The sequence below is a fragment of the Macadamia integrifolia genome, unplaced genomic scaffold, assembly GCF_013358625.1.
Source record: "Macadamia integrifolia cultivar HAES 741 unplaced genomic scaffold, SCU_Mint_v3 scaffold2425, whole genome shotgun sequence".
Lineage (NCBI taxonomy): Eukaryota > Viridiplantae > Streptophyta > Magnoliopsida > Proteales > Proteaceae > Macadamia > Macadamia integrifolia.
Window position 1 is genome coordinate 8,745 of NW_024868709.1, and position 61,582 is coordinate 70,326.

Below are 61,582 nucleotides of genomic sequence, written 5' to 3' on the forward strand. Positions count from 1 at the left end.
CTGAAGCAACAAATTACATGTTACCTTGTTTGAGACTGTAACTCATCAATTGAGTCTACATAATTCAATTTCTGTTCTAGCCGGCGAGTTTCATACGAAGAAACATCTTCATTTGCTCCATTACTACTGGTAGACGCTGAACTTGTTTGTTTCTGCTGGCTTCTTTGTGGCCTACCATTAGATCTCAACATCCAAGAAAAAATTATGGCAATAGCAAATCCTGCAAGAGCTCCAAGTGAACCAGCACTCTACCATTTAAGATTATGCCAGTGCCCATGCAACTCGTCAAATGGCTAGTTGTATTAAATAATCTGCACAGTAGTTTCTCCTTCTTCATTATTTTCTTTCTTTTCCTACCCACTTCAGGACTAAAATCCAGAGAAGATGGTGCGTGTTTACGGGAGCTTCTCCAACTTCTGCTATTCAGATTCTGAGAATCCAGCTTCTCCATATTATGCAAGTTAAAAGGTCCTGTTCAATGAGATATTGGCATTTGGAATCTTTAGTGCCAGAATCTGGAGAAGCTGGAGACCCACTCTGCAGCATCTGGCTTCTGGGTCTCACACATAATCTGCACCAGAAGGTCCCCCAAGTATGCTGTTTGATGGCCAAATGGAAATAAATCCACATATAGTTATTAGGGTTTGCATAATGAAGTTATATATCCATTTGATTTTTCAGAACACGACGTTTTGCAGAATAAAATCACAAGATAATTAAGGACTAAACATAACCAAATTGAACAAACTTAGATTTTAAGTTTTAACTGACATGGAGAACAGGGAATCAAAAATGTTCTTGATATTTTAAGTAATTGAGAAAGCACTCACTGATACACAAAATAGTCCAGTGACTCTCACTTAGCAAAAACTACCATTTCTTAAGAGGTTTTGACAAAAAAAATCGTTGCAAAAAACAGGTTTAAAAAAGAAAAGGGCTAAAATGTCAAATCAAATCAAATAATATAAGACCTAGACTACATACAAATGGAGAATCTTCTGCTTTAAGTGTGATCAAATTAATATGTCACCGTATTAATGTAGAAATCAGAGACGCAATAGGATAATAGATATTAGTTTGCAATAGAAGTGCAAAAAGAGTATCAAATTACAATGTGAAATGTGATAAATAAATAAAAAATCTCAACAAAAATATAAACTCAGAAATCAGAATTAGGATCTGTGGTTCTGAAAAAGTTATGCCATAACTTAAAACTAATGATCAGACTGTTCATCAATTTCTAAGTGTTATTTCACTTAAAATTATTCTGGCCAGATCTCAGGGTTTGAATTTAAAAACCAACAGAATTAAGGTGGAATTGATAATCGCAAATAGAAGAAATTAATAATCAAAATTATTATCAAATTGTGCGCGAATTTGCAAAATATTGGAGGGTTGAAATGAAAGAAATACATTTTCGTCAAAATGACAAAATGACTGTGTAAAATTGTGAAAATTTTGGTGAAATATCGAAAAGGTACATTCCAATAAGTAAAATATAACTTCTCAAGCCATTTCGGTGTATTTCAATCCGTTTCTCCAAAACACATCAAAATGTAAGGAAATTCTAGGAAACCTTATTTTGGAAGATTTCACAAAATACAATAAAATAAAAAACTGGTAGAAAAGGTCCGTTCACATTGACAAGAAATTTTTGGAAATCCATTCCCCCCACCCCAAAAAATAAAAAAAAAAGTTTAGTAGTAACCATTAAACTGGGCTCATATTTATATGTTAACAATAATAGTCAGATCTACATTCAGGTCAAGTTGTATACTTACAAGTCGATTTAGGTCATTTGAATTTTCTACCAAAAAATAATATTTTAAAGTCATGACTTAAAAAATAAAAAAAGACAGAATACAGAAAATTGCAAACTTTCCTGTTTTTCTCACAAACATGCATGCAACTGACTACAAAAATATAGAAAAGAATTATGCAACACATTGGTTGTCCCCTTTATTAGTAAAACATTAAACCTACAGTACATTATGTTATAATTGTTAAGATTTGTGTCAGGATAGTGAGGAATGTCCCTATCGTGGACTAAGTTCAGTCCAGGTTTACTTTCCTTTATAGTTTCATTATTAGTTTGTAACTAGGTGCAGTGTCCTATTGTATTTAGGATGGTTAGCTAAGTAAGATTTAGTTTCCTATTCCTTCTATGATTGTAATCAGAAATATTATAAATAGGATTAGTTACTCGTGGTAGACTTAACTCATCGGTCGCACAGCTTGTTCCACCTCTGTTTTCTCTCTCTCTCTCTTCTCCTTCTTTGGTTCTGGTTTCTCAAATTCTTAAATTGTTACAATAACATCAGATATCAAACATTAAATTTATCCTTCCATGAAAAGATTTATTTGCTTTTTACAGAATTTCTCAAGTAATTATTTTTTTTCTTTTTTGATAGGTTTTTCATAGATTATTTACTTTTGTGATCAAATAATAAATTGAAATTTTTTATATTGACAAAAAATCATAAATTGAACCTGTAATTGATGATATATTTGTGAAGACCTTGGCACAACGGTGAGGTTGCTCCATTGCGACCTAGTGGTAGCGGGTTCAAATTGAGAAACGCCCTCTCCACGAAGCGGGGGTAAGGTTGTGTATATTATGACCCTCCCCAGACCCTGCAGTGGCAGGAGCCTCGTGTATTGAATACGCCCTTTAATTTTATATTGGTATAGTTGTTGGAGGTGCAAAGTGTGTGTCATGCCTCTTATAGCTTGTATTGGTCTAAAGACTCAGAAACTACGTGATAGATTGCCTAGATTGGTTTTTGAAACCATAAAACCTATCCTCCACTTGAGGATAACTACACATCCAGGAATTAATAGGCAGTTAATCATTCCTGGACATGTAGTTATCCTCAAAGAATTATCTCCTGAGATTTTTATAACAAATTTCAATGATTTCCCCACTTTCAATGACTTTTACCAAATCTAAAATCCATTTTCTTAAATTTCAATGAAATATTCCGGTTTCAACAGGGTGTGAATTGACCATCCTGTCAAAATGGTGAGCCTTGGAAGAAACAACTCAGAATTTGAAAAGAAACGGCAAATTCAGAATGACCTACATGCATCAAATTCAGAGATAAAACTAAACTCTCCACCAGTCATTCTCGAGCAGGGAGAGAGAGTTCGATACCAAAGAAATCCAGAACATCTCTTCCTTTTCACCTGAGCTGGTACATAAACTGCTCTTGAAGACCTAAGTTTTGTCTAAAAACTCAGATAATTGGGGATCCAACTTAGTTGCTGGAAATCCGTCCAAGCATACACATGAGTACATGACTGCACTCACTCCGCATGGATGAAAATGGAGCTTTACTGCTTGATTAATAAAATTTCCAGTTCCAAAGGGCTACTTACAACTTTTTTTATAGAATGAAGATTAGAATTCCAATCTTTATCAGGAAGTCTAATCCTGTTACATCTCATAAGTCAAAAGTGAACCCCTATTGAACTAGAATTTTTAAACATAAAACATAAGCTATAAAGTAAATAAATCTAGGTTAATCCCACTAGAAAACTAAAAATAAATAAATAAATAAATAAGAAAAAGGTTCTTAAAGAGTCAGTGGTGTAGAAAAAGGTTCCAAAAGAGCCAATGGTGTAGGCCTTATTTCTGTCATTATTTTTTCGATATATGACAGAGGAGCCATCTACAGGACAGCTACAAATCATGCAGAATCTCTTTTAAAGAGATATTACATATACATCTTCCATTTGCATATAAAATCCTTGTCTCTTATTATACACAGAGGCCTCAAGTTAATCATTTTGACAATTCCTTTTTTTATCTTTGACTTCTTTTATTCAATGTCTTATCCAATTATGAGCTTACACAAATGAATCTGCTTAAAATAACAGATGCCTAGCAGGATGTCAAACATAGGCCAGATCCATCTCAAATTTCATCACAAACACAAGGGGGCAGACCTATCTAATATTTTGTAGTTAAATTCTCAAGACTTGAATTGTGTTCCATTATTCACATCTAAAGAGACTGCATGGTCCAAAAGAAATATGTGTTTGAACATTTCAACTCAAACCTCAATTGTTTGCAAATCATCTCAGTGCTACTCAGATTACTTCAAATTCCATATTTTGTGAAACTGACAAAACGTAGAATTGAACTGCCAATTCACACATATCAAGAAGTTTCCAATTTTTATTACTAAAGTCATGCCAATTAATTATCAAAATTTTACATACCAACAGAACCATGTAGTCCTTCAATAGAGGTTTGGGGGGAGCTTTATTATACAAATTGTATACTGTATTGTAATTCATATGGCATCAACAATACACAAGAGAATACTCCTCTACAGGTACGCTTAAGCAAATTTAGATGGTAGAAAAGTGGGTATCATGTTTCTTTTCTGCTTATCCTTATCCCTATTTGAAATGAGGTAATCAAGCTACAATTCCATGTCATCTCCTCTTAGGATTGTTACACTCCAACAAGCAAAACCCAACTCAAAACAAGACAACCTCAGCAAATGAAAACTAAAACATTAGAATGACAAGATTAAAAAAAAAAAAAAAAAAAGGTGTCCTCACAGTCACAGTTGAATCGTAAAAAAAATACAGAACTAATTCATAACCTGCGGATGGTATCATTCTCTTCAAATTGCAGAAAAACAGGGATAAATCTGTACCTTGTGATTGACCAGAATAAACACAATCTCCTGAACATTACGGTTGAATTGCTTCTCCAGTCTCTTCAATCGATTAATTACTTGTTGCGTGAGAGAATCCGCCATTTGTGACGACTGAGGAGAGAATGGGGTCGAAACCCCAACAAAGAGAAGCCTACGGTGAACAGAAACTCCAAAACCCCTACTTAGAGAAAAGCGCCCCACGACTCACCGGCAAGGGTAACCCGTAACCCGTTGAGAGATACCATGTTAAACCAAATCTGGAGCGACACGTGTCCTTCTGTACAAAAGAATGGATCTTTGCAATACCTTTGACAAGTCAACGTGAAGATGAATACTCGTCCGTCTTCGTCCTCTAATCAGCTCTGGTAGTAAGGAGTGATCAGTGGTACTTGGCAATGCTGCCCTCCACAGGGTTAATGCCGGAATACCAAGTAATCAAGAATCCACCGGAACAGCCGGAAAAACCCAGGTTTTTGAACGAAATTGGAATCGAATACAGCAAAAACTCCCTGATTTCGACCACCCAATTCATCCGGCAGACAAGGAAAACTGATAGGAAGAGCGTAATCTCGATCGTGGAGGCCATGAATGGATCGGTAGCTACTCCGGCGACGTGAAGACGGAGATTACCGGTGGTGTTCTATCACCAGATGACGCCGAGTGGCAGTAGAAAGGCAACGGGCAGGACCGATTCCAGAGTCAAATCGGTCCAATTCGGTAATATAAAATCAAAACGGGTCATTAATCGGAGTGAATCGGCGGTGCACAGATTTTTGAAACCCACCGTCGAACAGAGTGTCTCTGTTTGAGAAATAGAGAGCTAAGACAGCCACATCCAGGATGTCCATAAAAACTCTACGCCTCTTCCGAAGGCAAGCGATTGGACTATACTCGTGTGTGTGAGTGTCTGTGTTGGGTGTGTGGGTTGTGCTTAACAGTCTTGGGCATAGCGTGTAGCACTGCACAGAGTTGCAGAGCCATAGATTAGTCGTTCAGTCTTCAAATGCTGCAGAGCATGCATCAAGCCGACGGAAAGGCACATGTTTGGTGACAATCCAAGGCTCTTGACAACATTTTTCAAGAGTATTAGCGATTTTCATAAGAAGTGAAGAAGTGACAAGACACACTGAGATATCCATGTTTAAGAACCAATCCCACATTAATTCTTCCTTTGATTCATCAAATATTGCCGTAAATAACTATATTTATAAACAGAGCACAAGACTAGTAACTAACAACACAGATAACAACGAAAGCACTAAAGATACATGGAGTGTGGGAAGGAACCCAATGGGGATGTAACATTACAACTCAATTTCAATGAAATCAATCGAAATCAGGGGAATTAGTAACGGAGAAACAGAGAGCTGTGATCAGCTTCTTCAGTATCCCTTTAAGAACTCTACCCCTGTTTGGAGGCAAGCGAATTACTCGTCGCGGCGCCACTCCAGCACCAACACCAACGCCAACGCCAAAGCCAGCGGCTGTGGTGGTGGTGGTGATCCTTCTAACTGGTACGATTTTTGCGGTCTGGGTCGCTGCTGCCATCGTATAGAAATGTGAAGGGAAGAGTTGCCGTCTCGTTCAGCTGGAAGCCAACTCTCACAAGTTCTCAATTGATATGCATTAATGGCTTTAAGCAATGGGAATATATAGAGAAGAGAGAGAGAAATTAAAAAGCAATAGTTATGAGGCGAAAGTTGCTACAGTCGCAAAGTTATGAGGCGAAAGTTGCTACACTCGCGCAAGTTGCTTTAAAACTAAAAGTTATAATATAGATAGGTGATCCTACGGCCACTAGAATCGTAGATCATCCAAGTATATCTTCCTTTTGATGAGAAGATAAATGCATGGAGGATCACCCAAGTCAAGTTCGCCAAAAGTTATAAAATAGAAGGGTGATCCTACGGTGGCTAAAGTCGCTAAACTAATCCTACAGTCACTAAATCATCCAAGTATATGTGGCATCTGACGGCATTGGCTTCGGATGTCAAAGAAATTCCATGAGGTTTAGCCATGTCACGAAGGAAGCTTCCTCGCGGTTGGTTCGGGGAGAGAAAATAAAAGATGAAAAGAATTTTAAAACTAGAGGGAAGAAAGAGCTATCTCTCCATCCACACGGAAGAGAGAACCACCACCACGAAGGTCCCCCCACGAGGGTACCACTTTAATGCGAGGGATCGGGATGGGAGGAACGTAAGTGACTTTTCCAACGGAGGAAGACAGAAATAAACACATATATGGCCACATGGGTATATCAGCGGTATATTCAGTATTTTTTTTTTTTTTAAATAACAGGAGTAAATATATCCAATCTAATCTAATCCCCACCAATATTAATTCAAACCAAATCAATGTTGATTGAGATCGATCCCGAGGTTTAAAACCTTGATTTAGTAGAGGTAACAAGCTTTTCAGTTAGGGTCTGCATGATTATCATTCTGTTTCTAGTCTACATTTCTATCCTTAAATGATTTTATCTTTTGGGCTATATTTCTGTGCAAAAAAGTACATTTCATAACGTGTAGTAATTTATATTTCTGATGTAGAAAAGAAATAAAAATACATCTAGTAAGCCCAAATTAATTTATGTCTATGGAACTTATATAAACTTACAAAATGTTTCTATTTTTTTTTTTCCCCTAGAAATAAACAAAAAAAAAATTCTTTTTTTGAGTAACAGAGAAACAGAACACTCTCCTAGAATTAATAAGGAATTTGATATTGCATCTAGTAAGCATTCTTGAACAATAATGCATTTCAAGAAAACATACTACATAGTATTAACTACAAAACTCCAATCGCTTTCAAAGTATAAATATATAGTTCATTGATTCTCTTTAACCACCATTTAAAGTTGACATTTTAAGGGGTAATAACCAGGGGCCAAAATGTTAAGGAAGAGAAGATGAGATAACAAGCATACATTAAATAAATACCATGTCTAGATGTTTAAAGTCATTGGCGGAAGACTAATTAATGTATTCCAAAAAATCATACCAAACACAACTAGGGTTTAACTTTTCAAAGTTGAATGATGGTTGTTTTAACTTTTCACATATTGTATTTCCATTAAAATTTTGTTTATTAAATACGAGATTAAGAAATCCCAATCAATAAAAGTCTAGCTGTGTCATATCTTATGTCATTACCCCAAAAATTATATTTTTACTTTATTGGTGCATTTGAAAAGTTGAATGTTTTAAAAGAAGCTCTTTTAAGTTGTGTTTAACCTATTATCAATGAATGGTCCTATTAAGTGTCGGATATAAAACTTCAAAACTTTCGTAGAAATTTGAATAACATTTTTCACCAAAGCTGTTTTTGTAAATTCTGGGATTACGCCATTATTATGAACTTTTATTTTTTCATATTAACTTTGCTTTCCTGAATTTTTTATTATTATTATTATTATTATTATTATTATTATTATTATTATTATTATTATTATTATTATTATTATTATTATTATTATTACTATTATTATTACTATTATTATTACTATTACTATTATTATTACTATTCTTATTATTGTTATTATTGTTGTTGTTGTTGTTGTTGTTTTTGTTGTTGTTGTTATTGTTGTTATTATTATTATTATTATTTTATTATTATTATTATTATTATTATTATTATTATTATTATTATTATTTTATTATTATTATTATTACTATTATTATTATTATTATTATTATTATTATTATTATTATTATTATTATTATTATTATTATTAAAAGGGTTGGTTATGTTTGGTAAAATAACAAAAGGGTAAAAAGACCAAATTATAATGAAGAACTTTATTGAAGGATGAATTAAGTGGGGGATAAACTAGAAATTTCACTTTTTTACAAATTAAAAATCACAAGATATATTTTTTAAGTTGAAATTCTATAAGCATTTTTGTCATTTCATCTAATTTCTCGAACATCTTCTCTTCTCTTGTAATCGAACTTCAAGTTGGGGATTTATTTAAAAAAAAAAAAAAAAAAAACTTCAAGTTGGGATTTTTCTTCCCTGAGTTTCTGAATGTCTCCGAAGAAGAAGGGATTACTCCATCGGTGCCTCCCAATTGGAAAAAATTTGGCTGCAACCCGCAAGTGGCTGCAACTCTGTACTGGCAACCAAAGAAATGGAATAATTCACTTCCCCCTAGGGTTTACAAATACCCTCATAGGTTATAGTATTTTCCAAAACACCCTTTTAGATTTCATTGCTTTGGCTGCCGTAGGCAACTAAATTTTGTTCTCCCAACTCTGTTCACCTGATCCCATCCCTTCAAAAGGATCAATCCTAGATCCTTCTTCTTCCTCTCCTCCATTTGTTCAAAACTCACAACCTCTCTCTCTCTTCTTCTTCTCTAATTTCAGTCTTTTCCTTGATTTTCAAATTGATTCTCTCTCTTTCTCTCTATGTTCTATGTCAGAGATTCGTTGATTTGTTCATAGGCGGTGAAGATGCATTTGCTTGTGAACTGCTCCAATTGCCACACACCGCTACAACTCCCCCGGGAGCCCAATCAATAAGATGCACTCTGTGCCAAGCCATAACCCACATCGCAGATCCCTGCAGCCTCCCTCCTCCTCCCCACCATTCCTATGTCCCTGTGGCACTAGCACCAGCTCATTCCCCATACAACTATGCCCCTCCTGGGCCTCCCCCTTCTGCCTATGGCCGGAAGAAGGCGGTGATACGTGGCATATCGTATTGGTACTCCAGGCACGAGCTCAAGGGTTGTATCAATGATGCCAAGTGCATGCGTCACCTCCTCGTACACAAATTCAGTTTCCCCGAATCCTCCATTGTCATGCTTATAGATACGATACTAGATATTGGTTCAGTTTTGGTTGCTCTGTTATGTTCAATTTCCCCTCCCAAGCTTGCCCCTTTTTTTTTTCTTAAGTCCAATCTTAACATAGCTCTTATGTGACAATAATCATGTGTTGTTTTCATCATGGAAATTCTGACGTCTACTTAAGTTTAGAAAGGATAGTTTTTGTTTCAGATATATTGAGTATCATGATCATGACCTTGAACAGATTTTCCTTTCTTAATCTTCAAAACCCAAAACAACGTGAGGGCGCCAACGACCTAGAATGTTGAGATGCCGAAGTACTTACCAATTACTTGATGGGGTCTTTTAGCTCAGCCAAAAACAAAAGGTAGGAGACAAGAGAGGTGCTGGGTAGATGATTTTGGGGAAGATGGTTATGCTAAATTACTTTTTAACCCTTTGCTGAAAAAATAAATTTAAAAATCTTACTTTTTTCGATTTTCTTAGGAGTGAATGTGATTTTACTCAACTATTCTCATAAATTTATTTTCAATCAAGTCTCTAATTGTAGTTTAAGAGGGTAGTGGGTGTCTTGTTATGTTTGGATAAATAACAGACCCTTGTTATGTTAATAATTTCCCTTATTATTATTATTTTCAACAAAACCCTGTGATGGCACATATAGAATTAAAAGAGTAATTTACATCCCCTCCCCTATACTTTGCTCTTATTGTATCCCCTTCCCCTGTATTTATAGAAATTACATAATCCTCCCCTGTCAGATTATGTTGTTAGTGTTGTTTTAGTTTTGAATTGTAAAAGATGATTTTATCCTTTTGTAATTCAACCACAAATCAAATATCTATGTTACCCCTAAAGTTTCTTAAAACCATTTTCCCCCACCATACACTTGACCCACACCTTGAACCGCATGCGATAAACCCCAATGGGAATCTTCGAACGTAAGTTTTCGATGCCAGAACTACTACAACGAGGACTTTTCCCAACAGAACTGGATGTGGCACGTAGTAGATAGGTACTGGTTGGATTTCCATACTAGGAAAGTGACTTTCCGAAAAGTACTGCCATGGAATCAGTTGTTCCCCCGTCTCCTTGAAACCATCAATTTGGCTTTCCTTCTTCTCTAACCAAAAACCCTAGCCGCAAACACTCACCCGAGAACCCTGCTTCGCCCTAACTGTTCACCTTTCATGACCACAACCTTCATTCTATTCCAACATTTATTTCATCTCACTGAGACCTGTCTCTCCCCTGTTCTCATTTTTTCCCATCCATGGCCACAAAACAGAGAAACGAGAAAGAACTAAACAAGATGGCAACTCAAAACGATTTTAATACTAGCCTCAAACGAGGCGGAGCAGGATTAATACTGGAGGTGAAGGAAGCTATTTAGGAGAAGCACAAGGCCATCAAATTTCTTCGATAGGTCTCTAAATTCAGTTAAAAAATTCTGTGGTGCTCCTGTTCTCAGAAGAGAACATGTTGGTTGTGGTTCATAAAACCTGGTTAAAAGGGACATAAAAAAAGTTCTCTCTCTCTCTCTTAGAATACACTTCTCCTCTGTAAAGAATAAAGCACCAAACTAGAAGCCATGTAAACAAAACCCATTTGGGAAGATACTCAAGTCTCTACTTGGCGTAGGTTGAAGAGTCACCGTATTAGGTTTGCCCCTTATTTTATTCGCTTATCCGATTGGAAAACCTAATGCCTTAAAGATACCTTAAACATATCTTATTCTTAAAAATCTTGGGGTTTTTGTATCTTTGGGTTATTGTCTCAATTTTGACTAGCATCTTTGCCTTGTAATGTAATGCCCTGGCCCCATTAACTTTGCACAATATTGTCCTCTTTGGCCTATGGGCCTTAAGGTTTTAAAATGCGTTATGGCATGTTAAGGAGGCTAGAGGTTATTAACTAGCTCAGTAATCTCTCCCCAGATGATGTGGAACTAAAGTTTGTACACCATCACCGATCTCCCAAACCCCTTAGTACTTGTCATATTCTTGGTGGGGACACCTCATCGATCTCCCAGTCGGGTTTGGTACTTGTCGTATTCTTGGGTCTTACAAACTTTCTCCCTTTCGGCATAGCATCCCCGTTGTGGCCCCACACGTTATCGGGGTCTGCTCTGATACCATTTGTAACACCTTGACCCCATTAACCTTGCACAATATTGTCCTCTTTGGCCCATGGATCTCAAGGCTTTAAAACGCGTTGTGCCATATTAAGAAGGCTAGAGGTTATTAACTAGTCCAGTAATCTCTCCCTAGGCGATGTGGGACTAAAGTTTGTACACCCTCACCGATCTTCCAAACCCCCTAGTACTTGTATTCTTGGTGGGGACACTTCACTGATCTCCCAGGCGGGTCTGGTACTTGCCGTATTCTTAGGTCTCATATGTAATGTTCTTTTTATTTTTCTCTCCCAGTTAGGTTTAATATATTTATTTATTCACCAAAAAAAAAAAAACCCAATTGAAATGTAAGGGAGTTTGGCCCATCTAGCTTACAACTACTAAGAAAAAAGTGTAATCTGCCCATAAAGATTTCCTTCTTCGAGTTGCCAAAACCTGTAAATAAAGAGATATTTGTACCAGATGGCTATATTTGACGACACCAGTGGGTCTTGTAGTGATGGCCTGATCAAGTAGACACTGCCAGTGGGAGATGCAGTCTAGTAAAATTGGGGGTTTCATGTCACAGAAGGACTCGTTCCTGTGATCATTGTTGCGTTTGTTGTGTTGTTCCTTTTAGATAGCCCTACACTGGAGCTTGCCTGCGAGGAAATCCTAGATATGCTTGTCCAGATAGGGGGCAAAGGTGAGGGCTAGTTTGCCGATTGTCTTTCGCCAGAGAAGATAGAGATGTAAGGGGGTAGATTGAAGTGGGAAGGATGTGGGAAGGATTGATGTATATCAGGGTTTTGTTTTGAAAGGGTGAAATAGCCTTTAAACAAAATTGAAGGGTAAATTGGAGATTATAAAAATATTAGTCTCACTTTTTTTTTTTTGGTAGAATAAATTAGTCTCACTTAATGGTGTAAACTTAATGGTATGAGTGTTTTAGTAAAAACTAACATACTATAGGGGAGGATTATGTAATTTCTGAAAACACAGGGGAAGGGGACGTAATAATAGAAAAATACAAAGAAGTAGGATGTAAATTACTCTTAAATTTATATGCCATCCAAAAGAAGCGCAACACATGAGAGTATACCCATATGAGTTAATTTTGGGTTCCTTGGATGACTTCATGTATGAGTTGAGCCTCTTTACCTAACAACTTTTAAGCTTTTGGGTTGAACCATCAACAAATGTGAGCTCCATAAAGGCAAAAGAATCCTTATGAAAGAATTTATCAATTTGACACCATTATCTAACTCATGTGCCATTATTTGAGTTAGGACCTTGGCCATAGTTAGGGCATACGTGAAACTGTTCAACGATGGAAATATCGGGAACATTTTCTGACATGGTTCGTTTAGGAAACACTACCTTGTCTCATATGATTTGTTCCGACTCAAAGGCATTACACCATGTGCCACAATCAAATGATCAATCTTGATGAGGCCTTTTTTTTTTTTTTTTTTTTTTTTTTTAACAATCTTGACTAGTATTAAGGTTATAGAAAGATTCAATTAGGGGTCTCCATCGGTCAGGCCTAGTCAGGCTCGGCTAAATTCTAGGGTTACACCAATAGGCCTCGGACTATAATCGGGCTGCCATAGATGGGCCTTAACTGGGCCTTAGTCGGTCTACGGACTCGTTTATTCATAAACGCGCATTAAACGAGTTCTAAATAGACCTTTTTAACTTGTATTTAATAGTCAAAATACTCAAGTTGACAAGCTTATTCCATTGAAAGCATAATTCTACATCAAGCATATCATGCAAACCTAACATTAATTCACCATCACAATTACACAAATTTCATTTCTAAATTTAATTTTCTATTGTTAAAGACACTTGTTTATTTATCAACTTCTTGTTCATCTTGAAAAGTGAAGCAAACCCACTAGGACTTTTACTTTACTCTTCAATTTTATTGGTTGTAAAATGGAAATTTTCAAGTAGTATTAAAGGGGTCGGGCTTAAAGGAGGAGTCGGTTCAGGTGGGGCTCATAAATGTGCCGGGCTGATTGGGCACTCATTGGGCTAGGTAGCTGCACCGTATACTACCCATTTATAAACGTGTTGGACTCAAGCTCGACACGTTTATTAATCAGGCCGGTCCAAATCGGACCATAAACATGTCGAACTCGATCAGGCCTACAGGTGCAGGCCTAGAATGACATCCCTAATTCAATATATCATGTGTTATATAATTAATTTGGCCTTGAAACTTTATAGATGATCAACCCATATAGTCATTTGTCTGCTCAACAGTTAAAATTGCCATATCATCCATTTGTTGATTCAATCTTGATTTGATATTTTAAAATGCAGAATTAAAAAATCAATTAGAAGATGGGCCATATATTCAAGATATGCTTCAAAATTTGACATGTATACAATGAATTTTTTTTTCCTCAAATTGTGAAACAATGAATGTTTTATAGAGGCAATGGTTTTGAGTCATTTAGTTTAAGTCCTTTTAGCTAAAGAAGGGTGGATAATTCAAGAGGTGGTGATGCAAAATAGATTTCCCCTTCTTTAAATTATGTATGTTTAGTGATATGTTTAGTGATCAATTTTATCAAAATATTTCAGCAAAATTATTAAATTATCAATAAATTGTCGATAGAGGGAAAATGTTCCCACAAAATTATTATAGAAACCCAATATTTCTTTTGCCACTAATAATATGATTTGACGATCTGATGGATAGATTGGGAACTTTTAGAAATGTCCATATGTAAAATTTGGTAGTCTATCTCATCCAAATGACCCACATTATAAGAGACTTTATTCTTGCCTTTTAAAAGATTGCATTTATTCAAACCATTTTACAAGAAATAGGCTTTTTCAAACAATTTTAAAACCACCATAACATCATGTGGGAAATCAAATTGGTTAGAGTTTGGTACATAACTAATTAATGATGTGGATAACATGTACAATAAGTTTGGGTATCTTCAAAGTTGCCTCCATAAGTCCTGACGCTCGAATGAGACTCTTAGAACAATGTGGAGGGTAGCGCGACCATTTATATACCAAGAGCAGGTTATTATGACATACCAGTATTCATGGTTTTAAGTATCTCCGATACCGATACGATACCCTCTGATACCGATACGATACCCTCTGATACGTATCTTAAATTTAGCCGATCGATACGATACATGAAATTTTTAAAATCCTTTCGTATCGATATATATCCTACAATACATACCGATATGCATCAATATACCACCAATACACATCGATACGATACGATATGCCTCGATACGACTATGAAAATTATAAAATTGAGGTAAAATGTACGTTTCGGTATGTATTGGTACGTATCGGTGAGTATCGGTATGTATCGATCGATACATATCGGTATATATTGGCACCTATCGGTGAGTATCGATATATATCGGTACGTATCGGTGAGTATCGATACGTATCGGTGAGTATCGGTATGTACCGATACAGTGCGCTATGGTCATATAATGGCCAAGATGGGTAATTTTTCAGAAAAACACAAATTTTTGAAGGGTTTTTGTTCCAAAGTTGCTGTTAGCCATATTTCTCTCTAACTAAAGTGGAAATCAAGGTTGGGAACAAGGATTTTACATTTATGGGACAACTACAAACCTTGAATTCTTAATACGATACCCTCAATTTAGTGTTTATGCATAATATGTGTTATCAATAGTTTTTTTTAACAAATTCTTTATGCAAAAGTGTTTAAAAAAATGTTTCCTATCCATTTATATGTGTATCTTTAGCGTATCTTAATGTATCTCCGATACGCTACGATACTATCCGATGCGTATCTTAATTTTGATCGACCGATATGACGATCGATACCGATACGGCGATCGATACCGATACTTTAATCCTTGCCAGTATTCCTTTCACCTAATCCCAAAAGGGTTGCTTAGTTGGCAAAAAACCAACACCTCAAAACTAAGAGGTCATGAGTTCAACTCTCCTTGGCACCAACTATAAAAATAAATAAATAAATAAATATTCCTTTCACCTAAGATGAAAGAGAACTTTTACATTAATTCAATGTGTGAAACCTACAAATACCACAACTTACATGCAAATTTCAAATATTTTAGTTTTTTATGGGAAAATTGTATCTGAACCACTAGTAGCCAATGCCTACTCATACGAAAAAAAATTGTAATTCATTTTTTCCATCTCTTTTAAAAAGTGAATGCAATATCATTTGTGATAGAATACCTTGGCAGCTCAAGAACCCTTTTTTAGGAAAATTTGTTTATGTGGGAGGAGTGTGGCTCTTGTGCCCAAACACATGGGGCGCAAAATGACCACCCTGCCCTCATAAAATTCAAAATGGCTTATTTGTTAATTCTTCCTTGTGTGCTCTTATTGTCCACTCCCCCTGCACACGCTGGAGTTGCAATCTTTAGGAAACACTCCCCCACCCCTCCTTTTTTTTTTATTTCACATTTGACATACAGTCACAATATGGTTCATGGTATCTCAAAGGTTTTGGTCATAGTGTTAGTAGTTAGCAATTAGCATGTATAATACTTCTTTATTGGATAAAAAAAAAAAAAATGTCCGAAACAGAATGTAGGGGTGTCAAAGTTAGGCCACACTATGAGGCCCGACTGGTTAAAGCCCAAGACTAGCACAATCGATTATTAAATTTGTCGGGCTCAAGCATAGTCCAATTAATAATCATATGTTCTTGGTGCAAGGAAGTGGCCCGCTTGGGATTGAGAGTGACTAAATATTGTGACCAGCTGATAAATAACGGTTTATAGCCCAATTAACCCATTTAGGTCCATCTGTCCCGATTATGGTCCGTTTATGAACCAAGTAAAGTCAGATGATGGACTCGTAATCGACTGACCAGATAAAAATATGTCCATGCCCTGGCCTATGAGGCTCGATTACCCTAAACAGGCAAATTGGTGGTAATGTTATACCCGAGAACTAAACCTACCTTGTGTGACTGACTGCAGATGAACCACAATAGGGGAACAATATCAATGACTACTAGTTGGCAGTAGTTTTCTACCGTGAGGGAAGGAATGACCCTACTTGCAAGTGTTATTTGTACCAAGACAACTGGAAGAATTACAAACCTCTGAAGAAGTCAGTGTAAGATTTTTGCCAATAAGGAGAATTACCTGAACCCAAGCAGGGAAATGCATTATGGTCTGGCCCCCACACCTGTTCAGGCCCTAGAAACCATCAGTACAACAAGGTGGTTTTGTCCCAACTAGATTGGACATAAATAACCCAAACCGGCTGATGGTCACCGGTAGGTCAGCTAGTGAGCACCCACCAGTGATAATGTTTGACAACAAAGGGTTAATCGACCATGGGGCTCAGGATCCGAGACCTCACACCCATGCACCTCAAACCACCTCCACTAACTTGTATAACCTATAAATGAATGGGTTAATGTGTTTAATCACCCAGAGGTGGGCCCACTTGTGCCGATTGAGGAACTAACCCAGTAATGGGAGAAACACATTTATTTCCCAAACATGCCTTGGTTAACTTAAGTTACTATATAAAGCGGTATTAGGTCATTTATTTCATAACTATCAAATTGAAGATAAGAGAAGAACAGAAGGGAGAAAGAAGATGGAGAGAAGAAGGGAAGGCAAGGAGGGGAAGGAAAGTTGGAGCAAGAGAAGATGAGCATCTTCACTCACTCACACTAAACCAAATGCGAGTACATCAATCTCCTCTAAGTCTCATATCCTCTAGCTCTCTCGCTTACCATAAATTCACTACCAAAGCTAATTGGGATAATCCACCAAAACCCACAACCTACCTTCTCAATTAACAAATAAATTGGGGATTGGTGTAGGAACCCTAGATTAGGGATTTAGAATACTCACAAACTGAATTGCGGACCCAAGATATGAAATCCCCAATTCAAATCCCTAAGTTGAGCTACTTAAACCTTACATTTGGGAAATAGACCAAAACCTCTATGATCTACCATCCTAATTCAACTGCAATTTGGGGATTTCAATGTAGGATACCTATATTGGGGGATTAAGGTGATCACAATTGGAATTAAAGACTCAACATATGAAAACGTACCCTAACTGAATTTCCCAAAATATAGTAACCTCAACCCTAAATTGGGAAAAATGATTAAACATCCAAAATCTATTTAACATAAGTGGCAAATTACATCATTCCTAAGCTAATTAGTGCGTGCATGTGTTGTATGCATGAAATCTAGCCCTAAATCACTAACCATAGCATGTAAACCTACCCAAGTTGGAAAATTCATGAAGTAGGGGTGTGATCATCACCATAGATGAAAATTAGGAACATACATAGACACTCATAAGGGCCAAGTGGCATGGAGAGCAAATCTGGGCAAAGAAACCCAAGATTTAGCTCCACTGATCGATGATGGTCACCCACCGGTGAGCATCCACCAGTGGACACCCTATGCTTTTTGAACCCTCAGGTTCATCAACTGGTCAACCTGCTGGTTGGTCACCTCCAGTAGATGAGTATCCACCAGTGAGCTATCTAAAGGTGAGTTTAGTCCTTCTTTTTAGTTGGTCAGTTGACTCATAGGAAGACCTCTTCCATACATAGCTTCTAACCTAAAACCACCTTATTTCCAATGAATAGAGCCGTCAAGCAGTGAGGCTATAGGGCTACAGGGCGCGAGGTCATCGATAGTACGTGGCTCGTAAAGACGACAGGTGAGTGGGTGTTGTGATTTAATTTGAGTGTTTATTTATTTGTTTCTATGAATGATCATGTAGATGTGCATTGTGTAAATTGTTATTAATTGTGAATTGAGATGTGCATATTGTTGAGATGTGGACGATGTGTGGTTATTGATTGGGTGGAGTGCAGTGTGGCTGAGGTTGTTTCCGCCTTTCCAGTACTGCATTTCCACAGAGTGAGAGACTGTGGTTATTTTTGGTACTGCATTCCCATAGAGTGAGAGAGATTGTGTGGTTATGGTTATGTGAGTGTAGTGTGGCCGAGGTTGTTTCCGATACTGCATTCCCAATCATGACTGCCTAATTATTGTGATGTGATATATTTGCATACTAGTTTGCATCGGGCTAGGAAAACAAACTCAAGTGCTATAACCCCTTGCCAATAGGGAGGAAGGTATTGGCATATCCCTCCCGTCCGATGTGGTCGAGGTAGTTTCCGGTGTTGAGACTAACCCAACGTGGCAGAGGTTATTTTCGGAGTCGAGGTTATTAAGGATTATTAATAGAGGCCTATCAGATATCGAAGTACGCATGTAGGGACCGGTATGCTCTTGACTCGCAAGTCGCAACTAGCTTGTATCGTTGGGTGACCGATGACAAATTCTGGGACAAGAGATACCACCTATGTTACAGTAGTACTCAGACCCCATCTATTCTTAGTTTTGATGTTAGGCTTGTATGATAATAATTTGGATCATATATTTTGCATTCATTTAATCTTGTTAATATTTGTTGTCGCATTCATTTAATCTTGTTGTTATTTGTTGTTGCATTCATACTTGTTTTTATTCTTGTTGGCATGTCCACCTTCACTGGGCTTCGTGAAAGCTCACCCATTTGTTATGTGTTCTTAGATGGTGATCCAGGTATTATCTCAGATGCTATTGTGGAAACACCAGCTCTGTATGGTGATGAGATGTGGGTTGAAGAGCTAGTCGAACACGAACCGAGATGTTTTTGTGAAGATTGTGCCTACGGTGCACCTTAAGGATGACATGACTCGTTCTTATTTTTTGATTCTTTTGTGCATATATTTGATGTGACCCTATAGATAATTACTTGTAATTATGTTCAGACAAGACTAAACATTCTTTTTGTGTAAATGTGATATGTATTAATAGAAGTTCACTAGTAATATTACCTTACTATTTATTAAATATTTGAGGATTTAATTTCATTTGATAAATTTGTGATCTGAAAGTACTACGTGTGATCAGGTTGAATTGTTGAATATGAAATAGTGTCCAAGTCACCAAGCCTTCAGGTAAGTGGTGAGCAACGAACTTGGTACGAGCCATAAACTTGGACGTCCTAAGTTCGACTCCCACTAGATACACCTTGGGCAACTCACACGGGGGTGTTTAGTGCTCTTCATTGCTTTCAGTGAAAGTTGAATGGTTCTCACTCAACCCCGATATGACCCGATCCATGTGGTTGTGGGGTCAGTATGGGCCAGCGGGACTAGTCAGGCTGAAGGCCTGGATACCCATCATTAGCAAAAAAGTAAGTGAAAGTTAGGTGTGACAGGTGGTGACCGATTAGGTTAAACCATAATGAACCAAGCGTGCCCAATTGACATTTGACACCCCTCAAATGTTGGAATAAGTCTGATTTTGAATTCAGATGGAGATTTTTTTTTTCTTTTGAAAGAACATCTATTGCATAAAATTGCAAGTCAAGTGTGAGGCATCCTGAATACAAATATTCTAAAGTAGAGAGGGGAATATGGCCATGATGTCTTACTTGCCAAAGACGTAACTTTTTTCTGGGTTAGAGAATATTAAACAACATTAGCATTCTATTTTTTTTTTTTTTTTTCCCATCAATAACTCTAATTGGGGCATTATGGAAGTATGGTGTGATTCGATCGAGATGCATAAACTGTTGATGAATCTGAAAATATGTGATTGGCCATGGAACAATCTATCTCTATTTTTTGAATTTCTCTATTTGATCAAGGTGGTTAACTTTTGTTTCACACCTCTAATTGAGGTGATGTTTTAGTTTAAGCAGCTGGCTTGTATGGTGATGCACAAAAAAACTGGGTTTCTGGTTAAAGGGCCAAATGTAAAACCAAAAAAAGAAAAAAAGCATTAGCATTCCTAGAAATACAAGCAAAAGATAACTCTACGAAAGAGAGGGCAATATGCTTGATATCCTGGATCAACGATGAGATATGCATAGGAGGGGGAATGGCTTGATACTATAGGAATCTAAAGAGACGTTTTCTGATTCCACCACTATATGAGATTATGAGTAGTACCAAGCAAGCTTGCTTGAAGTATTTTAGCCAAAAAAAAAAAAAGGCTTTCCTTAAGTAAATTATAGGCATTGTTTGACAACGTTCCTGCGATAAATTTGTTTCTTGAAACGGATTTTTGGGATTCGATCGTCTTTCTGCTACTAAAGAAGGTGACCTTCGATGACTTTTCTATCACTACTTTTGGGATTGAGGAATTTTAACGGGCTTTTTACAATGGTTGTCGTTCAAAGTTGTTTCTCGAAACGACGAAACATGTATGAATTGTTTCGTCAGTTGCGTTTCTAGAAATAAAAATTGATATAAATTTTGATTTATATTTCTAAAAACAAGAGAAACGGAACGACTTTATCAAACCCTATTTAGGCCATTTCTCTGTTTACTCAATTACAAGCTCAAGGTTTACTTGAACCTACGGTGTCTCCCTGGGCATGTCAGGCGTTCTACGTGAACAAAAGAACAGAACAGATCCGTGGAAAAATGAGAATGGTTATTAATTATCGGCCACTGAACTTTTTCCTGGCTGATGATAAATTTCCATTACCAACCCGTCCTGCTCTGTTACTTCAGTTAGCCTCAGCAACTGTCTTCTCCAAGTTTGATCTAAAGGCAGGTTTTTGGCAACTTGGTATCATTCCTGAAGATCGACCAAAGACAGCCTTTTGCGTCCCTGGTCATCATTTACAGTGGACAGTTATGCCTTTTGGCTTGAAGACGGCTCCATCAATATTCCAGCGTGCCATGATGCAAATTTTTGCTCCTATACAAGATCAGGCCCTGATTTATATTGATGATATTCTTCTGTTTTCATCTACACAGGATGAACATTTATGCCTCCTTCAACAATTCCATCAGCTTATTCAAGACTATGGAATCATGCTCTCCCCAACGAAAATGCAGATTGGTGTCTCCACCATTGATTTTCTTGGCGTCACTATTACCAAAGGAACATATGAGCTTCAACCGCATATTGCTACCTCTCTACAGCAATTTCCTGATGGACCATTGACAAAACATCAGGTTCAGCAATTCCTTGGTATAGTCAACTATATGACTGAGTTTCTTCCTCAACAGATCCGACACACATCTGTTCTTCATCAACTTTAAGAACAAAACGTTGTCAAGCGGTGCCATATCTCATGGCAAGGGCTTCACCTTTAAGACTGTCGCTGAGGGTTCCTAGTTTTGAGTAGGCAAGCTCAACTTTGCCCTAGTAATTTCAGAAGTTTTGCTTGAAAGGAGGCAAGGATCTACAACAAAATGGGTAGTTTCAACCACCAAACAACAGACAAACAGACAAGTTCAACTTAGAATCTCTTTGGAGCGAGGAACAAAAGAAAATCCTACCCAAACAAACAAGCCAATGAAAGAATATCTCCAGCAACCAGCCGGGCAGCCCAATCAAGTGAAGCTTCCCTCCGATTAAGAAATGACAACATGGACATAGAATATGGAAAGATAGTCACATGTTGAAGCTGCAGGCTACGAGCCATAAAAAGAACATTTCTGACTAGGAGTGTCAATGGGTCGGGCCGGGTTGGGCCTATGTCTTTGGACCGTTATTTATCTATTGAAGGAATGAGTTGGTCTCGACTCTTGATCAGTTTCATGTTGGATTTGGTTGGGTTTCGAGCTTTAGTCGGGCTTCTCCTAATCAAGCTAATTGGACCTTGAATGAGGTAACGAACCTATAAAGCCTTATAAACGGGTCTTTACTTTTCTTAATTTTAAGATACTTTAATCTATTTTGTGAAATCATCAACAATTTTGAAAAGATACTGCACTTAATTACATTCAATAATTGATAAAAATATCAATATATATATATATATATACTATTTTGTCACAAAAAAAATCAAAATATACAAATAAATGGTCGAGCTAAACGTGGCGATCCAAATCAGGCTTGAAAATAGGCCAGGTTGGTCGGGAGGGCCATTATACTTACCCCTTGCACTGTGTACTACTTATTTATAAATGGGTCGGGCTTAGGCCTGACACATTTAATAATTGGTACAGGTTAGGCCGGTCTTTAAATGGTCGGGCCCAGTCGGTCCAACCAGTGTGGGCTTAGGATTGACACCCCTACTGCCTCCGCCTACATTGAAGTCAAGGAAAAGCTTTGACCATGCTTGCATTTTACTGCTACAAAACCATCACTAGAGTTCTTAATAACCAACCCCCTCCCACCCAAAAGGAATCAAACTTCCATGCACCATCTATAAAAATGAGAAAATGATTATAGGGGCGAGAAGGAAAGGAAGAATTTAAGGTAACAAGGGTAGATTGATACTTAGCCCCGTCCCTACATATTCTCCGATGGCCCTTCTTCAACTGAATGATGAAATACCTGGAGAGTTCCAATAATAGAAAGATTAGTAAGAATGAAAATAGGGGAATTTACTCACTCCCCTACATTTGGCCTATATGTATTGAAATTCCCCTACTTTTTACTTTCTTTACTGAAATTCCCCTGCTTTTTTATTTTTACATCTCTTTCTCCCTTGCTATTTTTAAACACCCAGATTGTCCTTTCTTTTCACTTGTAACCTATTACACTTTTTTTTTATATTTATTGGTTTAAAATATGCTTTGAACCAAACCACTTACAAGTTTTGTCTCATCCAATCATCAAGGATATTGACATAGATGATGTGTCCTGAAAGATATTATTTTTTTATTTATCTCATCCAATCATCAGGGATGTTTATTATTATTATTATTATTATTATTAGGGAAAATTACATCCCCTCCCCTGTAGTTTGCCGAAATTATGTGTGAGTCCAGGGGTTTGAGCGATTTACACCCCCTCCCCTTAAGCTTACAGTGTGAGTATTCTGTTAATTTCAAACAACAAAAGACTTAAATACCCTTTTAATAAAGAAAATCTTGAGTAGAGAGGACCCTTATACATTTTTAGACTTCAATACCCATTCAAATAAAGATTGTTCACAAAAGAGAGAACCGTTCGAGAAGGTGAATGGATCTCCACACCTAACACCTAACACCACCACCACCCAGTCATGGCTGATGGGTGATGGATGACTCACCTCTCACCTACAGAAAACTCTATAAAAACTCAATCAAGCGTTCAGGATTAACCTCCTTCGCAAAGCCACAGAAGAAGCCCTCGTCAGAGAAAACTTGTTGGGGTGGTGGTCTCTTGGGTCGGCTGCTTCAGGCCGCTTTTGCGCCCCTTCTGCAACCGTATCCCAAGTGCCAATGCATTCCGCGGCGGACCTAACCACCGCCATTGTCACCACCACCACCACAAACAGCAACTCCGATGTGTTGCTAGGTAAGTATCGCTTAGGCTGCCTACTTCGCAGCTTTGCAAAAGTCTATCATGCTCGTTCTTTTGTCGATGGTTCTGATTTAGTCGTTAAGGTAATGGACAAAACCAAAATCCTCAACACCTCCATGGAACCTCGCGTGATTAGTGAAATCTCTGTAATGCGTAGACTTTGACACCCGAACATAATCAGAATCCATGAAGTCATGGCTACGAAATCCAAACCTACTTAGCCATGGAATACGCCAAAGGCAGCGAATTGCTCTCCAAGATTTCCCGGCGGAAATGCTTCACTGAACCTGTTGCCTGTTTCTACTTTCAACAGTTAGTCTCAGACCTTCACTTCTGTCACAGAAATGGGGTCGCCCACAGAGACCTAAAGCCGCAAAACCTGCTCCTCGACGAACAGGGCAACCTCAAGATCTCCGATTTCGGCCTTTCTTCTCTACCGGAGCAATTAAAAGATGGGCTTCTCTACACGGCCTGCGGAACGCCGGCTACAACCCCTGAGGTCTCCTGTCAGAAAGGCTATAACGGTACCAAAGCCGACGCTTGGTCATGTGGCGTCATCGTCTTCGCCTGCCTTGCCGGATTGCTCCCTTTCGACGATTCCAATATTGCTGTTATGTACCGGAAGATTCACCGCCGGGAGTTTCAGTTCCCGGCGTGGTTCTCGAAGCCCACGAAATGGATAATCTCTCGGCTATTGGACCCTAATCCAGAAACCCATCGGCCATGATTGTTCACCTCTCCGTCGACTTATTAGGGTTTCTCGCATTTAAAAACCCTGATAACACATCACATCCTCACACACACATATCACTACTGGTAGAGGGCAATTTGTAGATTAGGGCTTGGAGAGCTTAAAAACGATGAGATGGGAAGAGGATTTTCCTCTTTTCTTAATTATAAGTGAAGGGTATTTCAGTCCCTTCATCTCGTTCTGGGGGTATTTTTGGTATAAAAAAATGTGACATCACCACATAATAGATTCAAACTCACGGTCACTAACGGATTGGACTCAAATGTAAGAATTTTTCATACTACGGGGGAGGGGGCGTAAATCGTTCAAACCCTTGGACCCACACGTAATTTCGACAAACTACAAGGGAGGGGATGTAATTTTCCATTATTATTATTATTATCTCATTCATCATCACAAATTTAGTAATCTATTTTTTTATCGGTATTAGATTGGTATTGGTCTAAGCCAATCTAAGGATATAAAAAAATAAATAAATAAATAAAAAAAAAAAACGCATAGCACTCGATTGGAACATATGATACCGATATAGATATAGATCGGATACAAAATTATTCTTTTTTTAATTTACAATATCTATGATGATTAGATGAGACAAAACTTGTTAGTGGTTTGGTTCAAACCATGTTTTGAACCAATCAATTTGAAAAAGAGTGTAATAGGTTACAAGTGAAAAGGAAGGGTAATCTGGGGATTTATAAAAAGTATGGGAGTATCAGGAAAAAAGTAAAAGGTAAGGGAGTTTTAGTAAATATAGGCCAAGTGCAGGGGAGTGATAGTAAATTCTCCATGAAAATAAAACCATTCCTAGCTTTCCGACGTAAGCTTTTACCAAGAAACTAGTTAAGAGTTATCAAGGAACTGGGATAAAATTTCCTCCATTTTGAGACCTTAGACACAACTTGTATCAAATCTGAATGGCTCCACACTAAAGAAGCAAAAGAGCAGAAAAATAAAGCATGTCTAACAGTCTCATCTGTATTAGAACAAACTAGACAAAGAGAATCAACAGAGAGATGATATAACATAAATTTCACAGCCAAATCATGTTTGTAACACTTCTAAACAAAAAAACCTAAGTTTAGGTAAAAAATAAAGCTTCCAAATCTTCTTCCAGAGAGTTTCTAGCAGGGTTAAAACTATTAGAGTGCTGAGACTGACTCTTCAAAGATTGTATAGTAGGCTGTTTTCACCAAAACTTATCAGGTAAAGGAGAAGAACACAAAGGAATACAATAAATAGCTTTAGCTTCATCATCAGAAAAAACATCATGGATTAAGTTCTCATTCTATTGACAACTCCCATGAAGGAAAAGATCACACACTTCTTGAATATTATCAAATTGAGGGCTAGATATCTTACCATTGCACAATAAAGGAACCCAAGCGTCTTTGTAGACATCTGTTGAGGAACCATCACCAACTCTTTGGCAGAGACCCTTAATGAGAAGGTCTCTATACCTTTAAGTAAACTATATATGCCAAGCCCATGAACAAGAGTTCTTCCTTGGAGCCTATAGAAAAGAGAAAGAAGAGAAATATTTACCTTTAAAAACTTTTTAACTCATAAGGCATCATGGTTAGTCGCAATTCTCCAACGTTGCCTAGCAAGGAGAGCTAAGTTAAAAGCATTTGAAGTCCCTAAAGCCAAGACCCCTTGCTTATTACTCCTACAAAGAGAGCCACATTTTAACCAATACAAATCTTTTCTGGAGCAGCTATCCTTCTACCAAAGGGGAGTTCATAGCCCTGCTAAGGTCATAACAAATGGAGGCCGAGAGCTAAGGGTGTTAGTGCTAAGGGTGATACTCGACTTTTGATAATTAATCTTTTGACCTGAAGCTAAGTAGTAATTTTTTAACAGATCAGAGATAACTCTACATTCCCCTAAATCAACATTAGAGAAGAACAAACAATCATCCGCAAAGAAAAGGTGTGAAATGCTAGGACCCGAACGGCTGGTTTTGATACCCAAAATCAGACGGGAAGACTCAGCTTGCATGATCTTGCAAGAGAGGATATCTTGACAAAGTATAAACATATAGGAGCTAAGGGGGTAGCCCTGCCTCAAGCCCCACTTTGGACTAAGCTGACCAATTATTCTACCATTAACCGTAACATGGTACTCAATAGTTGTAATGCATTGCATGACCCAATTATTCCATTTCCTATCAAATCCCAAACAAGAGGGAACTTTCTTAAAGAAAATCCATTCTAATCTATCATAGGCCTTGCTTAGGTCAATTTTAAAAGTCATGAGGCCCCTTTCATCTTAGTGTGCTTCATTTGGTGGAGAACTTCATGGCAACATAGATGTTATCCAAAATAGTTCAAGAATGCACAAATGCACTTTGGAAAGGACTAATAAAAAAATTAAGGAAATATTTGAGTCTATTGACAAAGACATTTTGCAATCACCTTATATGCCATAGAACAAAGGGTGATGGGTCTAAAATGAGATATTTCTTTAGGGTGGGTTTGCTTAGGGATTAAAATAATGTCTGTTTTGCTGAACTCCAGGAGCATAAACCCATTACTAAAAGATTTTTGCATCGCATCAATAACAGCTGGCCCAGCCACATCCCAATGTTTTTGGTAAAATTGGCTAGGCATTCCATGAAGTCCAGGAGCCTTAAAGGCTTTTCTTTTTTATGAGAAAAAGTGACAAAAAAAAAAAAAAAACTAGACCATAAAATCTAACATTACATCTTGTTCACTAAAAGTCTGGCACTATTGGCTAGTTCAAACATACACATCATAGCAAGGTTAGAAAGGCTCCGATTTAGATCATCTGAAAATTTGGTTGAAATTCTTGCAAAAAAAATCAAAACCCCGCAAGGTTATATGAGGAATAAAACCTATTCACATGGGCCAAAATAAGGGTGTTAATTGGTTCGGTTACACTGTATGCGGTATTCGGTTTACATTTGTTTGGTTGAAACCAAAATCAAATTATTTACTAAATGGTTACACTTTCGGAAATCAGAACCATTTAATAGTTTCATGGTTTTTAAACAACGTCAAATTTTGTGGTTTTACATGGTTTTGATCGCAGTTTAATCTATACGGTTTCTAAATGGTTAGCAACCGATTTGTTGGTTTATTCGCATGCCTACTGAAATTTGCTTCTGTTGTTAAAAACTTCAATCTTGTATCAAATTCAATGAGGCATTGAATGGACAAATTTTTAACTACATAACTACAAAATAAGAGTAAAAAGTTGAATAGAATGTTGGACAACCTCTATGGTTCTTTCTTCTTCCTTAAATTAAACCCATCTTATTTTATTAAAACAATCAAACAACATATTATATGGAAAAAGTGAAATACAAATAAAGCTGCTAATGAACACAACTTATCGTTAGTGTTCTAAAGTTAAAGAGCATGAGGCATTGAAAAAACATCAATTAGCAACCGAGGTGCCAGTAATAGTGAGTGGAATGCTCTGAAAACACATCTCCCAAGGCTTCAAATAATTCATCTTTATCCGTCTTAGCTATATAAAGGAAGGAAACAATTACTTAGAAGATGAAAATTAAATGCCTAAAGAATTTCATATGAGGTTGGAAGAAAAAATATTACCTCCAAAAGTTGCATCATACATCCAATCACACAAGCATACCAAAGCTTCAACATTTTTAGGGACATGCTCATTTATATCTGGATTTTTGTTAGTAAAGACTATATCTGAGGATCAGATCTATGATACCAGAAGACAAGATATGAAGTTTTAGAAAAAAAAAAATTGAATGCAAAATAAAGGGGAGTGTCAGAACTGACCTAATCTTACAATGTTTAGATGAGTAGCCATCAACTTCCATAAGGACCAAACTCTGGAACAAGAAAAAAAAGTTGCAAACCTTGCCAAAGCACCAAGTTTACAATATCCAACTTGAAATAAGTAGATAAATATAACCAGAAAGAAGCAATTATTATATATAAGTATAAAACTATAGCATCTGATGCAAGCATAGAAATTATTTAAGAAGAAAAAAAAAATCACTTTTGCTAAAACTAGCTTGGAGGTTTGTAACTGACCATGAGGCCATCTGAGCTACGATTTTGAGAGCCAAATACTGTCACAATAGATCCACCTTTGATCCAAAGGTCCTCCAAAGATATGGATCATGGATCTGAAACAGTATAGTTTCAATTCTACCTACCCTCAAAAAATTTATTGTCTCAAAAATTGGGAATGGTGTTGATACCTACTTTTGGTATGACCCTTGGATCAAATTGGAAAATTCCGATTTATCTCATTTCAACCAACAACCCATAATTGCTATTGATAAAGTTGATCATTTTATTGAGAATCAATCATGGAATATGGAATTACTGATGTCTTCAATCCACCCAACTTTGATTCCTGCGGTTACCCAAATGTACTCAACAGCACAAAGCTCTCTAACCTCTAATGGCTCTTTCCCTACATGAGCAGAGGACAATTTTATCAAAAAAAGTCAAGGACAATTGACTAGGTTGAGAGATATCTCAAGTAGATGGTGGAAGTTTCTTTGGAAACTAAAAATCAACCCAAAACTCAAAATGTTTTTTTGGTGAACCTTACATAATGGGACACCAGTCAGGGACATTTTGGGATATTGGATGAACATTGATAAGTCATATGTGTTCTGCGATAACTCTACATAATCCTCCTTTCACTTATTTATTAATTTTGAGTTTTTCAAGGCATATTTGGGTGGTAGGACCACTTGGACTACGGTTACAGAATACCAATGCGACTTCTTTTTATTAGGCGATAAAGTATTTGTTTTCTTAAAAATGTCTTTCAAAATCAGATCTTAATTGGGTTTTCAATGTTTTTGCAATTACTATTTACTTCATTTGGAAGTATCGAAATGATATAATTGAATAAAAAATTAGCCCAAACATAAATCATGTGTTACATAACATAAATAAATCGATTGCGGACTAACATATTTCTCCCAGTTTTATGAATACTAATGCTTTATTTGAAATAGATGTTCTGGCACATTTGAGCAAAATATTTCCTATACCTTTTTTGATATGTCCAATTTTGGTTTGTGCTGGTGCAACTAATACTTTGAACTCAACTTTAGGATGGGCATTCGGAATTATATCGCAGGGTCAGTTTATGTTCATCAGCTCAAATACTACTACAACTACTCAACATGAAGTAGTGGAAGCGGAAGGTATCCTTGCAAGATTGAGGACAGCTGGTACTAGAGGATGGAATATACATGAAGTATGGTTCACAAACAAGGAATTACTTCACCTTATTCCATATCCTACAAAGGAAGCTTGGCCTCTCCTATATTTTGCAACGTTCCATGCAATCTCATAACTATCAAATACAATCTCCTTCTACTATAAAGCAGTAGAAAAGCATCCTATTATGGACTTGATGTTTCATATGGCTTGTAACTCTAGTGGACAGAATGAATGTGATGTAAATATTTTAGCTTAATGTTAGTTTTATGCTATTATTATTATTAAAAAAAAAAAATCAAAATCATCCACCTCAGTTGCAATTGCATCATGTTCTAGAAGTGGAAGTAGATTGGGATGGCTAAAAAGGGATGAGACATGAATCTCCTCCCTCGCTAGCTCTAAATGATCAATGGTGTGAATTAAGACTTTCTTCATCACATATGTACCGTCATCTGCAGATTATGCACCAACGTAGAAGATCAGTTAGAACTTGAATTCCTAGTTCAATTGTTTGCTATATTGGATCGCAATAATAACTTAGCATCCTAAAGCCCTGCTGTCCAAACCAAGAAAAATAAAAAGAACAATACATAAAATAAAATGAGATATTTCATATCCAAATCATTGATAAGTTGCCTTTCCCCCGATAGACCAAATGGAAAGTTGACCACTAACAAATAAATGAAAGGGAAATTTTCTTGTACCAACCCTAAAAATATTCTTTATTTCCGATAATCCCACGATTTGAAAATAATATCCACTGCACCCCTAATGAGTAACAGAGTTAACTTAACATGTGAAAAGACTTTTTTGACCCTGTCACTAATCTCTATATAACAGATTATTCCCATTTATTGAAAACCACAAAATTAAGTGGGGCCCATCACTTCTTCTTCTTGAACATGACAGTACCCGACCCCTCTGTCTTGGTTGAACTGGGGCATATTCTCAAAAAATACCAAAATTAGCAGATTAAGTAGCGGTGAGAACAAGGAGATTATCAAACCATAAAACAAGCAACAACGACTATCACGTTTCTTCTGTAAGTGCTGAGCCAGTATCAAAGCAAAAATTATCTAATAGGGCTGAGATAAAAAAGATCTCTGCAATTATGAACCTTGATAGAACTAAGGTCACAACTCTTCCGGAACTCAAGATTTGAACCTCGAAAGGGCCTTTAGATGTAGAAGGTAAGACCCAAACCCATGAAGCAGCCGTGGAAAAGAAGCTGACCCAGAAAGATCGTACCACAAATCGAAGATGTTCTCCCTCAAGAACAAGACTCTTCTGTCCCATTTGTGTATGCCTTGCACAATATATCAGCTTAGATGCGATGCTTCAGCTCATCAAGAAGGAAGAAAAAGAAGAAGAAGAATAGCTGCCACTGCAGCAAACCAAGACCCCCGAACCCATAAAGCAACAGAGGGATAGAGACTCACCCAGTAAGAAGATCAAATCACATTCACTCTCAAACTTACTGGTACAACCACCACAAGCACAAGATGATCAGAATGACACATCAAACAGGAAAAGGAAGAAGAAAATGAACAACATGAAAAAAAGGTGAACAGTGGAGGTGTTGATCTTGTGCTTCCGGAGATGCCCAAAAGAGAGAGGAATAGAAGAGAAGGCATAACACATCGTAGGATGACTTGTGCTTCTCCTCCTGCTTCCTCGTCATCCAATTTTGGGGAAGATTTTGCTACTGCAGGTCACTATTGACTTCGGGGTTGGAGATGCCCAGCCCCATTCCTGATTTTTGGGACTTGATCATTCTTGACATTGATTTTTTAAAAGATTTCTTTAAAGACTTGCCTCAAGATTATTTAATCAAAATTGAGGGTGAGATTATATGTTCTAATTTGAGCTCTGACAGAGAAGAAGTGTAATCAATCCAAACATTTCCCAGAAGATGATCTCAACAGGTCCCCTTCTCCATAGGCTTTTGTGTCTTCAGAAGACACCAAATGGAGGAGCAATGGTAAAACTGGGCATAGTAGCAGCAGAGATGAAAACCCAATTATGGAGAAAACTATTGTGATGCTTGAATGCATATTGGTTGTGTAACGCACTTCTGATTTTGCAAATTGTGTCTTGATAATGTATTATAATTTGGGTAACTGATCCAAGCCCTAAACCTGCAATTCATGATTGATTTGGGGGCTCATGGAAAGGTAAAATAATAAGTTTAGCAATTTGGGGTAGGACGGTAAGTTTACCCATACCCAACAGCAGTTTGGCCATTTAGATAATAGTAAACTGCTGACATCATCATTTAATGATTTTCTTTTAACGAAATGGATTTATTAGAAATTTTTTTGTGAAAGTAAGGGATATACAAGATTTTTTTTTTCAAATCTTGTGGGTTACAAGAAATAAAGAATATTTTTAGGGGTGGTACAAGAAAATTTGCTTAAATGAAATCATTTGGATCTAGCCAGAAATCGAACAAACACCAAAGAAATATGTAAAAAAGAATAATTGCTAAATGCAAAACTGCGTTTCAGATTAATAATAAAAGAGAAACTCATTTCCATCTATCACTGGAACAACTAGAGAGAAGCGTAGGGACTAAGGGTTGACCTGTTTATATCAATCACTACAAGCAGAGAAGCGTAGTAAAACTGTAGATGGGAGCATGTTTGGAGTATAAAACAAACAAGAAAAACCATCAAATCACTAATCCTCTGTAGTAGAGTGAAGGGAGAGCTTCGTCTATAGTGGCTTCTGTAGGTAGGAGAAGAACTGAAGAAGAGAAGAAGAAGAAGACGTCTAAGATGATGCTTGCAGTGGCTTATGCTCTTTGGTAGTTTGGTGTCTCAAATTGTTTAGGGTTTTTAGCTCTAGGCCTTTGGCAAAAGCATATACCGATTATGCCTTTGCCTTAGTGCCTTTAGCACATTATTTTAGTTAGTTGTATACGGTTTAAATGGGTCGATTTTGACGGTGTCAATTCAGTTTGAAACCGCGGGTTAAACGGTTAAAATTGAACCAAATTGTTTAATTAACCGGTTTGAAAATTGAAACCAGAACCCAATCATTTGCTAAACAGCTTCGCAGTTTCAGTGTAAATGGCTCAGTTCAATTTCGATCAATGGTTTCGATTTTAAATTCACATCCTTAGGCCAAAATATGGGGGAAAAGACCATCATATTCAATAAGCCAAATCTGGTGTTATTCTTAAGTCTCAATTGACGTGTTTTCTATGAGACGTAGAAGTGTGAAAAAAAGAGGCATTGTTCCTATCTCCAGTATTATGTCATTTAATCCTAGATCTTTGGGTGACCCCACCTATTGACTCAGACAGGTTTGGAGAATCCATATAGGGGTGTCAACTAGTCGGATTGGGCTGGTCTCGGTCAGGCGTAGTTGGGCTTGATTACTTAGAAGCTTTGCATTGTGAACGCCCGTTAAAGTAAATAGGCTCAACTTTGGGGGGCATGATGCAGTTTATAATCGGGCATATTGGTGTCGGGCTTTAATCAAACTTCCTTAAATGGGCATTAACTGGGTTACAGATCTATTTAAGTCTAAACGGGCTCTAAACAGGCTTTAAACATGCCTATCCTAAAATTCTTTTCTTAAGTGATTTGAAAGCAAAAAAATATGTGATACAAATCTTTAATCAAGAAAAGAAATGATATGAGATCATGGTTGTTCTAACAAAAAAAAAAAAAAAAAAAAAAAAAAGGCAAAAAAAAAAGAGAGTATGACTGTTTCAACTTACAAAACAAAGCTTAATTAGATAAGATCCTATTACAAAGCAAAGGGTAAGAAACTTAATTAGTTTCTTATTAGTGCTGGAAAAGTAGGAATTTTATGTTGTATATTAAAGGAAGATGGGTTGGGTCGGCCTACTATGAGTCGGTTCAACCCGGACATATAAACGTGTCGATTCGATCAGACACCTGACGGACTAGCTACTTGCACTGTGAACGCCCATTTCATAAACGTGTCGGGCTTGAAATGTTTATTAATTAGGCCGGTCCAAATCAGGCTGTGAACATGTCGGGCTCGGTCAGGCCTACTTGTGCGGGCTTAGAAATGACATCCCTAAATCCAGACATATTGTTGTTGTTGGAATTTAGTAAATTGGTTCATCAAATTTGGGTTCGGTTCTGGATTCGGATAATGAACCGACCCGGCGGTAACAGCCCATCTCTTTAGTGTGAAGCCTGACGGAAACCCCATATGTACAGAGGGGTAGAGGGAAGAAGGGACTCGATTTCGCTAGGGAAATGGCCGGCCAAGAGCCTGTGAAGCAGCTTGAAGACTGCTCTGTTTCGAAGTGAGTGGTTCTTATAAGCTCTAAATTCAATCACTCTGTTCTTTATCATGTTCTATGTTTGTGTTGCATAATTCATCATTCCAAGTTAATTTGTTCTGCAATTTTGGCAATCCCATTATTTTGCCTTGTTGGAGTTAGTTTGATTTGCTTTCGGATGGATTAGATATATGGTTGAAGTGTTAAAGTTGGTAAGACCAATTCCTCAAATTTCGTTTGATTTGAATTAGTTCTGTAGTCTTTAGTTCCGCAATCCAGAAGTTCCCTTTTGGTTTAAATGGAAGAATTTTCCAAAATCAGGATATTCAGTATCTGTAAACGATTTGAGGTCGAAATTATAGATTGAAGTGAGAGGACTTAACAATTTTAAGATCGTTTCTTTTCTCCTTCCAACGATGCTACTTAACAATTTCGCGATTTTTTCTTTTCTCGTTCCAACAATGCTATTTCCTGAGGCCACTATATCCTATCTTGATGATTGAAACTTTAATAATTTGGGTTGCATGCTGATTGGTGAGACTCGTTAGTTTTCTGTGCTCAACCTGTTAGATTCAGCTGATCATCAAGCTGTAGGCTTCTTTGGAGTTGATTCTTTTTAATATTTTACGTATCCTATTTTTCTGATAAACGAGCCTGTTTTCCATCCTAACATCTACTGTGAAACCCCCAGGAAAATATATCCGTTCGTTTTTTGACTTGGCACTAGCTGAACCTCCTTTTTTCTTCAATTTTGTTTCTGTAAAATCCCATAAGCCCATTTTCTTTAATTGCATGGGCAGATGAACCTTTGCCCTCTTTTTCTTATGTAGCACTTTATTGCAAATCAAAGAAAAACAGTACAGAAAGCCTCAAAAGGAGTAACTGCCATCGATAGTATAAGACAACAACAAAGAAAGACATACAAGAATAGAAAGGTGGCATCACAAGGAATGCTGTCCTTATAACATATCCTTGCACCACTCCCTGTTTTCCAAGATCATCAGCCATCTCATAACTGTCCTAGGTTTCCATTGGAATGTACACTCCAAACCAGAAACAATATGCTTAATTGACCAATTAGATGGACAAACCACCAAGGCTCATCTGAAGGGTCATATATCCAAGTGTTCACATCTCTACAATCTCCTTCCAGTCCTACCCTGTTATAACCTTTCCAAAGGACAAAATTCAACCACTTTCAAGGATACAACGAGGCATGAATGGAATTTCCTTCCCTAATAGCCCTAATAGGGCATGAACTTAACTGAACGTCTGAACCACAAAATATTCTAATATAGCCACCCACACCAAATGGACACATGGAGAACAACCACCAAAGTAAAGCTTTATTCCACCATCTGGTGGTGTTTGACAATTAGTAGCTATTTTGTCCTGCCTAGCTCTCAATAAGATTAGGGGTTTCCAATCCAGAAATAGGATCTCTTTGGAACATCTTTGACAATATTTTCTACCTCAGCCCAATGAAAAACCTTGATCTTTATTTTTCCAATCATTGGTCTAGCTTAGCAAAGTTGTCTCAAAAAAGTTTTGCATTCCATTCCCTGCTATGAGTATACCTTTTCCAAAATATGACATTATCTAAAATAGGAAGCCGCATTGTTCATGTTTAGGTCCATTTATGGGTTCATGAGTCTTACTTCATTCTCCATTTCTTTTGCAGTTTCTAAATTTCACAACCCATGCAACTGGTGTTGCACTCTAGGCAATGCCGCTGATTCTCCTTTTAGAGCCCCAGAATATATCCTCAAAAATAGTTATTGATGCTCTTATTTGTGGTATATTCTTTTTTGGATTCTCAATTTGGAGCTTGGTTCTCTACTCTCCAGGGTTTTCCCAATATGAGGAAAAAGAGAATACAGAAAAAAGAAGAGGAAGAAATGAGAAGAAAGAAAAAGAAATCAATCAGTTTTAAGTCTGTAATTATTTTGCCATGGCTATGGTTGTTTTAGTGCTGATTTGGGAGTTGCCCCAATTCAGGACAAGCTCCGAGAAAGTTATTTGAGGTGGGAATGTGGTATGACCATGTTCAACGGAGGCCTTGGGATGCACCAATAAGGAGGAGAGACTAAATTCAGATGGAAGGAGCTAAAAGAGCTAAGGGCAGGCCTAAACTGACCATAAGAGGGGGCAGTGAAGAAAGACATGAAGAATTTAGGTCTTGACTCTAATATGACCTCAAATAGAGCTGTTTGGAGGGCAAGGATCCATGTAACCTACCCCATTTTAGGTGAGATGTTTTTGAGGTGTTGCTGTGTTCCTTTCTTTTTTACTTTTACTATTATTTTTCCCCCTCATGGATTTATGTAGCCGATGCCATTTAGTTGGGAAAAGGCTGAGACTTAGTTCTTAAATACTTTTCTAGGAATTGGTCGTAGCATAGTTGTCATGGCATCGCCAAGGCGGCGATTTGGCGTCCTGGCAAAAAAAGAAGTTCATGGCAGTGCTACGATTTATGTGACTCACGAATGGCGGTCGCCATTGGCTGATAGGCGTTGTTATGCCACTGCCATGGACGCCAGGTCAAGCCTGATTCACTAAGCAATCGATTTTTTGTAAAATGCAGGGTGATTTTGATAGGGCTATATTGATTTTTGATAATTTGATGTTGCTTAATGTTGGTTTTATATGTTATAGAGTATGTATTGTAGGCTTGTAGCATGCTAAATAACTTTAAAAAATAGGGAAAATAGAAAAGTAGCATACTAAATAACTTTTGAAAATAGGGAAAATAAAAAATGACACATGGACGATTTGACTGCCATGGCAATGCCATAATAGGCGATTCATCGCCAAATCGATTAGCCACCCCTCCACCGCCTTGGATCGATTTGACGCCGTGACAACTATGGGTCGTAGGATAAGACACATCTGATTCTTTTTCATTTGTTTATTTTTATTTCTTATAGTTGTTTAGAGGGCAGGCCTTGGTGCAACAGTAAGGTTGCTCCATTGTGACCAAGTGGTCACAGGTTCGAGTAAGGAAACAACCTCTCTATGAAGCTGGGGTAAGGCTATATTTACATTATGACCATCCCTAGACCCCGCAGTGGCGGGATCCTCGTGCACTAGGTATGTCCTTTTTATTATTTTTCTCTTTGCTGTTTTTTTATTGCAATTATTTTCTTGAGTGTTTTGCGCATCATTGTTAAATGTAGACTGATCCAACTAGTAAAACCGGTCAACCCATCACATCTTCACTCTAGCATGTTGGTTTGCATGGTGACCAAAAAATTGTATGAAAGCAGGACAAACCAAGTGATTCAGCAATTTTTTATGTGAACTATGTGAGCTAGGGACGTGTACGTTTGAAAAAAAAAAAATTGAATTTGTTTTGAGTTTGTGTATGGTTGCTGCTCGTGTGATGGGAAATGCTAAGTTACATGATAATATGATGTCAATAACTCCCTTCCCTTTTCTTTTCTTTAAGAAGAAGATTGTCACTGTTGCTTTCCATCTCCAAATTTTAGTTGAGGGTGTTCTGGTCATTTAGGATTCTTCTTTCTTTTCTTTCTCTTGAACAGGTGGAAGTTTGGTACAGTTGTAAAAAATAACTAAATGGTTCTTTCGTATGATTGGGGCCGGGGGTTAAATAGTAAATAATGCAAATTCTCAACTATTAAACCTTAGTTCTTCTACCTGTTTTAGATTGAGTTTGACTTTGTATGTATCCCCATATAAAAGAAGAAATTGAGGGTGCCTTTGCTTTGGATTAATGTTTTCAAATCCTTGCATCAGTACCGTAGTCGTCTAGTTGAGAATGATGGATCTCTACAATCAGTGAGAATTTCTTCTGATCTCTTGTCCTGGAGAGATACCCCATCTGCGCACATGTAGTCCTGTTCTATACTAAAATTGTGATGTTTTGTATCATCAAATATATTTCAATATGCAACACGTGCCCCTTTGATTGCTCTTTTACACTGAAACCTTAAATATCTTTCGGGAGAGGAATAATGAAAAATAAATTTAAATGATTCTCTGATTGGGAGTTCAAACTCTTGTTTCAAATTCTCTGCAAAAAGTTGACACCCTGATCTGCAAGGCAATCCTTGTCTCCTTTGGCAAAAAATGTCAAATATGTAACCATGCATAATTGCTGCTTGTAAAGCATAGTTGTCAAGACCTGATGGTTGATTTTGAGTTTCAAAGGAAGTTGAATAGGGAAGGATCAATAAGTTAGATATTCAACCCCCTCCCCCAAACACACATATAGGAGTCAAGGTGCCTAGGTGACCCAAGGCATTGGACGGCCGGCCTTGGCAACCTAGGCACCCCTTACTATTTTTGTTGGGGAAGTGTTTCTTGTGGGGAAGTGACGAGTGTGGCCCCTGCGCAATGGGAGAGCACGCAGAAACATCCGGCAGGGGGTCATTATCGCATTTAATAAGGGGTAGGGCGTTCATTTCGCCCCTGGGTGTCTGGGTGCAGCCCCTATAGTCCCCCATAGAAACCATTTTCCCTTTTTATTTTTATGTATCCATTATATATTATAGCAAGATAAATCTACATGCAGCACATAGTTAGGTTAGCGAAAGAACACCACCAAATGTGAATCCTTTATGCCCACGTATTAGCAATGATGCCATCCAAGACTCTAGGGATCCCTATTACAAGGAAGAGCGAAAGTGATAATCTGTTCCATAAAAAGTGATGTACATCTTCAAACGTGTTGTGTGCCTCGTGCCACTGACAGTGGTGCAATATAGTCTACAAAGTACCTCATACATAGCTTGTAAGAACCCAACAACTCAAGTCATGCATCGATTCTCCTTGATTGAATGACTTTTCTATTGAACAGAAGATTCTTAGGGTACAATTGTGCTCTTCTAGAAGCAAGGTGAAACCAACAAGTCACCTGCTTAGGCAACCAAGCCATCCGAGGTGCCTAGACGCCTAGGCAATGCCTTGACAACTATGGGGCGTACCTAGTGCACGAGGCTCCTGCCATTGCGCGGTATGAGGAGGTTCATAATGTATGATGTATGCCATTTGGAAAACGTAGGTCCCACTTGCAACTCAATTTGGAAAGAAAGAAATGAATACTTCTTTGAAGCAAAATGAAATGATCCTACGGTAGTTATTGTGGAAGTACAACAACTCAACCATGAACTTCTAGAAGTTATGTGAAATAAAAAGGTCTTCTTCACAACAAAAGCAGAAGAAGAACCTATGGAGGCTTTTACCAAAATAAAACCCTAGGAGGCACAATATATGTGGACATTCATTGGATCTAGGTTAGAACTTGTATAGTCTCCTTACATATTGCATTGGGAGTTCTTCTAAATTCAGAAACTAGTAAAGAAGCAGAACACCAAAAGACAAATAGGTTTATTGGCTCACAATGTCTTTTACTAGGGGTTCCAGCCTTCCAAAAGGTTGAGGGATTGACTCTCTTGTCTTCTCTGGGTGCATCAAGGTGCTGTCCTTGCTCCCCTCTCCACGGCTGTAGTTGTCAATGTGTTGCCTAGGCATCCAGGCACCTTGGTTGTCACACCATGTTCCATACAAAACCGGACCGGTGACCGAGTTAACACTTGTTAACCCAAAACCTGTCAGGATCATCTGATACAGTAACCATAGCACAACATACACACACTAAGTCGAACAAATCTTGTAATTCAGTGGAAGTCTTACATGTACATACCTGTAAATACCCCAATACTCTTGATACCCAAATTGTATTACATAATGCATTTACATTTGGGCCCGTAAGCGTGATATATACACAAGAAATACAATTTAAACATCCAAAACACAAAAGGGGTAACGTTTCCAAAATAATAAAAAAAAATCCCTTTATGGTATCGATGTTGCTGGCTTGCAACATAGCTATCGCACGGGCACTCTGCCCCGTGCCCGAGATCTTCTGAGACCCACCAGTCCTCTATTGGAAATTCCACGGTGGATCCCGACTCTAGCTCTTCAGCCGAATAACCTGCAAGATCATCTAAAAAGTGGTGCACACGTGGGATGAACTCACTAGCCTAGTAAGTGAAAAGAAAGACCAAACAAGTATGCGCAATATAAATGAACCTATATGCGTGCATATGCAGTTCATTTTATTATCTTAGTCTACCTAGACAACAATTCTAAGTCATAGGTCATGTGCTACTCGCAACCACAGTGAGCGTATGCTCCGGGTACGAGCCGCAAACCCCATACCGTGATACGCTCATAGGGCTGCCGGAGAAGGCCAGCCGTTGTTACCGGAAAAGTAAACTGTCGACCCACGGTGACATTAAAGTAAAATGCTGGCCCACAACGACATTAAAGTAAATTGCCGACCCACGACGACATTAAATTAAAAGCAGTATGATTGACCCGCTTGTTATATCACCAAAGTTACCAACAATCCTAATATACCCAACACCTAAACCCCTGCTGGGAAGGGTCATAGCATAAGGATATGTCATTCCTAACCGTATGCTACTATATGAGATAGTACGACTGCATAGTGCCACCACATCCCAATCCACGTGCCGCCAATACATTCGTGTCCAAGCCAACTACGGCATCTAGTCTAGCAAAGCATCGGATTCAATAATTTATAGTCATCCATCTCATATCACAAGGCAAGAATAGGCATTTAACAATTTAAGATATCAGCATATCAAGTCATAAATAAATTTCATAATGCACACATCAATGCATGCAATGGCACACATGGATGACTAGTCTACACAATAATAATATGATGACATGGTTAGCCTACAACCAGAATGACATGATGCAATGTCCTCTTCCCACTTACCTAATTGGGTACAACGATCACCTCCGGGACGAGGAAGATCCGGCTCGCGATGACGTAAGTTTCTAGTACAACCTATCATAAATGAAGTCAAATTTAGTATAACTCCATTTTAGGCTCATAACCAATGTGGCGTGATGATCCTAATGTGTTTAGAATCATTAGAGTAGGTTACTTGACAAATTTGGGTCCAATTAGGACCTGAGAAGTCGGATTGGTGGGTCAACTGCGGGCAAGGCACCCACCAGCCCTTGCTCGCCTGTCGATCTAAGGACACTGCCTGGATCAGAGGGCCAGGAGCGGCGGGCCTAGTACCCACTAGTCCTCGCCCACCGGTCGAGCCAGAAGCCCAACCAGGACAGGTGGGCTCCGGATTGGTGGGTCCGACCACTTCCAGGGCACCCACCAATCAGAATCGAGATTTTGTTGTTCACTTCATTTCTTCATCCCACCTTGGGGAAGCCACCACGGGTCGATTTGATTGCATTTTCCACAAATCTAAGGCTCTAAATCATGATTCCAACCTAAATCTAAGGTCGATCCAGAGTCTTAAGCGTGGATCTTACCTCTTCGCTCAGGAACACCCCAAAACCTCAAATCCTTCTCTTTAGCTCAAGAGATCAACAAATGCTTCACAGATCTTGCAAGTCTTCCTCTAAATCTTTCATAAACAACATATAGAACCTTTATAAACCTTAGATTCACATTCTCAAGAGATCATAACAAGATCCAAAGGATTGCTACCAAAATCGAAGGGTTTCACTTAGGGTTTCATAAGGGTTCGAGGAATATGGACTTTACTCACCTCAAATCGTAGATCTTGAGATGAGGATCGTTAATCCTGCGTCGAAATCGAAGGATTCAACCTCGGCGACACATAACGAGCATTTCCTTCCCCATGTTCTTCTTCCTTCCTCTCTCCTCTTTCTTCTTTTTTTCTCTCTTCTTTACTTTTCTCACCCACCGTATAAAACAATAAATGAGGTGAGGGAAAGGTAATAAATGCTATTCATAGTGAGGTCAAAATATCTAAAGACTAGAGTGGTAGATCACACTGGTGGGTCTGACCCACCTATGACCACCCACCAGTCCATCAGAATTTAGCCTAAACATTGGAATTTCGTTTTCACGTATTTCACTCCCAGTAATTGATTAATAAGCGTACTTGACATAAAATATGGCTATGTACATTTATTGTGCTTACATGGCCCCGTGATACTTGCAAGTGCACGGCTTGGGCGCGCAAACTTCATTAGGCACGGATTCCGACTCATCTGGCCAACCTGAGTTCAGAGTCACCCTTGCCATCATGTTCTATAAGGCACCTGCCTCGGCTCGCTCGGGTCCAGGTCCTGCAAGACCAAACCGGACTAACCTGGTAATTAGACCGGGTTTAGAATGTAGGGTATCACATTTACCCCATTTTTTTAAAATTTCGTCTTTGAAATTGTAGTACCTTGTTGTCCGAATAAATGAGGATACTTGGCTTGGATGTCATCTTCTTTTTCCCAAGATGCTTCCTTAAGCGAATGATTGGCCCATCAAACTTTCACAAAGGCGATGGAGCGATTGCGAAGAGTCTTTATCTTTCGGTCTAAGATTTCAGTTGGCTGCTCTTCATAGGTTATATCAGCTTCTAAATATTCAGGTTCTACAGGCAGCACATGTGATGGATCATGGATGTACCGCTTCAGCATAGACATGTGGAACACATTGTGAAGATAGCTGAGAAAAGGTGGAAGAGCCAACATATACGCTACGAAGCCAACTCGAGCCAAGACTTCAAATGGGCCAATATACCTCGGACTTAGCTTGCCCTTCCTGTGGAATCTATGCAACCCTTTGGTAGGAGAGATTTTGAGAAATACTTTCTCCCCCTATTGGAATTCAATGTCCTTCCTACGATTGTCTGCATAGCTCTTTTGACGTGATCCTTTCCCGAATGACGTCGACCTTGTCACACGTCATCTGTATCATTTCTGGTCCAAGCATCCGTCGTTCACCTACTTCGTCCCAATATAGGGGCATTTTGCACTTTCTGCCATATAATGCCTCATACGGAGCCATCCCAATTGTGGTTTGATAGCTATTATTATAGGTAAACTCCATAAAATGTATGTTTTCTTCCCAACTGCCAATCATTTTCATTGCAGTGGCCCTAAGCATTTCTTTCAGTATTTGTATGGTTCGTTTTTGATTGCCCATCGGTCTGTGGATAGAAAGCAGTACTCAGATTCACTTGTGTCCCTAAAGCTTGCTGGAGACTCTTCTAGAATCTAGATGTGAATCTCGGGTCTCTATCTGACACAATGCTTACCGGTACTCCATGTAAACAGACTATGTTATCCATATAAAGTTGGGCTAATTTGTTCATGGAGTAATTGGTCTTGATTGGGATAAAATGAGCGGTCTTGGTAAGCATGTGAACTACCACCCAAATTGCATCCATTCCCTTAGGTGTACGGGGTAGCCCTGTGACAAAATCCATGGTGATCCTGTCCCATTTCCACTCTGGTACGGGGAGTGGCTGCAAAGTGCCATATGGTCAATGCCTTTTTTCCTTGACCTTCTGACACACGAGACATTATGCTACATAAAAGGCAATAGTGGTCTTTATTGCTGGCCACTTATAGCTTTGTTTAACATCTCTATACATCTTTGTTCTTCCAGGATGAAGTGAGTATTCAGAACTGTGTGCTTCCTTCACAATCTTGTCCTATATCTCCATGTCATAGGGTACACACAACCTTTCCCGAAATAGTACTGCCCCGTCATTGGCTATTGTGAAGTCAGGGTCATTCATTGTCTGCTCATGAATTTTCAGCCTTGATCCTTTGCAGCTCCGGATCCAAAGCTTGTTTCGCTATCACCTCTTATCTTACAGATGGATGTACCTATAAGGCTGTCAAGGATATAGTCAAATGCTTAACATCATCTGGCTGATGTTCAAGCTCCAAGGTTGCTCTTTCGTATAGAAGGATTTCATCTATCAACATCGCCTCTTGTATAAGTTGTGGACTGACAGCTAAGTACGAGAGTGAAACTGTTTGAGCCTTTCGACTTAGAGCATCGACCACCACATTAGCCTTGCCTGGGTGATACTGAATATCATAATCATAATCCTTCATTAGCTCAAGCCATCTCCTCTGCCTCATATTTAAATCCCGTTGGGTGAAGAAGTACTTAAGGCTTTTGTGATCACTGTAGATCTCGCACTTCTCCCCATACAGATAATGACGCTAGATCTTCAAAGCAAATATGATTGCTGCCAGTTCTAAATCATGAGTGGGGTAGTTCTTCTCGTACTCCTTGAGTTGCCTAGATGCATATGCTACCACCTTGCCTTGTTGTATGAGAATACAACCCAATCCTATTTTGGATGCATCGGTATAGACTGTCATCCCACCTGTACCATTTGGGATGGTTAATACAGGAGCTGACACTAATCGTTTCTTCAACTCCTGGAAGCTGCTTTCACACTCTTTTGACCATTCAAACTTTATACCTTTCTTGGTCAACTTAGTTATTGGCGCCGAAATTCGAGAAATTTTTTCAATAAAGCGCCGATAGTAGCCTGCCAAACCTAAGAAGTTTCTGATATCTGTTACACTCTTGGGTGCTTCCCACTCTACTACAACTTTTACTTTATCTGGGTCCACCTCGATCCCATTCTCAGACACCACGTGTCCTAGGAATCCTACTTGCTTGAGCAAAAATTCGCATTTTCTGAATTTGGCATACAATTGCTGTTCTTTTAATATCTGTAACACCATTCTCAGGTGTTTTGCGTGTTCTTTTTCCGACTTCGAGTAAATCAAGATGTCAATGAAAACGATGACCCACTTATCGAGGACATTGTGAAATACCCGATTCATTAAATCCATAAAAGCAGCCGGTGCATTGGTTAGCTCAAAAGATAGCATTAAAAATTCATAATGACCATATTGGGTTCTAAAAACTGTCTTTGGTATATCACTGCTCTTTATTTTGAGTTGGTAATAACTCGATCTGAAATCAATCTTTGAAAACACTCTAGCACCTTGTAGTTGATCAAATAGGTAGTCGATGCGTGGCAACGGATACCGGTTCTTAATGGTTAACTTGTTCAGTTCTCGGTAACTGATACACATACGTAGACTACCATCATTTTTCTTAACAAATAGGACTGGTGCACCCCAATGTGAGACACTTGGGTAAACCCCTTTTTCAACAAATCTTGCAACTGTGCCTGTAGCTTTTTTAATTCGGCTGGTGCCATTCTTTATGGAGCTTTAGACACTGGGGCAGTTCCAGGAATCAGATCAATGGCAAACTCTAGTTCTATGTCTGGCGGAAGCTGAGTTAGATCATCTGGGAAAACATCAGGGAACTCCTTGACTACTTCTAATTCCTTCAGTGGCGTAACCTTCGCATCCACATCTAGTACTGATGCAAGGTAGCCTTGACATCCGTCTTCTAATAATTTCACCGTCTGCAATGCAGAGATGATAGTCTTTTTGGGTCTCTTTGACCTTTCTGCTTGATAAACAAGCTCTACCCCTTCATCATCCTTCATCTTAACTTGTTTCTCAGCACACATCACATTTGCTCGATGAGCCGACAACCAATCCATACCCAGAATGACATCAAAATTCTGTATGTTGAATTTGATAAGCTGGACATCCAGTTTCTTCCCATTAATCTCAACTGAACACGGCCCACAGATTTCTTTCAATTGTTCCACCGTGCCTGTAGGTGTGCTAACCACTAACTTGCATTCTAAGGTCTTAGTTGGCACATCAAGCTTCTTAGCAAATCTCTTAGACACAAATGAATGCGAAGCTCCAGAATCGAACAAGACATATGCAGGTATACTAGATACAGTTAAGACACCTAGCATTGTATTGCATATAAGTATAACAAGTTACTCAAATTTTAATCACAAGATCTTTTAATTAAAGTGTATTTGCTACTATTTCTGTACTGGCTTCAGCCTCTTTAGCTGTTAGGGCATACATCCTTCCCTGAGGCTGGTTTCCCCGATTCAATGAATGTCTATGAACAGGGGGCTGAATAGATGGGGCCGCTGCTGGGTACCGGTAATCCTTGGCGAATTGCTTGTAAAAATGACAATTAAAACATCGGTTTGGCAATGACTGAACTGGAGCAGGAGCTCTCTATACTGATCCTGGTGCAACTGAAGGACGAGGGGGTCTTGAGGCCGTAGGCACCACACTAGTGTTAGGATGGGAAGATGTAGTGCCCGGTCCACTAGTCGGTCAGGAAGGATAACTCAATGGCCTGTAAGGCTGCCTATAGGTAGGACCATGGGAATTTGATCCACAAAAGCTCTTACTCGGGCTACCCGAATCAGGATATGAGTTTGCCCTCTTCCATAATCCTGGAGTAAGGGATGGCTCTCTATTCTGCCTATCTTCCATTGTCTTAGCTTTTTGCACAATCTGTGCGTATTCAGTTAAATCCGACACGTCCAGTACTGTATCAATGGATGTCTTCAGCCCCTTCAAAATTTTTTGGGCTTTTTCCTCAGCCGTCCTCATATGGCGAGGAGAAAAATAGTTTTGCCTCCAGAACAGTTTTGCCTCCTTGAGTTAGTGCCATAAGTTCCTCCTCCTTATGGTCTCTAAAGCTTTTGGGATAGTAATTTGACAAGAAAAATTCCTTGAATTGTTCCTAAGTAGGCTCTGGGTGAGTTACCATCAATATAGGCTTGGAAGCTTTCCACCAAGAATCAGCTTCATTTTAAGTTGCAACCCAGCACAAAGAAGCTTCTGTGTCTCTGTGCACTCTACAATATTAAATACTTTCTCCAACTCTTGGATCCACTGATCCGGTTCCAACGGGTCATTACCCACCATGGTGAAGATGGGTGGCATATACTTCTTAAAAGATTCCACCACCTTTGCTGTAGTAGTGGCTGGTGGATAGTACGGATAGGGTGGAGGCATCATAAATGGCGGAGTGCCATATGGTGGAACCGGAGGGGTACCTCCTAGTTGATCTTGAGGTGTAACCTCAGACGGTGTTGCTCCAAGTTGTACTCCTAACACCTGACCGCATTGGAGGGTCTTGTGGAGTAACTCCTCTAGGAGGTTGACCCTTTAGAGTAGGGTTCATATATTGCTGCATAGCAGCCATGAATGTTTGTTGCTGCTGAAGCAACTGCTGCTGGAAAGCCCCTTGCGACTGTTGTACAAGGGTCACCACATCACCAGGAGTGATGCCATGTGGGGGACCCGGGATTTCGTTCACGGGTGAGTTACCCTGAACATGTTCCGGATCATGATCCACTTGTGGTGGTGGATGTGAGGATTGCCCCAAGGGTCGAGGACCATGGGAAATAGATGGTCGACCATGAGAGCTACCACGGGCACGACCACCGGATCTGGTGCGTACCATGGTGTTCTGTACCTGGATTATTCCAAAATGTAAGCATTGATTGAGTGCTACAACATTTGTATATATATTCACAATCAAATGCATTTTATATCACATGTTACATTGATACATCACACCACATAACCAAACACACCCCTACTTAACTACTAATGCATAGTTGGGTTTCCCAACAATGACTAACTACGTAGTGAAACACCCTTATTGGTGTTTAATTGGGGCCCACTAAGCAAGAGACATAAAAGACTCAGACCCAAGCCACGAGGACCTTGTTCGTTACTTCTGCTGTAACCTGGAGGCTTCCTTTAGGGATAGGCAGTACTCTCTCACCAGTCTAGTGAAGGGAGTAGACATTGTTCTGAGGGTGGATTTGTTGGCTGCCATCTTAGGTATATCAGCTGAAGGTGCCTATTTTTATAACCCTCCAAGGATAAAGGCTGTGGGTCCGGGTTTGAGTGTGAAGATGCAGGAGGTCATCTTTGAGACCATATGTGGACATAAGGTGTGTCCATTGTCTGAGACTGCCTATAATGCAGCCGCCCGAGTTTTCGCATGCTCGGCTCAGTTCAGCCTGCTTCCCAGAGCAGGTCACAGGAACCAGGTAAGCTTTATGACAGCTTACCTTGCATACTGCCTCTCTATGGCCCTGGAAGTGGGGGCTTCCCACCTTTGCCTCCCCTATGTCATGATGAAGACGATGGAGTACCACACTGCTCACCCCAATGACTCCGGCTTTCCCTATTGTAGGTCACTTACCAAGGTGTTTGAGTATTTCCAGGTGGATTTGTTAGGTGAGGAAGGGAAATACCCAGGGGATAAGTTTACTAAGGAAAATCTGAAGAGGATGGGGTTGCCAGTGCCAATGGGGGCACCACAGGGAGCAAATGAGCCTGAGCCAGAGTATATGGAGGCAGAGTATGTGAGTGAGGAGGATGATGATTATTGCCCTTATCCAGACGAGGAGATAGATGACGATGAGATCTTCGAGGAGGAGCCCTTAGAGACTAGGGTTGCTGATCCACAATTTACAGCTCCACCATCTGTAGGTGGGGCTTTTGATTTTCAGAAGTTGATGGACAGTATTGGAGCCCTGAAGGAAGGGCAAGATCGGATTTCTGAGCATATAGAGGAGAGGGTCGACCAATGTTTGGCGGTACAACACCAACTAGGAAGATTAGAGGCCAGTTTCAAGTACGTCACCGAGGACTTGGATAATGTATCTAACGGAATTGTTGCCGACTTCCTCCGTGTGAAGAAAGAAGTCGCCTTAACGAATGCCAGGTTTGACGTTTACGACTATCAATTCAAGTGCTCCTCACGGCCTACAGGCGGGGAAACCTTCATCATGGACCACTATGATGATTGACAGAGTGGCGGCTTCTTCCTCTAGATTTCTTCTTTTCTAGTTGATGATGGTGGTCTATGATACTTGGTGGTTGTATATTTTGATACACTACTATTGTTTGGAACTTGGATAGTATTTTGTGAATGTTTTACTGGTTTCATTATCCTGTTGTGGTTTGGTGGTGACAGTGGCTGTCGCCCTATTTTGTAATTATCTTTGTGTCCGTGGTTTATCAGGTGACTTGTGTAAAAAAAATTTTTGGAAATTCAATATAGTGTCGTTATGTTGCCAAATTTTTTAAGGTAATGGTTTATGGAATAGACCGATTGGTCCTTTGTTAATCTATCTAAGTTCTACTCCCATGCATGCTATGGAATGCAAGTATTTAGACTTTTTCATCTTATTGCAGCTTTTAATCCCTTTAAAGCTTTTATGTTTACCCAACCCCGGGGTTCTATTATAAGACTCTATGGGATCTAACTTATATGTTGTGTTTGGGTAGAGCATCGTGCTCTGATACCACCGATTGTCACACCCCGTTCCATACAGAACCGGACCGGTGACCGAGATAACACCTGTTAACCCAAAACCTGCCAGGATCATCTGATACAGTAACCACAACATAGCATACACACTAAGTCAAGCAAATCCAGTAATTCAGCTGAAGTCTTACATGTACATATCTGTAAATATTCTAATACTCTTGATACCCAAATTGTATTACATAATACATTTACATTTGGGTCTGTAGGCGTGATATATACATAAGAAATACAATTTAAACATCTAAAGCACAAAAGGGGTAACATTTTCAAAATAATAAAAAAGAATCTGTATGATATGAATGTTGCTGACTCGTAACACAGCTATCGCACGGGCACTCTGCCCCGGTGCCCGAGATCTTCAGGGACCCACCAGTCCTCGACTGAAAATTCCACTGTGGGTCCCGACTTTAGCTCTTCAGCCGGATAACCTGTAAGATCATCTAAAAAGTGGTGCCCACGTGGGATGGACTCACTAGCCCAATAAGTGAAAAGAAAGACCAAACAAGTATGCACAATACAAATGAACCTATATGCGTACAGTTCATTTTATTATCTTAGTCCACCTAGGCAACAATTCTAAGTCATAGGTCATGTGCTACTCGTAACCATAGTGTGCGTATGCTCCGGGTATGAGCCGCGAACCCCATCCCACGATACGCCCATAGGGTTGCTGGAGAAGACCAGCCGTTGGTGCCGGAGAAGGCCAGCCATTGGTACCGGAAAAGTAAATTGCCGATCCACAGCGACATTAAAGTAAAATGCTGGCCCACAGCGGCATTAAAGTAAATTGCCGACCCACGGTGTCATTAAATTAAAAGTCCTGATATACCCAACACCTAAACCCCTACTGGGAAGGGTTGTAGCACAGGGATATGTCATTCCTAACCTTATGCTCCTATATGAGATAGTACGACTGCATAGTGTCACCGCATCCCATTCCACGGGTCACCAATGCATTTGTGTTCAAGCCGACTACGGCATCTAGTCTAGCAAAGCATCAGATTCAATAATTTATAGTCATCCATCTCATATCACAAGGCAAGAATGGCATTTAACAATTTAAGATATCAGCATGTCAAGTCAAAAATAAATTTCATAATGCACACATCAATGCATGCAATGGCACACGTGGATGACTAGTCTACACAATAATAATATGATGACATGGCTAGTCTACAACCAGAATGACATGATGCAATGTCCTCTTCCCACTTACCTAATTGGGTACAATGATCACCTCCGGTACGAGGAAGATCCGGCGCGCAATGACGTAAGTTTCTAGTACAACCTATCATAAATGAAGTCAAATTTAGTATAACTCCATTTTAGGCTCATAACCAATGTGGCATGATGATCCCAATGTGTTTAGAATCACTAGAGTAGGTTACCCGACAAATTTGGGTCCAATTGGGACCTAAGAAGTCAGATTGGTGGGTCAACCGGCGAGTAAGGCACCCACCAGTCCTTGCTCGCCTCTTGATCCAGGGACACTGCCTAGACTGGTGGGCCAAGTACCCACCAATCCTTGCCCACCGGTAGGGCCAGAAGCCCAACCAGGACAGGTGGGCTCCGGATTGGTGGGTCCGACCACTTCCAGGACACCCACCAATCAGAACCGAGTTTTTGCTGTTCACTTCATTTCTTCATCCCACCTTGGGGAAACCACCACGAGTTGATTTGACCACATTTTCCACAAATCTAAGGCTCCAAATCATGATTCCAACCTAGATCTAAGGTCGATCCGGAGTCTTAAGCATGGATCTTACTTCTTCGCTCAAGAACACCTCAAAACCTCAAATCCTTCTCTTTAGCTCAAAAGATCAACAAATGCTTTACAGATCTTGCAAGTCTTCCTCTAAATCCTTCATAAACAACATATAGAACATTTATTAAACCTTAGATTCACATTCTCAAGAGATTATAACAAGATCCAAAGGATTGCTACCCAAATCGAAGGGTTTCACTTAGGGTTTCGTAAGGGTTCAAGGAATATGGACTTTACTCACCTCAAATCGTAGATCTCGAGATGAGGATCGTTAATCCGGTGTCGAAATCGAAGGATTCAACCTCGGCGACGCACAACGAGCATTTCCTTCCCCATTTTCTTCCTTCCTCTCTCCTCTTTCTTCTTTTTTTTCTCTCTTCTTTACTTTTCTCACCCATCGTATAAAACAATAAATGATGTGAGGGAAAGGTAATAAATGTTATTTATAGTGGGGTCAAAATATCTAAAGACCAGAGTGGTAGGTCACACTGGTGGGTCCGACCCACCTATGACCACCCACCAGTCGGCTAGAATTTAGTCTAAACATTGAAATTTTCAATGGGGCTCGGCCCCGACACGTATTTCACTCCCGGTAATTAATTAATAAGCATACTTGACATAAAATACGGCTACGTACCTTTATTGTGCGTCCATGGCCTCGTGATACGTGCAAGTGTAGGGCTTGGGCACGCGAACTTCACTAGGCATGGACTCCGACTCATCTAACCAACCCGAGTTCAGAGTCACCCTTGCCATCATGTGCCATAAGGCACCCGCCTCGGCTCGCTCGGGTCCAGGTCCTACAAGACCAAACCGGACCAACCTAGTAATTAGACCGCGTTTAGAAAGTAGGGTATCACATTGGTCGCCTTGCTCGTGGCCATACTCTATCTCCTCTCTCGAAATTTCTGTCATTTGACTCTCACAGCTACCAATTCTTTGATCATCTTATCCATCTTGTCCAAGTGCTGAGATACACTTTCCCCTTCTTGCATCTTGCTTGGAAATAACTGTGGCTGAAGAAACTTCATGACACGTCAGCCCTCAACTAAGGGACTTCTGCCCTGAAAAAAAAAACCTGTCTACTGACGGGATTAAGGGACAAGACGAAATAGATCTTTGGCTTTTGCCCCAAAATTTCCAGATCCAGAGTTGCCGCAGGAGATGGTAGAACTTCAGTCTTCAGACCATTGATGAAGCTTAATAGGACTGGCCATGGTACATCATCAGCAGCCCAGTTGGTCTTCAACTTGGTCATGATTGCAGGTTTACTGAAAATAGAAACAGGGAATAAAGAAAAAAGAGGAAAAGTGATCCGATCAACGGTTCAGATTCTCTATACATGGAATTACAATGGACAAGTGATGAAATTAATTATTTTTGTGCCCTTAGGTCCATTATGTGATATTGTTAGAGGGACTTAAAGCGTTCTTAACTAAACTTGGGAGATATAAGATTGATATTTACCTTAATGTATATATCGGTAAACATCTTTAATTATGAATTGAAGATGTATCAAATATAAATATATATGTAAATATATTATAGTAAGAGATTTGGAATCTATGTAGGGGATCTTATCCTTAAGATTCTATAAAATAAGGGGAGGGGAGGAGAATTGGTTGACCAACACTATTTTGGTACCCTCCTCTCTTCTCTCTGGTGCGTGATACTGCTGTTAAAGTGTGTCGTGTGATATTGTGTAACGTGGGATAGAGTCGTACTGTGTACAGTGGGATAATGGGATAATGAGTTATAGTTTGCTTTTAGTTATTTTATTTACCTTTGTAAATTAGACTTATGCTTGGTTATTACTTTCTATTGTTATTAAACTCTTATTAGGTTTCCTACGATGAGTTGGCTGCTTGATTAATATAAGGGAGAGGCTGATCATGATAGAGGCATTCCATTCCATTCCTATAGTGTTCACCCTCTCTCCTCTTCTCCATCTCCAGCATTCTCTTCTCTTCTTCTTCTTCTTCACAGGTTCTGGTTGTTGAGATCAAGGTTGTCACAAGGTATCAGAGCTATGAAGAAGAAATTTTGTAAAACCCTTGTCAATTCAATATGAAGAAGAACTGGGGTTTCTGCTGTTCGATGGTACCTTACTGTTACTGCTGTGATATACTGCCTACTGTGATATAATGTGGCCGCTGTTGCTGCTTTCTGTGATATATACTTCTACTTGAGTTTCTTAAATCTTCTTCACCATACTCTGTTTTCCAATGGTCATAATAGCCCTGAGGTGAGTGATCTATCTCCCCCTATATTAATCAAGCAACCGTGGGATAGTGTGGTACTGTGTACCACGGGATAATGTTGAGTTATTGTTTGCTTTTAGTTGTTTACCTTTATTATGATTAGACATAAGCTTAGTTATTACTTTCTATTGTAATTAGACTTGGACTCTTAGTAGGCTTCCTACTAAGAGTTGGTTGCTTGATTAATAAAAGGGAGTGGCTGACCACAATATAGGCATTCCATTCCATTCCATTCCTATCGTGTTCACCCTCTCCTTTTCTCCATCTTCATCAATCTCTTCTTTTCTTCCTCTTCATAGGTTTCTGGTTGTTAAGATCAAGTTTTGTCACAACTGCAATTAGGGTTTCCTCATCCCTATTATGCAGCACAATTCTCTCTACTCTTTTGGTTAGTGAGGACAGGATTTCAAGCCTTAGTTGTGTGTGAGTAAAGGAGATTCTCTATGTGTTTGTGCAATCGTTGCCGATAGATGTAGAGGAAGGGCTAAGTTCCCTAGGAGGTTCTACTTTTGTGGTACTCATGGTAAGTGTTTTCCCATTCCAACTTAAATTTAATTTTTTGTTTACACCTTATACCCACATTAGGTCCGATCATAGAATCTAACGGGACTAAATTAAATTTAATTTTTGTGTTCAATCAACTCTTCAATTAGTTTAAAAGAAAAAAAAAACCATTCGATTTAGAAATGCCCATCAAGATCTAGCTGAAGAAAAAGAGAAATGTAGAAAACCTTAACCATTGATTGGCTGTTCCATTGTTGAGTCTGCGACTTATCTCATACACTGCATCCCACTGCTGAGAGATCTGATTTGCTGCATCGGTGGTGTTTCATCTTGGCGGAGAACGAGGAGTCATTGCTGTTGACATGAGATTCGATGTGAAGCGAAACCTTGATTAACTTCTCTCATCCTTTGCATATTTGTATTTTGTAATTATCTTATTAATTGAAACACCCCTCTTTTATACATATTTATTTATAACTCCCCTGAAAAATCACCTATGAAACTTAGTCATCTAAAAGAGGGGGCCGGGGGGGGGGGGGGACTGTCTGAATATAATAATCCAAACCTGACCCAAATTGCAAACCAGAGATTAATCCTTAATCCTAACCTGGATTTCAGACAGGTAATCTATGTATGGACCTGGTTTTAAAGAGTTGGACAAAATCTGTCAGATGGGTTGGTCAAATTTTTTCCACCCCTTAGTCAAATAGTTTCTGGTTCTGGGGCTTAGTGATAGATGCTATGGACTAATACCAATTTTTTCACTGAGGCTTCATTTTTTTGTCCCAAAGCAGCTGCAAAATTTGAGCAAGTATATTTGTTATGTAATAAAATGTGAATTTGAAGGCATTTTGCTGGACTTAAGATCAATCATTGATTTGTGAACTCATGTGATCCTCTCTAAAACCTCCTAAAAAATGGATGCTGCAATTTCTTACTGTATTTGATTATGATTTGGTCAAGAATCTCTCAGAAAGTAAAGAAAGGTTGACGAGCCCTATCACCAGTTAATGTTCTACCTAATCACACTGTTTTCCTGCAACACCAAAGCATTTGTTGAAAAAACCTTTTTCACGTACAGTTTCTCAACAATAGAACAACAACTAAGGGAACTAAATAGACTGCCAAAAAAGAAGAAAAAAAGACTCTGCAAGTCCATTCCTGACATGTTACTAAATTAGCAAGGGTGACCTCTCTTGATTCACTGTACTAGTTCAAACCTGGCCTGTAAAATAAATACTCTGTTACTTGTTTGGCCTGTTAGCTCTATTAATTAATGGGATGGGCTTGGCATGGGTCCCAGACTAGGTGGGCTGGTATTATATACCCCCTTATGGTCCAACCCCTAACCTGTCTGACCCAGTCTGCCTAATTGCAGGTTTGACCGGGTCCTTTTTATTTTGATTCAAAGGGTTTATTTTGGTAAAAATTAAGTAATTTATTACTTATTTCATATTTTAATTTTTTCAGGGGCCACCACCCTAAGGATCTGTAATTATATGTAGATGCATGGATCTTTCTTTCTCTCTCTCTCTCTCTCTCTCGCTCTCATTTTGTAGCATGGTGAGTTTTCGTTTTCTTCATTGTTTTCATTGTACAGTGCGCTTCAGCTGTTTGTGTGGGGCTTATCCTTTCTCATGTTAAATGCAATTGTCTTTATAGTTTATAGATGACAAGTGATACAACCTAATTCTTTCTAGTTCTTTTTTATATCTAGGAAGATGGAGTTAGGAGTATTATGTGGCTGGTAGTGTCAGTCTGGCTCTAGTAAATTTGCTTAGTAATAATTATTATTATTATTATTTTTTGGGAAGAGGATTAGTATTGCTGAATACTCCTAATGGGTGTCAGGGAAATTGTGTTAGTTCCTCCAAGTCATTGTATAGTCACTGAAGAGATGGTAGTACCATTGAATGTTCTGACTTAATTTACTTTGCTGCAGTGGTGCTTTGTTTAATGTTGAATGGAAAGCTCTACTGACCTGTTCATTTCTTGGCATGATATCTCACTATCAAATAAAATCCTGAGAGATTAGTATGATCATATCAGTACTTTGAATACAGTGGTTTAACACACTGGTTTGTGGGTTATCTGCAGTGCACTGGGAACATGGGTATTCTCTGTGGCTGGGGCATTGCTTGCAATTCCAGTAGGGATACGACGGAAGTCTCTGGCACCCCTGGTATTTTTTGGCACAACTGGTACCATGCTTGATATTATCATGGGAATCAGCCAATGTGAAAGGGAACATGCAGAACGCCAAATGAAGCTTCTGGAAGCTGAAAATGTTGCAACTGAAGGTTCTTTAGTACAGTCAGTGAGTGAGTCATGATAAGTTTGGTCTCTTACATTCCGTGTTCTAGTGTGACTGCTCTGGTTAACTTCCTTGCCATGTGTATCTAAGTTTGTGAATTAACTTTGTTCAACTAGTTCTACTCAGATTACTTAGTGCTTTAAAATCTCCCCTTTCGATTTTTATGGTCATGCCATGATTGGATTTTTGAGTTTTTAAACATTCTTATCACCCAAGGTTCTGTCTAGCGGATATCCATCCAACTGCCTAAGATGCTTTTCTATCTTCAGCTGCAATGGTATGAGCTACCCTATTTTCTGTTCTGAGAATATATCAAATAAATATTATAGTCCAAGACAGAACATTGTATTGTCTTGTACGATTGAAAAAACAACTATGGCCATCATGTACATTCTCATTGCTCAACCTACCTTCTGCTGGGTATTAGTTTCAATATGATAGGGAGTTGCCTGAACTCTCTTGTCCCTTTGCTAGCCACGAAACTTCTTCACCCTCATCAGGTCCGTTTACTCTAAATCTTTCTTCTGTATGCTTGATATTGGAGAACTGCTTTCGCCATATCCTGCAGTTCTTATGGTTGAAACAAGCTTCCATATTCACTTTCATATGCCTACAGGAGCTGTCATTCAAGCTGAGAAAAATAGTGCACTGGAGTCTGGTTTGTAAGACCCCACTGTTAGCTAACAATCCTATCTGAACATGCCAGGTCGGATCCGGGCAGCTGAAGCCTTCTAAAATGTGATTCAGGGTGAGTCAACTCAAATTGCTGTACAAATTACGAGTTTTCTCATTGGCCCTGTGTGCTAGTGTTGCCCACCCATATTGGCAGCTTTCTCCCATTATAATAATGAGGGGGAAAGAATGTTACCCGGTTGTGCCATCTACGCTCAGAACTGCCTTGCCTCTGTGTGGTCGATGCCACCATGTGCTCTCCCATTGGCCTCTGTGCTGGCATAGTAGCCACACAAGTGGATAGCATTCTCTTGTCCTAATAATATGATTGTTATGCTGTGAGAGTGTAATTTCATTCTCACATGATTTTTTTTTTTTATTATTTTTTCCTATGTGGATCCATATAAATGATACTTTTTTCAAGACAACTATTGATATAGTGTATAGATTCCTTTACATGGCTAGTGTGGGAAGCACTCCGCCATAAGGGGGCCAAGCTACCATTTTATTTTTTGGGGCAATCTGGAAATAAGACTGCTTTAACTAAAGAGGAAAAGGAACATCCATCACAAGCATATTACATAAATTTTCATTGATTTCAAAACAATACTCATGCAAGGGTTAATTCATTGATTCCAAAACAATAACTCTCGTCAGCGTATACGCAAGTCTTTGCCTTGTATTACTCTAATGCTTTCAAAAATGTTGTAAAAAAAATCAATTTTCTTTAGATTGTTTTGAATAACATATGGTAGGTTATATGGTTGAGAACCAATTTGGCAAATGACCTGTTCAAGAAGTTCTCATCTATGTAGTCGTCAAAACACCAAACACCAAATTTAAAATGTGACTTATAGGAATCTTTTTGTTAAGACATATGATGGGTGAACCGTCTTCTATAAGTGAAGGAAAACTTTCTCTAAAAAAAATGTCTAACCTTTTGAAGCCAAAGTTTCCATCTATGGTCTGAAAACTTTTAGTCATCACCGCAGCCAGCCCATTAGGTCATAGTAGCTTCTAGAAACACTATACCTTAGTCTAGAGATGTGGTAGTGATGGGGTCTAGTGGAGTTTTATTTTGGACCCAAGGGTCTTGTAGAATTTAGATCGTGTGCTTTCTAGAAGAAACCAAAGTACACGTTTCATCTTATTGCTTTAAAAATTTGTGACCTTTAAGCCTCTAATATAGATTATAGAATAATGATCAAGGGTATTTAATTATTTATTTATGACGTGAGAAGAATCATATGTAGTAACATTACCTTGCAAGGCCTTATTGCCAGAATCTGGCCATGTCCCACAGGAGTTGGGCAATTGGTGGTGATCGGAGCCTAACCCATGAATTAAAGGGCATCTTATCCTTTGGCCAAACCTTGGACTTGAGTTATCATTGCCCAATCCAAGGGAAAAAAATCAAACCCCCAAGCTGAAATATGACCTGTTTGATAACACTCCTGATTCTTACTCCGCGGAAACAGACCGGGAGTGGAATTTTGTTTCGTAAAATCGATTTGATTTCATTTTTTTAGAGATTAGACTGACCCAAATGTCCTCAAAATCACGAATTGCAGAACATCTTTTTGATTTTTTTGTCTATGCTGGAATGACCTAAATGGGAATACAAGAGGAAAATAAATTGTTTCAAATACTTTTCACACGTCAGCTCGTTCGCCCTCTTTTGTAGCTGCACCACAGGTACGAAGCTCCCTACCTTCATCATTTCATTCTTCATCTTCATCTTCATCTTCATCTCTGGTTTCTTTATTCCCCCTCCTCCTTTCGTTTTTGTTTTGATTCTAAATTATTTGGTTCACTAATAGAAGAGTTTGGAATAGACTTATCAGAATGATGCTATCTTTAATGTTTTAAACATACTTGATAGTACAGTCGCATTGACCAATACATTTATATCTCTAAGATAAGAAGACCACTCCCAATCACATATGGTGCACTCCTAAATGTGATTACTCAAGAATGTCTAAATCTAATACTCCAAACTCACACAATATGGATAGAGAACAGAAAAGGAAATAGTGACCGGAAACACATTCTCAGTAATCAATTGCAAAGAACAGAAGCACTCTCACAGTACATATGTATATCGAGGAATATGTACAACATGGTCTCTCAAATGTATTTAGTGCAAAATCATTCAGAGTATATGTTGTAACAACATAGACAAATTACATATATTCAATATATGAAGACAAAGAGATGACTGCACACACAAAAGTGTACTTGTACAAGGGTCTCTAAGTATGGGTAATCCCTGTATATAACGTACAAATTCTGGCATACATGTATTAGTTATATGTTGCATAGAGTGTGTAGGGGTTGGTGTGTCTATATGTATGTTGTGTTTCAAAACTGAATTTTGAAACAAAACAACATATAAAAAGATAGAATAGATACAACACCCGTACCCAGCTTGACCTTGGCCACGGAGCCCGTCGTGCGCTCATTTGAAAGCACCCTATACCCAACCCAAAACATGAGAGTAGAGAGACTTCCTTCTAGAACCCTATGTTCCTTATAAGTTCTGAATATTTATAAACTTCTCCTCACATTTGTTGGAACCAATGTGAGACTATTTTTAAAGAGGTTCATTTACTAATGCTCTTCAGTTCAATACATCTCCATAAGTACACCAAAGAAAAAAAAGGGAGAGGGGGGAGGGGGAGGGGGGAGGGGGGAGGGGGGAAGGGGGAAAGACTATTTTGAAACTTAACAATAATAAATTCCAATAAGCTCAAAAAGCTTTTCATCCAATATGAAAAATTATGGGAACAAAAAGCTCAAATTAAGTGGATCAGAGAAGGAGATGCTAATACTAGATTTTCCGTTTATCCACGTTAGGCATGCTTAGTTTCCTATATTCTTTCAATTACAAGTCTTTCTCTTATAGATCGAGCAAACATTGCATTCAAGTTCACTGTCAAGAGCTCTACCCTTTTTTTTTTTTTTCTAAGGAACTACCCAATGGGACTTTACTCAAGCACACTAGAGAGCGGGGGGACACATGTGACAGGAGTTGATCCTTAGACCTTCCACACTCGTGGTGCTTGCTTTACAAGTAGAGGCTGCAACCAGTGCGCTATGCACTGGATCCACTACTGTCAAGAGCTCTACACCTCATCTAATGCTAGTCTTTCAGACGATTATTTTAACCCACTAAAAGAAGAGTCTCTTTGGAGAACAACAAGGTTCTGCTTTCTCCAGTATTTGAAGATGAGATTATGCAAACAATAATAAGCATGGTTTTAAGTATCGGTGCGTATCGTGCCTTATCGGCCGATACGTATCCGTATCGGTAGGCATCGGAACGATACATACCGATACGTATCATGAAAATCTTAAAACCCTTATGTATCGATACGTATCCTACGATACACACCGATACACCACCGATACGCATCGATACTCACCGATATGTACCGATACTCTATGAAAAATTCAAAATTGAAGTGAAATGTACGTTTCGGTATGTATCGGTATGTATCGGTACGTATCGGTGTGTATCGGTATGTATCGACCGATACACACCGATACGTACCGATACGGTCATAAAATGGCCAAAATGGGTAATTTTTTAGAAAAACATAATTTTTTGAGGTGTTTTTGTTCCAAAGTTGCTGCCAACCATTTTTCTCTCTAACTAAAGTGGAAATCAAGGTTGGGAACAAGGATTTTACATTTATGGGACAATTACAAACCTTGGATTCTTAGTGCGATACTCTCAATTTACTGTTTATGCATAATACATGTTATATATAACTTTTTTTAACTATTTTTTTATGCAAATGTGTATAAAAAAGTGTTTCCTATCCATTTATGTGCGTATCTTATCGTATCTCCGATACGATACGATACCCTCTGATACGTATCTTAATTTTGGCCGACCGATACGACAACCGATACCGATACTTTAATCCTTGATAATAAGTATGCCTTGTCTGATATCTCCAAGTCTAGATGGTTATATATGTAGCGCCGATGATGGGAGAAGGGACGAAGGAGACCGATCAAGAGTTTTCAGGGCTCCAACTTGTTGATCAACTTCATGTTACTTTCCAACTCTACTGTTACTCTTTTTATAGAATCCCAAGATCCGTTAAACAACGGGTCTTTTCCAATCACCGGAATTGCCCCTGAAATCTCTCTTTTTGTTACGGTCACTCTTGTGACCATTACTGTAGTTCTGTGATGAGGCCGTATGCCATGTCACCAACATCTCCCACTTGGCCATTTTGGCCGAATTCACATTTTTCGTTCTCATTTTTAAGAACTAACATTATGAAAAATTCCATTCACGTTTCCCAGTTTCCAAGAACATTTATAATGATATTTTCATTTTCGTTCCCATTCTCAAGAACATTGGTCATAAAAAAAAAAAAAAAAAAAAAAANGTTTGATAACACTCCTGATTCTTACTCCGCGGAAACAGACCGGGAGTGGAATTTTGTTTCGTAAAATCGATTTGATTTCATTTTTTAGAGATTAGACTGACCCAAATGTCCTCAAAATCACGAATTGCAGAACATCTTTTTGATTTTTTTGTCTATGCTGGAATGACCTAAATGGGAATACAAGAGGAAAATAAATTGTTTCAAATACTTTTCACACGTCAGCTCGTTCGCCCTCTTTTGTAGCTGCACCACAGGTACGAAGCTCCCTACCTTCATCATTTCATTCTTCATCTTCATCTTCATCTCTGGTTTCTTCATTCCTCCTCCTCCTTTCGTTTTTGTTTTGATTCTAAATTATTTGGTTCACTAATAGAAGAGTTTGGAATAGACTTATCAGAATGATGCTATCTTTAATGTTTTAAACATACTCGATAGTACAGTCGCATTGACCAATACATTTATATCTCTAAGCATGGTTTTAAGTATCGGTGCGTATCGTGCCGTATTGGCCGATACGTATTCGTATCGGTA

General features: G+C 38.8%; 2 protein-coding genes and 1 long non-coding RNA gene across 4 annotated transcripts in view; 2 read left to right on the forward strand and 1 right to left on the reverse strand.

Annotated features, from left to right (window-relative positions):
* LOC122066512 overlaps nucleotides 1-4,879 on the reverse strand; it is a 5,422-nt gene extending 543 nt beyond the window's left edge. Inside the window, exons 1-2 of one of the 2 annotated variants that reach the window (XR_006136380.1) lie at nucleotides 4,671-4,870; nucleotides 1-571 (exon numbers count right to left, since the gene is read on the reverse strand). The exon at nucleotides 1-571 is cut by the window's left edge and continues 71 nt beyond it. This is a non-coding gene — a long non-coding RNA (uncharacterized LOC122066512). Of the gene's footprint in view, nucleotides 572-4,670 lie in introns of both variants that reach the window. The other variant, XR_006136379.1, reaches the window with a different exon arrangement.
* An 18,813-nt stretch (nucleotides 4,880-23,692) lies between these two features.
* Nucleotides 23,693-24,881, forward strand: LOC122066513 (CBL-interacting serine/threonine-protein kinase 7-like). Its single transcript, XM_042630327.1, has one exon. It carries the CDS (start codon nucleotides 24,091-24,093, stop codon nucleotides 24,592-24,594), a length of 504 nt encoding a protein of 167 aa, XP_042486261.1. The 5' UTR covers nucleotides 23,693-24,090; the 3' UTR covers nucleotides 24,595-24,881.
* Nucleotides 24,882-33,952: 9,071 nt separating this feature from the next.
* On the forward strand, nucleotides 33,953-56,143 carry LOC122066511. The gene is made up of 2 exons (XM_042630325.1): nucleotides 33,953-34,098; nucleotides 55,757-56,143. Exons 1-2 carry the CDS (start codon nucleotides 34,049-34,051, stop codon nucleotides 55,989-55,991), a joined length of 285 nt encoding a protein of 94 aa, XP_042486259.1. The 5' UTR covers nucleotides 33,953-34,048; the 3' UTR covers nucleotides 55,992-56,143.
* Nucleotides 56,144-61,582: the final 5,439 nt, after the last annotated feature.

Excerpts from the sequence above, each read along its gene's own strand:
- LOC122066511 (XM_042630325.1), top strand. The coding sequence starts at position 34,049 with ATGGCCGGCCAAGAGCCTGTGAAGCAGCTTGAAGACTGCTCTGTTTCG. Across the intron at positions 34,099-55,756 it reads GAAGACTGCTCTGTTTCGAA|TGCACTGGGAACATGGGTAT; the intron begins GTGAGTGGTTCT and ends GGTTATCTGCAG.
- LOC122066513 (XM_042630327.1), top strand. The coding sequence starts at position 24,091 with ATGGAATACGCCAAAGGCAGCGAATTGCTCTCCAAGATTTCCCGGCGG.